At 33.1% G+C, this 72,089-nt stretch overlaps 1 long non-coding RNA gene and 2 pseudogenes across 1 annotated transcript; 1 reads left to right on the top strand and 2 right to left on the bottom strand.

The window, feature by feature from the left end:
* The first annotated feature begins 19,601 nt into the window (after positions 1-19,601).
* On the top strand, positions 19,602-20,139 carry LOC133176251 (uncharacterized; annotated as a pseudogene).
* A 12,639-nt stretch (positions 20,140-32,778) lies between these two features.
* Positions 32,779-35,339, bottom strand: LOC133176252 (uncharacterized; annotated as a pseudogene).
* A 10,661-nt stretch (positions 35,340-46,000) lies between these two features.
* LOC133176282 (uncharacterized) lies at positions 46,001-47,631 on the bottom strand. The gene is made up of 3 exons (XR_009719424.1): positions 47,562-47,631; positions 47,150-47,235; positions 46,001-46,095 (listed from the first exon to the last, which is right to left on the bottom strand). It is a non-coding gene; the product is annotated as an uncharacterized LOC133176282 (long non-coding RNA).
* Between the last annotated feature and the right edge of the window lie 24,458 nt (positions 47,632-72,089).

Consider the following 72,089-nt stretch of genomic DNA (forward strand, 5'->3'; position numbering starts at 1 on the left):
TAAACGTGCAATGGCGTGAAGTCTCCTTGCTAAATATGCATATAAATGTGCAATGGCGTGAAGTCCCCTGCCTAGATATTCATATAAACGTGCAATGGAGTGAAGTCCCCTGCCAAGATATGCATATAAACGTGCAATGGCGTGAAGTCTCCTTGCCTAGATATTCATATAAACGTGCAATGGCGTGAAGTCCCCTGCCTAGATATTCATATAAATGTGCAATGGTGTGAAGTCACCTCGCTAGACATTCATATTTCAATGCAATGGCGTGAAGTCTCCTTGCTAAATATGCATATAAATGTGCAATGGCGTGAAGTTCCCTGCCTAGATATTCATATAAACGTGCAATGGCGTGAAGTCCCCTGCCTAGATAATCATATAAACGTGCAATGGCGTGAAGTCACCTCGCTAGGTATTCATATTTAAATGCAATGGCGTGAAGTCTCCTTGCTAGATATGCATATAAATGTGCAATGGCGTGAAGTCCCCTGCCTAGATAATCATATAAACGTGCAATGGCGTGAAGTCCCCTGCCTAGATATTCATATAAACGTGCAATGGCGTGAAGTCCCCTGCCTAGACATTCATATAAACGTGCAATGGCGTGAAGTCCCTTGCCTAGATAATCATATAAACGTGCAATGGCGTGAAGTCCTCTGCCTAGATATTCATATAAACGTGCAATGGCGTGAAGTCCCCTGCCTAGACAATCATATAAACGTGCAATGGCGTGAAGTCTCCTTGCTAGATATGCATATAAATGTGCAATGGCGTGAAGTCACCTCGCTAGATATTCATATTTCAATGCAATGGTGTGAAGTCTCCTTGCTAAATATGCATATAAATGTGCAATGGCGTGAAGTTCCCTGCCTAGATATTCATATAAACGTGCAATGGCGTGAAGTCCCCTGCCTAGATAATCATATAAACGTGCAATGGCGTGAAGTCCCCTGCCTAGATATTCATGTAAACGTGCAATGGCGTGAAGTCACCTCGCTAGGTATTCATATTTAAATGCAATGGCGTGAAGTCTCCTTGCTAAATATGCATATAAACGTGCAATGGCGTGAAGTCCCTTGCCTAGATAATCATATAAACGTGCAATGGCGTGAAGTCCTCTGCCTAGATATTCATATAAACGTGCAATGGCGTGAAGTCCCCTGCCTAGACAATCATATAAACGTGCAATGGCGTGAAGTCTCCTTGCTAGATATGCATATAAATGTGCAATGGCGTGAAGTCCCCTGCCTAGATATTCATATAAATGTGCAATGGCGTGAAGTCACCTCGTTAGATATACATATTTCAATGCAATGGCGTGAAGTCTCCTTGCTAGATATGCATATAAATGTGCAATGGCGTGAAGTCCCCTTCCTAGATATTCATATAAACGTGCAATGGCGTGAAGTCACCTGCCTAGACAATCATATAAACGTGCAATGGCGTGAAGTCTCCTTGCTAGATATGCATATAAATGTGCAATGGCGTGAAGTCCCCTGCCTAGATATTCATATAAACGTGCAATGGCGTGAAGTCACCTCGCTAGATATACATATTTCAATGCAATGGCGTGAAGTCTCCTTGCTAGATATGCATATAAATGTGCAATGGCGTGAAGTCCCCTGCCTAGATATTCATATAAACGTGCAATGGCGTGAAGTCCCCTGCCAAGATATGCATATAAACGTGCAATGGCGTGAAGTCTCCTTGCCTAGATATTCATATAAACGTGCAATGGCGTGAAGTCCCCTGCCTAGATATTCATATAAATGTGCAATGGCGTGAAGTCACCTTGCTAGATATTCATATTTCAATGCAATGGCGTGAAGTCTCCTTGCTAAATATGCATATAAATGTGCAATGGCGTGAAGTTCCCTGCCTAGATATTCATATAAACGTGCAATGGCGTGAAGTCCCCTGCCTAGATAATCATATAAACGTGCAATGGCGTGAAGTCCCCTGCCTAGATATTCATGTAAACGTGCAATGGCGTGAAGTCACCTCGCTAGGTATTCATATTTAAATGCAATGGCGTGAAGTCTCCTTGCTAGATATGCATATAAATGTGCAATGGCGTGAAGTCCCCTGCCTAGATATTCATATAAACGTGCAATGGCGTGAAGTCACCTCGCTAGATATACATATTTCAATGCATTGGCGTGAAATCTCCTTGCTAGGTATGCATATAAATGTGCAATGGCGTGAAGTCCCCTTCCTAGATATTCATGTAAACGTGCAATGGCGTGAAGTCCCCTGCCTAGATAATCATATAAACGTGCAATGGCGTGAAGTCCCCTGCCTAGATATTCATATAAACGTGCAATGGCGTGAAGTCTCCTGCCTAGATATTCATATAAACGTGCAATGGCGTGAAGTCACCTCGCTAGATATTCATATTTAAATGAAATGGCGTGAAGTCTTCTTGCTAGATATGCATATAAATGTGCAATGGCGTGAAGTCCCCTGCCTAGATATTCATATAAACGTGCAATGGCGTGAGGTCACCTCGATAGATATTTAAATGTCATAAGCGTCGAAACTGGGGGCCGATAGGGGGTTAAGCAACCCCCCCCCCCTCCGACTTTTTTTGCAAAGATATACATAATATAAGCATTGACAATTTGGGCTTACCTTTTATTTACCCCCCTCCCCCTTTTCAATTTGCTTTCGACGCCTGTGAGTGCAATATGTTTATACTCATATAAACGTGCAATGGCGTGAAATCACCTTGCCATACAATGACGTTATGGCGTGAACCAATCTTTTTAATAATTTAGATAAATTGCAACGACGAAAAGTTACTTTTTGTATAGATTCGCATTTAAAAAGTTTTGTCTGTGGTATCCCTCATACATGACTTATTATTTCTTTCTGATTTTCCTTTTTTTTTAAAGTGCATATTTATTAATATAAAAATTGCAGGGGATTATATTCAATTAATTTCTTAATTTTTAAAGGAAATATTATGACTTAGGCTTTTATATGACAACAATTGTCCGAATACTAGTACATATTCCAATTCTATCCTCCTAGAGTGTTCAGGATAAGACGAGTTTTTTTTCAGTTCATTTTTACTTACATCAGTGATGAACAAGATAGTTGGGTTTTGATTTAAGATCATTTATAGGGAAACTAGCAGTTGTTGAACTAAATCATTCTTATGAAAAAAAATACTCGGGTTTGTTCTTCAAAATTAGATATAAGCGATAAATTTATTTTTTGAAAGGTGACTTCACGCCATTGCGAATAGCGAGATCCTTATGTTTACCTCTGTAACATACGCTTTATTGGTTTTCACCTCTTAGAGAATTCTACACGGGAGATCACTCTCAATCACTATTTTATAAGTGAAAAAACCCATGTATTAAACCTTTTTTCTCCGGAAAACCCTGACTTGCCAATGTCCTTATATTTAAATACTCACTTCAAATGGAAGGTTATTTGTCTTTAATTAATAATGTTGATTATCGAAAAAGTTTTACTAGATTTAGAATCTCATGTCATCGACTAATCATTGAAATAGGCAGATATAAGAAAATTCCAACACATCTAAGAATTTGTCAACACTGTAATTCAAATGCTATTGGTGATGAAATGCATTTTTTTATTATTTTGTGAGAAAAACAAGGTAGACAGACAAGAATTATTGAAAGTTGTAAATGAAGAATGCTACAATTTTTCTTACCTACAACCAATTGATAAATTTGTTTGGCTAATGAACAATGAAAGTAAAAAGGTGTTACTGCAATAGGCAAAATTTATTTACCTGAATTGTGATTAATGGAATCTTTCCAAATTATTAAACTGTACTGTATATATTCATAATTATAGATGCAAATTAATTTATATATTGTATACACTTCCTGGGACAACCACATTAGGTACGAGGTGGAACATATTTAAATACAATTTATACTATATAGTATTAAAAGGTAAAATTACTGAAATGTCCCAGCACGAGTCAAACATGTTTCTATGTGTGTGTGTATATTTTATATATATGTATATATATATATATATATAGGTTCACGTATGTTCCGGAAGTATCGTCCCTTGGTACCTTCTGTTGTTGTCTAGGCTGTATTTATACAAATCTGTTTACTACCATGCTTAATTTAACATGTCTCATAGTTTTAGGCCTCTCGGGGCCCCTTGAATGGCAATAAATCATCTGTATCTGTATATATATATATATATATATATATATATATATATATATATATATATATATATATATATATATATATATATATATATATATATATATATATATATATATATATATATATATACATTCTGAAAAGAAATCCTGTTTAAATAAGGTAACTTTGTGATCATACCATACCTCTCAAAGTTACATACCATACCTCTCAACAGAAGGCGAATAAATGTTGTTTACCATCTTTTTAATATCTTCCAATTTATTTGATACTGAAGAGCATGATCTCAGTACAAATAATTTTTAATCAGAAGCAAAATACCGATAGATAAGCTGATGGTACAGGGATTTCGATCAACAATCAAATTTAAAATCAGCATTTCGTAGATTCTATTGTCGGGATAATGGCCTTGTTAACAAATATAACCTAATCATTGTGTCGTATTTTGGCTGAGGTATTTCATACCAATTCTTAAGCCTTTGTTTATAAACTAAATTTGACTACGGAATATTCCTCGGAAGGACCGATCAACAAAGGATGCTTTGTCCTCCTAGGCACCTGATCCAATCCCTGGGGTCCGTGTTTTATGCCCTGTTTTCAGATTTGTATTATTTATATTTTTTATCGATCCTTATTCGTTATATTCATCTTTTTCACTATTGCTATGTACAGCAGCATATGACAGGGTATTTGAATTCAGATATTAATACGACAGTTTTTTGAATACTCAGAATGGTTCTTTTCTGGGAAAATTCCATACCTTAAATTTAGATTATACAATTAATCATAAGAATGTTCCATTTCTATGGTTAGCATTACAGATTAACTTGCTGTCCGGATACTTGACTTCGAAACGATAAATCAATTCTATTTTATTCTTTTATGAATAATAAACGGTTTTTATCATTAAACGCATGCAGGTAAACTGAACTAAATTTTCAAAAGAATATTAAAGCAACTGTGTATATTTAAAATGCAAATATTAGATGGTAGTTACAACAACATTTGCATATATGTTTCTGGGGTACCAAACCGTTCCAACACCTATACAACATGAGTGGCAAAACACAACAACGTCACTGTGAAGAATTGTTTACATTTTCTACACTACGCAGCTATGTTAAGCCTGTCCGAAGGCTTGATATGTATTAAAATATACATTTTATTTTGAGCTAGATTTTAATTTCAATTTGTAATCTATGTATGAATTTGCAGTCAACTTGTGTTGAGAGTGTAATCAGGTATTATAATAATGCATTTTTGTGATGTCACACGACTTTGTTGATAACGTGACTGACACTTATAAATTCCTAAATGTTGCACAAAAAATCGCATAGGCACAAGTGCAAAACAACATTATTGAGAAAAATTTGTCACATAAGTCAATTCATCGTGATCTTTGGTACATATAAAGTGCTGGAGGCAGGTCTTAATTTTACTTCTTGAGAAAATATTCCACGAGAAATTCAACTTACCCACATATAAGGGGGCATTTTCCACACTTTATCGCAATTTATAAAAAAAAAAAAAAAAAAAAAAAAAAAAAAAAAAAAAAAAATTAATTACATACAATCCCCCAGCAAAAATTCAGTTAAAGGACATACTTCTCTAGTAGATTCACACCGAATATCTTCAATTTATTCATATTAATCACTTGTACCAGTCAAATACGGACGTATAAGGGGGAGCGATTCACAGTCATTTTTTTTATTGTTTGAATATATGTATATAGGACAAGTTAAAGGAATAACGATATTGAATTGCAAATGTTCAACATCATAACAGCACACTTAAGCTTAAAGGACAATCCAGACATTTGGATCAAACAATAACGTTAAAAAATTTTTACATGTCATATGAAAGGAATGTAAAAGTTGTGGCACTTTCCCCGTCAGCTCAAGTATGTAGTGGGTTGACGTCATATGCTATTATGACGTCATATCTATAAAGTTCAGAGAAGTTACTACAGTTTGTCCAGTTTGATATTTTACGGACAGCCTTATCCTAGCCGCGTACTTTGTCTACATAACAATTTCCAAATTCTATGAAACATAAATTAATTAACCATAGGCATTGCAACACGAGAAAAATTAGAAACAATTTGGTCACGTTGAAATTTAGTCAAAGCAAAATTAAAATTCTTACCTTTACCATTTCTCTTACTGATAATCAATCTAATCATGAAATGATTACCTTTCGCAACTCAAGCTTTCAGTTGTTATTATATTGAGGTAAACCCCGACTTCCAAAATTAGTATGAGAATATTCATCGTTAAAAGAAAAATTAAATCATGTAAACAATTCCATGTATTGGTAGGTACTTCGAAAATGCTAAAAAAAATCATAACTGAGGAAATAATGGTATAAAATATTATTGGGCATATGATTTTGAAGCCAGATCAATGAACACGGAAATTCTGATTCTAAAAATTTCCTCTATATATGGTATGAAACTGTCTCGTGTTTATTTAAAATGAGTATAAGTATTTTCATTATTATTATTATTTTATAAATGGCAAAATTACATATAGTTTCTATGTACAGTGTACAGCCGTACAATGTTTGTGCTAACAATTAATGACACTATACCAATAAAAGACCTGTTGGAGCTATGATAAAATTATTATGGAAAAAAAATGATCGATGAACAAAGAAAGTCCAATAAAAGACAAATAAAACATGGTAATAAGATGAAAATGTGGTTAACTTACACTGGACAAGATAAAAACTGACACACAGGTAATTGTATTCAAATGCTAACTAGTACTGGATCGAAGTTGAGGTTGCATGAAATTACACATGGGGTCCTTGATGCTCTGCTGGATTTTACATTCACAGGACATATTCACGCTTGAACAAGAGTGTTTTTAGGTTCTTGCGGAATGCTCCATGTGCTTCAAGCTCTCGAAGTTGCAATGGCAGTTCATTCGACAATTGTGCACCTAGTCTTTTATGGCTTTTGCACCGCATTTGTTTGAAGATTTCTTCACTAACACTTTCCATTTGTTAGATGATGATCTCAAGGTCCCATTTGGCTGGTAAACAGGACATTACTCTCTCATATATGCCGGTGCTATGGAGGAATGTAGTGACTCTTGTATGGTTGTCAGGACTTTCAACACAACACGTTGTTTTACAGGCAGCCAGTTTAGTTGTTGAAGTACCGGCGTAATATGGTGCCTGTAGCATGTTCTTTTGAAACAACGTGCAACGTTGTTCTGAGCCACATGTACTTAACCGGTGCATGGGTCGATCGGTTATGCAAAGCAGAAGGGCATTGTTAAAGTCAAGATGTGATATGACTGTTGCATTGATGACCTTTGCAAATGCTTCCTGGGTGAGATGTGTTTCACCTTGGAGATTCTCCTAATGTTGAAGTACATCTTACCATGGAGTTGACTTGTGTTTCCATTGATAGGATGGCGTTAAGGGCAGCATTGAGGTTTTTACAGTAGATTTAAGTGTCACTATTCCCTCACTAATCTTCAGGCGGATATCCTACACACGACACTGGTAATGGGCACTGGGAACCACCATTATCTCAGTTTTTGCATCATTTAGTTTAAGTTCACTCGCTAGGCACTCCTCCATAATTTTGACTTGTGCGGTACGCATGCCGTTGTTTCTTTACACTCAGACAGCTTTACTGTTGAGTGTCATCTGCGAAAGCATGAAGGTTTATGGCATACTTGTCGATGACTCTCCCGAGTAGGAGGAGGTACGCCAGGAAAAGAAGGGTGCGCGAACAGACCCTTAGGGCACTCCGGTGGACAGTGGCACACCTGTAGACACACTGACGATGGTCTTTACGTTTGAGTGCGGCCACTCAGTTAGACTGTACACAACGGAGTGCTGTGTCCGTCAGTCCAGCTTCCTCATGTAGTATCTCCAGCAAGAGGGTATGATCAATGGTGTCAAATGCTGTACTCAGGTCAAGAAGGACTAGGAGCATGGCATCACCTTCATCCAGTACTGCTTCTACGTCTGCTTTTCTTCGCAGGATGGTTGTCTCAGTACTGGTACTGCTCTTGTAAGCTAATTGCAGGTCATTATGCAGACTATTCCTGCTGATATGACTATTAAGCTGCTGTGCATTCGCGTTCGATGACCTTGCTGACGGATGGAATATTTTAGACTGGTTCATTGCCACAGCTATTGATGACCTTGTTTACTTTTTCCTGCGTCTGAACCTTAAAGCAGCTAAGTTGAAGCACTGGTCTGTCCAGGTCTGGAGAAACTATATTGTCATGGGGATCTGTATCACCAAACCCTGTCTGATCTTTTGAACAGTATTGGAGAAGAACTTAACAACATCGTCAGCAACGCAGCTTTGTTAAGACTGCATAAATGGGGCGGTGCCTAAATTATTTGGGAACAGCTTAATGTGACATCACACAAATTAGCAATTCCTCATAATAACAAAAAATGAAATAATTTGCGATTTTAAACTGCATATCTGTAATGAACTACATCAAAACTTACCACTGCATTCATTTTTATCACTAGTTAAATCCCACACAGCAAGATATAAACAAGTCACTGATCGCAATGCACTTGTCGACATGACGTCATCATGGTTAAATTTGACGCATTTTATGTGTAGTGAGAGGCGGATCAAGTAACTTTTTCACAGTGAAAAATGCATTTTATTATTAAAGAGAATATTATTTGCAAATATTATGTAGACTATTAGTACGAATCCGAAACCTTTGTTTAGTGCCATCATTTAAAAGCTATCGAGAGCATGTATTGAATAAATTATACCGTGTTTTTTGTACAGGGTTTGCATGTTTCTCGCCGAAGTGCCTCATTAAATCAAGTTTTCGCAGGGGCATACACTTTATAGATCTTGACCATTTTTTTAATACACATAACGGAAACATTCCTTAACTTGAAAATGCTGCTGCTCTCCTGAAATCGAGAGAATAACTAAATAAATACATGAAATAATTGGTAAAGGTCACACATATATTTCGACTAAAGCTAAATAACTTAAAATTTAAACTTATAAAATGCGAATTCTATTTAAAGCAGCAGCACTTTCCATAAACTACAATATATATAGAAACAATTTATTGCTTAAATTTTTAATTTGAACTAATGTAAGCCCTTGCGATATTGAAATTTGTTCATGACCTACATACAGTATATATTACATACATTTATCACGTGACTGTCAAATGACGTGACCAAACCAAATTAAATACAGTGCAGGGAATACAATGTTATTTCAATTAATATCAAAGTCATGTGATAATATAGTAGCTTTACAAAAATAAATTCAGTTTAAAAAAGTATGTATTTATTCACGTTCATATTCCGTTGATTTCTTCGCAGTACGCCTTAACATTGCTGCGAAAGGTCTGGTCATTGGTACCCGGTGGTAAGGGAGTCCCTGCATTATAATTCCTTAGACATTAGACTGCTTATAACTCTGAAAGTCTCTTTACTGTCCACTGTGGTGAGCTTTTCCTGATAATAGCTGGATTTGGAGGAGTTGATCATATGCACCGCAGCTTGGGTGTGTTCTGCAAACATCTGTCTATCCACCTCTAGGCCTGAGCTCATGGCTTTATGCTCCAACTGTCTTACTTCATGGATTGAGTCATTGTACCAAGGTTTGAGAGAGTCGCCTTTGATGGTGATGGTACAAAGGAGTGCTATGTTGTCCAGAACCTCCTTTACGCTGGAGTCAAGAGCTGACAGCAGATCGTTGACATCCCCCTCCCTCTTTGATGAAAATAAGCGATTCTGCTAACTGTTGTGCCAATTTTTCCACAGGGATGCGCTTCAAAGACCTAGATAGCCGAGTTTAATTAGCCAAGTGTAATGTAGAGTTGGCAAGTAACAGCATAATGATCTGAGATCCCTATATCAATCACAGTGATTGAATTCACTAAACAAAGGTTTCAGGTTTGTATTAATGGTCTACCTCAGATTTGGGAGTACAGTGTGTATCACATGAGATACAAAGTAGGTTATCCATATGAACTCTAAATTGTTGGTGTCCCGTATATCTATACCACCCAGCACACACAGTATAGATATGTCTGATGACCCTGTGTTCGGCTTTCGTTTCTCTTCTGTCTGAGAATGTTTAGTATGACCTGTCGAAGGTAGGTCAGTTAATCTGTCAAAGAATATCATACAAGTATTGTATCTTGACCTGCACGATATTTGATTGAGTGACCTACTAATACAACTAGAGACGAAAGAATGACAAACCATACGGAAACTAAATATATTCATGTATCTTTTTTTATACAATTAATTGACGGATGTACTTGTCAATATAATCTGAGACAGCAGGAAATCAAGTCGTAGGACATCTAAATACATAGCCATGTACGAAGATTCATAGAAAAACTTGATGGTAGCAGAAGAAAGTTAATTGAATTAAAGCTGAACACGACTCGTAAATAGGTATACGCCATTCTCGATATTACTACATGTATCTAAGATATCAGCACTCTTCGCATTCGTTACACCTGACTGCTGTATTGTCAAGGGTATCGGCGTGGAATGGCGACCCGTGTTCGTGCTGGTTATCTTGCATTACTTTTGTTTACATTTTATTGCAGTTACGTATATTTGTGTTTGTTTGTAAACTGCACTGACCTGTGCAACTGTTGTAAATCTCTTTGGTATCTTACTCTTCTGCATTAGAAGAAGCACAGTTATTTTTGTTGCTACCAAGTGCTGTATAGCACACGTCCGTCTACACCCGTGACGATTGATTACACTGAACAGTGACCAAGTGAGCGGCTCTATATATAGGGACTCTCAGATATAGCGAGAGTCCAATCGAATATGGCGGACAGATTCTTTTTACGAAGCGTGTTCAGCTTTAAGAGAATTCGTTGTAAAGTCACGCATCAGTGAGCATAATGCCTAAAATTAGTGTCTAAAAATCTCATTAAAATACATTTTTTTTAAAAATATTACTGTCCTTGTATCTAACATATTGGAATATAAAAGCTTAACAAATCTTAGAATTGGAAATTTTGTTATTTAAGAGAAATCAGGTTAAACAATCAGAGGTGAAGCAGCCATGACATAGCACTAACACTGTAATGTTATGTTGATAAGAAAATTTTTGGTACAAGTTAATCATTACTGGTACCAATTAATTTAGTTCATGCTTTTCCGCCTATATCGCAAGGGCATACCCTAGTTAGAATTTCAGTAATAAATGGTATCTATATAACTTGTAGTTTATGAAAAGTGATGCTGCTCAAAATAGAATTCGCATTTTATTAGTTTAAATGTCAAGTAATTTGGCTCTAGTCGAAATATGTGTGACCTTTTCCATGTATTTTATTTATTTATTTCGTAATGCTCTCGATTTCAGGAAAGCAGAAGCATTTTTCAAGTTAAGGAATGTTTCCGTCATGCATATTCCAAAAATGATCAAGATCTATTAAGTGTATGCCCTTGCGAAAAGGTGATTAAATGAGGCACCTCGGCGTGAAACATGCACACCCTGTACAAAAACACAGAATAAATTCAATACATTCTCTGAATAGTTTTTAAATAACGGCACTAAACAAAGGTTTCAGGTTTGTATTAATGGTCTACCTCAGATTTGCAAATACTATTCTGTTTAATAATGAAATGCGTTTTTTCACTGTGGAAAATTACTTGATCCGCCTCTCACTACACATAAAATGCGTCAAATTTTACAATGATGACGTCATGTCGACAAGTGCCTTGCGATCAGTGACTTGTTTATATCTTGCTGTGTGGGACTTAACTAGCGACAAAAATGAATGCAGTGGTAAGTTTTGATGTAGTTCATAACTCTTATGCAATTTAAAACCGTAAATTATTTCATTTTCTGTTGTTGTGAGGAATTGCTATATTAGTGTGATGTCATAGTAGACATTTCCCGTATAAATTAGGCCCGACCCCCTTTATGCAGCCTTAACAGAGCTGCGTATAGTGTCAAGATATATTGTCCATTAAGTTTAAGACTGTCAGCTTATGATTCGTTTATATTTTTAGACGGTGGCTATTTATATCCACAGGCTATTGCTGCTGGTTTGGCTTAGGGTGAATTCACCAATCATCTAGTTTAAAAAAATAAATTGAGTCCACTTCTAGTCGTCATATATCAATAATTTGTATTTTCACTGAAAATTTAGAGTTTCTATTTTCTATTTCCGTAAAAAACAGCTGTCATTTGGGTTTTACATGAAAATGGAAGTGATTAATCATGCATCGGAACGTGTCCGATGCATGGTTAATTTGTGTCCGATGTACGGTGAAATAAACATACTAGTTAAAAACGACTCTAAAATATATTATACAAACACTGAAGTAAAATTTTTGAAATATTTCTGTAATATTATCAATCATTGGCAAATTTTACCAAGGTCCGACCCGTTCCGTTGACGTCTATTTAAAAGAACGACAACTCTAAAAAGTGCAAAATCGTAAAATTCTGGTTACTCCCCTTTGATGATGCAAAATATGACGTAATTTCAAGGCCATTCTTGTGGTATTTTTATCACAACATGAAAATAAAAATCGACATCATTAAAAAGTTTAATTCTTCATCTTTAAGACAGAAACAAGTAAAATCACGGGGAGAGTAAGGTTCAATGAAAGTTTATTGCTTAAAGTTGTCCGAAGCAAGGTATGTGTCCGATGCATGGTTAACTCACCCTATAAGTAACCAACAGTGTAACGTCACGGGGACCCTAGCGGCGGTTTTTTCAAAGACAATATAAACAATATGTTTTAGTTTCAATATTTCAAAGTGAAATGTACATGTTTTACACGTCTCATTTCGTCATTTAATTGATTAATTTTATTCATGAAACCAGAGATTTACGCTTAGTATTTGTAAATATTATTTCTCGTCTCATGAATATTCATCATGAATACTCATTAATAACATCAAGGATTTTCCCGCGCTTCGGGAACTTCACTGCTGGATCCATACGCTTCCTCAAAGTAGTGCGATATTAAATCATCTTTCAGCGATAAAAACAATTCTTCTTTTTAGCACATTCAAAAATATTATGAAACAACATTAAATAATATAGCTTCTGTATTGATAAATTAACATTAAAAAAATGCCTGAATATGATGGTATGATTGCGCATGAATTCACACCGATCTAGGAAGAAGGCAGAAAGAACACTGAGAGAAGGAAGAAGGCCGAGGTATACCAAAATCGATTGAAAGAAGACTTAGAAAGGTGAATATGAATATATTAGCATGATAAGGCAGTATTTATAAACAGAATTATGTTGCTGACATTCGTATTTAGTGAGGCAGATAAGAAGACGCATCCCCCGCTTGTGGCTATCGCCGGTCGAACATCTTGGAATAAAGAACAAAAACATAAAAAAAAAGTTTACTTATTGTTTTCGATTTAAACACATTTCTTTGTTATTGACGTTAAATTATTTTGCATTTTTATAGCCTTCAATACGAAACGAACTTGGAGTATTTACTTTGGGAAGAGCAATATATGATGAGAATTGGTTAACCTTAGAATAATTGATTATCAGATAATGAAAATCTATTTTTTGCAGTCGAGACTTTCTTGACAGATTGAGAATATAATTGAGCATTTCAGTATATTATGATTGAAAACTTCTGAACAACAGAATACATAAGATCATGCAATAAACCAACTTGACTTGAGATTTTTGAGAACTAGTTATGAAAATATTTTGAACATACAAGACTTAAAACATCTTTGAGGACTTGAACATTTTCATAAAGTGATTGAGAACTAAACATTAGAAAAATATGAGAATCTCTTGAAAGTATACCAAATTGACTTTAAATATTTGAGAACTATTTTTGAGAATATTTTGAACATACAAGAACTTTCTTGAAATATCTTTGAGAACTTGAGCATTTCATTATTTGAAAAAAAATTTGAACATTAATTAGAAAACATTAGAGTCTGAACCTTTTGATCATGAAACATGTTGACTTGAGATTTTCATACAAGACTTGCCTGAAGTATCACTGCAATTGAACAATTCATAATGTGATTGAGAACTTTTAAAACATTGTAATATATGTTTTTAGATTCATTAACTTGTTATACCATATAATCACGATGATGGCATTACATGTACATTCTTGAGCATTGAAACAATCATTTGAGATATATGACACAGGAGAAATATTCGAAGAAAACGGTATATGTGAATTTGTTTAACACACAAAACCTGGCATGTCTCAGAGCTGGAGCATTTAATAGATGTATTATTAGAATTGCTAATCAAAAAATACATGAGAATTTTTTAGCAATCAGGCTCCGGGATCATGAAACTGTCTTAAGTCTTAAGTCAGACTTAACTCCAAAAATTTGCACTTAAAATTTAAGATTGTTCTTAACATCAATTCTCTGTAAGGACCAAAATTTTACTGTAGGGCTGTGGCACACACCATGAGCGATTTGCATGAAACTTTTTCAGGTGATTAATGCCCATACATTATGACATAATCAACATTCAAAATTAAGGTTACTACCTTGGTTGCCATGGTAACGGGCTAATATAGATTTTTGCCCCATTTACTCTCAATTCAAGCATAAAAATGCTATATACTTGATTTCACGTGGTTTAATCATCTTTATTATTTTGAGATAATTCATACATTATATGAATAGAACGAATGAAGCACTTTATAACACAATAAAAAAAAATTCTACAAGTCACTGCAAATTCTTCAATTAATGGCTCAAAGATGACCAAATTCTAACATTTTGAAATGGTGGTTATTACCCTATATTTCAAGAAGTCTTTCAAGAAATGCAGGCAATTCAAGAAAAAATCACCTGAAATTTTAGAAACACCATAATAATATTAGTTAACTTTTATGAAAAGTAGAGTGGGGATTTTTTTTTTGTTTTCGGTATTTTTAACTTCGAAAATTGGCATTTTGCCAAATAATATTTTTTTCAAAATGTTACTAGACACTGGTTGTTTTATAAAATTTCTTTTCCAAACATTTTTCTCACGAATAGATAAGACAAACGGAATGATAAGTAAATATTATTAAAGATAATAAATAAGATAAAACAAAATTAAATGAATTATTATTGTTTCTCTATGATCCTTTACAAAGGGCAGGTAACTCAAAATCTGAAGAAAATTAGCTATTCAACTTTTCACTGGAACTTATTTCAGTAAACAACATTTTCAAATACTAGATAAAAAATGGAAAAAGATAATGGATAAAAACTCTAATGATACTTTTCAACCAAAAAAATAAATAAATAAATAAATAAATAATAAATTCGGGCTTTATGGAATTTGATCTCGTGACCAACCCGTATTTATATCCCGATAGATGTTTAAAAATGATACTTTATTATTTATATTTACATTTTTTACTTATTCATATTATATATTAGCCTGATTATAACTTTAACGCGTGAAATGTTTTATTTTTTCAAACTCAACGGCACGAGTTTGATCTGTTGATTTGCGCATCGACCCTTTATGACGTCACTGAGAAATTACGTCGAACGTTTATGACGCGAGGAACCTGTGTTTATACGGATATAGATACGCGTTGCTTTTAATAGTGTTATATAAAAGAAAACATTTGCAAATGTAAATATTACTTTTTCATGCATAGGTAGGTAGATATTAATTTAGCAAGTTTGAAATTTGATAAGCTATTGTTAATTTCCTCCATTTAAATTTTGCTTCTTCCCAGATGCAAATCTTTAGATATCAATTTGAAATTTAGAGTTATTCAGAATGACCATAAATTAACACCCCATTAAAAATAAAACCATTAATGTATATTCTTACAATCAGAAAACATACACATATTCATGTGTATAATTTTATCGTTACTTTTAAAAACAGTTTTTTTTTTCAAATTATTAATCAAGCAAGAATCTACATCTAAACATTATCCAAAATGTGTATTTAGAGATAAACAAAATGTAGAAAATAACTGCTATATAGCAAATTTGTAGACAATAGAAACAGCTAGGCTTGATGTTTCCATGATTTCTCTTTACATCAGAGGTTGGCCATTATGTGGCGTTGTGTCTGACCAGTCAAGAAGAATTTTAAATGGGTTTGAAAAGTGAAACTTGAAATAATCATCTTCATCTTTTCCCCGGAACAAAAAAACATACATGTACTTTAATTAAAAATCAATTGTTTAATATCTACTACATTTTTCATGTGATAACAAATACAAGTATATAAGCATATCTATTTTATTAAAATGTATATAATACTAAGCTACTAGTTAGTATTTACACCTCCAGATAAATTGCCTCAGAATTCCTGCATGTGTACTTTAAAAAACAGGCTTCCTATCACAGGTGCTTGGGGACGGGACCCCCCCCCCTTCCCCTGCGTTCTTTACCCCAAGGGTTCTCCCGGACTTTTTTTATATAAAATATTTTTCTATGACACATTCACAAAGTTTTTTTTTTTTTAAATTGACTTTAGACACAAACAAACATACATACACATACACAAACACAGACACACCACGGCTGGAAAGCTTACATACAGATTTTTAGGAATAAAAATGAAATAAAAAAAAAATATGAATACAAAAGATATAGTAAAATAATAATGTAGATGACATAGATTTATCTATATGTTTATGTTTTGTTCGCTAGGTGCAAATATCTGGTTTCAGTTAATCCATCTTCTTTTATAGTTTATACACATGAAGTTCATTGTTTTATTTATTTTTTATAAAAATTCATACTCTTGGATACTAAAAGAGAACTTTTAGTATCAGAAAGTATGAATTTTTATAAAAAGTTAGTTTTAAACTATATTTTGGATTTTTCAATTGTAATACTTTGTGAATGTGTCATAGAAATATATTTTATTAAAAAAAAAGTCGGGGAGAACCCTTGGGGTACGGAACGCGGGGGAGGAGGTCCCATCCTCAAGCACCTGTTCTTCATATTTTATCGCCTTGAACGCAGACAACAATTTGCTAATTACTGAATATCGTAAATAAACCATTAATAAATACAATACATGGCGCAGACGTATGTAGCGCTAATTCATGATTACGCCAACCACTCTATACCCAGTGATTGCGCTAAATTTTGAATACGCCAATTTATGTACACATACAGTATTTTCAGTGTAGCCAATTGCAAGGTAAAAGTAACTGAAACAATTTACCATCACCTACTCCAAAAGCTGTCCCCATGCTCTAACAGAATATTCTCCAAAAGAATATTGTTCAGTTAAGATACTGTCCGATGTTCAGTTCTCACGGTCAATTGCAAGGTTTTTTTCTCCATTAGTTAATTTTGTAACTGCCTCCTGCTTCTGGTATTTAGCCTTTGTGTTGAAATAAAGATGATAAAAATACAAGAATAAAGGTTCTCTTTATGTATTGGTATCTTTTCCTCTTCTTTTTTTCAAAGCACCAGTACATCTAAAATATGTTTAAAATATTTTTTTTCAAATTAAAGAAATTCATTCTTATTGTCAATCATGAATACATACATTTACATGGGTATATTATATTTATATCTTATTAGTGTGTATTTATAGCTGCAGTTAAATTATTCTCTATTGAGAAGCTAATGGCTCGTTTTAATACTCCCCATCAGGGGGAGTATTAAAACGAGCCATCAACTTCTCAATAGAGAATACAGTTAAATATGTTTTGTTCTTTTACAGTGAATCTGAATTATATGACTTCTTTTTAGGCTAAAAATTTTTTTATGTGTTCCCGTTAAGTCGACCATCTCTAATTTTTACCCACCACCTACCGGTACTACTTTATTGGCCAAATCAGATTCTAAACTGTACCACTGGCGGATTTAGAGGAGGGCCCAGCCCCCCCCCCCCCCCCGTGTCTAAAATATACATCAGATTTAATAAATCAATGTTTTGGTGTGGCCTTGAGCCCCCACCCCGACACCAAACTGGTCCCTTCCCCTTTTCAAGATTCCTGGATCCGCCACTGTGTACAACATTACCAAAAATATATGTTTTTTTTTTTTTATATTAAATTGCCTTGTGTATATTTTTCATTACATACAAACTTGCATCTTCTATAACATTCTCCTCCTTTTGATAAACTTTGTAGTTATGATTTGCCAAAGTAAGTTGCTTTCTGAAGCAAGCAAAAATTCCTATAATGCAAATATATTACTAAGATGTATATCTGGAATGTCCTGCTAACATGGTGATCTTTGAATATAGACCAATTAAGTCTATTATAGAAAAAAAAATATTTAATTTAAAAATTATGTAAATTTAATTGAAAAAGCTTCTTACATGTAGTTTTTATACAAAATGAATATTTGAAAAAAATCAAATTTATACCTGTGCCTAGGGTTGTTCTAACCATTCCCACTGACTGCCGTATCTTCTGCTTGTTGTATTCCTCCAATTGCATCTTGCATTTTTCTCATGGGTTTTAGAGAGTGCATGGAATCCCACATGATGGGAATACAAGTCAGACTTCATAAAATTTGTTTCAATATTTTGCAAAGAGAATTTGACTTTAAAAATCTATTATTAATAAAGACCTATACATCATTATCAAGTTGAATGCTGAAAAAGCAGTGTCTCCTTCTTTGATGACTTACTTTGTCATTCACACCTGAATTCCATTTTAAAAAGTTGAAAAACACATCATTTTTCTGTTATTGTTTCATGTTTATTTTTCTGGCGTCTGTTTTTTGCCACATGTTTTTATAAACTTCTTTAGACTTCAATACAGGAGAGTCAACAAAGGGAAATAACACCAGTTTAATTTTTTGTCTTCAGTGCAAAAGAGTCAGCAAAGGGAAATAACTCTAGGTTAATTTTTAGGAAAAATTATAATTTGAGGGGATTGGAATATGACTTTTAACTGATTTCCCCACCTCAAATCTTTTTGCATCTTTTAGATCTAAGCTCGATCTTACTAAAAATATCTTTTTTCTAAGTTTCAATTGCCTGCAAAAATTAATATGCATATCAAGAAATAGGCACCTTTGTTTTCATTTTTATGACAAATTCATGTAAATTGATCTGTATCATATTAAAAACCTTGGGTTAAATTGAATAAAATTTAGATGCACAGAAACTTTAATTACTTAGCTATAAAATGAAACCCATGTTATGTTGATAACTTTCCTACATTAAGGAAGCACGGAATTATTTTACATGGTGATGACAATCAGGTCAGTTTTGCCATAACAAAATATTTCAAAGTCGTTGCTATGGAAACCAAGGAGGTACTCTCCAAAATTTACCCACCAATAGTCTTTATATAGGGCACTCTCTAATATTATAGTGATAAAATAAAATTCCATGATAGTGCGTGGCCAAGCATTTTTGGTCCTTACAGAGAACTGATGTTAAAGTGGATCACAAAAAAATGACTTAGAGTTAAGACTGGAATTTTGTCTTAAATTTTAAGACTGCTCATGGACAGTCTTAAGTTTTAAGATTGATCTTAAGTTCTTTCAAAATGGCCGCTGTTGTTGGTTTCTTGAGACGTTTCAAGGGGGAAATGTTGATACTGTCCGGCGAAGACGGCGTCTCCCTCGCCCCAGGCTTTTCAGGGATCGGTTGAATCCACTGGACCTCCGAACAGATGACGAGTTGTTCGAGAGATATCGTTTTCGCCGCCCTACGATAATGTTTATTTACGACACCATTCAGGACAGAATAACCCATCCTACCAAGAGATCGTTGGCCCTTCCAGCAATGATTCAGCTGCTGGTTTTCCTCCGGTTTGTGGCTACGGGGTCTTCCATCAACTTGTGGGGGATCCCATCCACATCTCCAAAGCCACGGCAGGTCGATGCATCCGCAGGGTGGCATCTGCAATAGCGAATGTTGCTGGCCGTTTTATTCGCTTTCCTTCTGGACAGGATGCCACCAACGTAAAGAGAATGTTTCATGCTATCGCAGGTAAGAATCCATGGCTTTTCACTTACACATGTTTTCGAGCGGCCTACCTAATTGAAGACCTACAGGTAATTGAAGACCTACGGAAGACCTAGGGAAGACCTACAAATATATGGGCTATATACAGCAAAACTGATGTGATATTCTGATTTATCATGTCTTAAATATATTAAATACACAAAAAAGTTTTATAAAAAGAAGTTTTAAAGTGTACTTTTCAAGCTCGATATGGGGAACTATTTCTTCACACAGACGACCTATCGCAAGAACGGTAACTCTGGATGACTTGTAAACAACAACACATGTTTATATTATCGGTAAAGGGGAATATACAAATAAAAAAATCCAAATGATATTTGTTGGGTTTTTCAATCGTGCTTATAATAAAGATATAAGCTGGAATATGAATTTTGATGAGATTTATATATAAAAATAATTATTTCACATCAGATGTATACTGTCATATTATATCTATTATAGTCAATATTTAATTAATATTGCAATTCTTCAAACATGTAATATGTTTTATGGGATAAATATTATATAAATATTAAATATTCTAATCTGAAATATTGATATGTATACTGTGGATTTGTCATAAATCATGTAACATGTGTAAAGTAAGATATCACTCGATCTGAACTAAAGGCTTCAACACTAATGTGTTATATACACACCCGGAGGATATATCCGTGTTTTGATTGCAATTATCAACATACCCTACTTGCTCTGATGAAGTTAATTTACAGTCAACATAGCAAAGATATATTTTAAAAAAAGCTTTGAATTATATTCTCTTCTTGCAGAGATACTCATTGTCTCTGCTACATGAAAGAATTAGATTTCTTAATATAAAATAACTTTTTAAAGCTATTACGTGAAGAAATAAAAAATCAATGAGTTTTACATGTGGCTTGATAACATTTTTAAAAAAAAATCCAAAATGGACACTTTTTTCCCTTAATCAAAAGCATATTTAACTTACAGTGGCAAGAACATAATAGATCTTGAACATATTTTTATTTAAAAAATTGAAAGGAAATGGAAACAGAAGTTTTGAAACTTACACTGGTTGACATCTCCTTTAAATAAGAACAATATATGTCATGAAAAATAAATATTAGTTGAAATATGAATATAATAAGACTTTCAAGTGGAATTCTATGAAATATTAATTAACACGACAGTTTAAAATATACAGAATTAATCAATGAATTTATGGATAGCAGCAAGAAATTATTCTGTTTGTTAATTACATACAAAGTATACAAATTCTTTTTATAATTAAACAAGTAACATGCATGTAATCATTTTAATGAAATGTACGCATATTTTGAATAAATTATTATTTTTTGCTGTTCAGGCTCAGTGAAATACAAGAAGATTTTGTAAGTGATTGTGGTTCTGATCTTTAAGAAAAATTACTTAAGATTTTTTTAGTTAACTTATATTTAATAAGTTTTAACACTCTGTCAAAAGCATAAACATATTTATTTCAATTATAATATTTAATTTGTACATTGATATACCAAAATAATTTTGAAAATAAATTTAAAAAAAGAAATAAAGGAATTCAGTAAAAAAAAAAAGTCCACTCATAGGATCTGGAAACTTGTTATAACAATTTAATAATTCATTTAAAAATATACATATAGTTTATGATTGATCAGATTATGGTATTGTATAATATGTATAATTATGTCTCTGCTTTGGTTAAGTTTTTTGTTTTGATTTTATTTTATTTATTTATATTTTTTACAAAATTAAATAATATCTAATTGAATATTCCTTTTCATTATTTCATCTTTGATGTATTTATTTTTAAATATCTTCAATGATTCTATTTTTCTTCATTTAACTATTGATTTATTTACATTTTTCTGATATGCTTTGGTGAACAGCTGATTTGTTATTTACGCGAGTTATCGTTCTTGTGTAGGTCGTCTGAGAGAAGAAATAGTTCCCCATATCGAGCTTGAAAAATACACTTTAAAACTTCTTTTTATAAAACTTTTTTGTGTATTTAATATATTTAAGACATGATAAATCAGAATATCACATCAGTTTTGCTGTATATAGCCCATATATTTGTAGGTCTTCCCTAGGTCTTCCGTAGGTCTTCAATTACCTGTAGGTCTTCAATTGCAGGTGTCGTAACAGTATTTCACTTGAGGTTCACGTCAAATCATGGCTGACGCAAAATAATTCCTGAATCTTCCCTTCCGATTCGGGCATTTTAACACGAGACTGGAGCTGAATTTTTTTATGAGATGAAAAACAATATGTAAACTTCCTATATTGACTAGATTCATTAAAATTTAGGGCGTGCTGAATTTTCTATATACTGTATTTGAGTGGGGAGTGATTAGGTCCTGGACTTGATTTTCAAGCACCTGCTCGACTTCGAGCGAGACAAACCTGCGTGCCTTGCTGGATGGCTATGTATTTTTTGGTACTAAAATCTTTATAAAGAATTGTTTTACAAGATCTGAAAAGGAAACTTCTCAAAAGTTTGTTTTCAATTAATACCATCTACTCAAAGTTGCGCATTTTTGGTAAGAATATATAGCAAAATTTAATACTGTTGTGCAACCTGCAGTAAAAGCAGATTTTATACTTCGAAATATTGTAGTCTATAATTTAAGGTTTAATTTCGTGAGTTTAGACGGAAAATGAGAAATAATGGCATTTTTTGACCGTCATTGCTGTTTGTTCGCGTTTAATGGAGCATAGAAAATTAGTCCAGATTTCCTCTAAAATAATTTATCTTGACCACACAAGGGCCTGATTTCGATGTATCGGGTTGAGAGAAATGCATGAAAATTAGAGGACACTTTAACAAATACCTTGCCATCACACTCGTTAACATTATTTACTCATGAACAATTTCAAAATCTATCAATTTAAAGAATTTAGACTAAACCCGGAGCAAAATAAAAATTCTGAATATGTGTAAATATCCGTTAATTTGGAACACAGTGGTAACAGATAAAGAAATCTAGTCCGTAAAAAGAATTATTTAGGCAAAACAATCGTAATTAAGCAGAAAACGCCATGATATTTCAATATTATGTATTATTTCAATGCTCTTTTTAACCCCACCCCCCTTCCTTATGACAAAGACTACTTCTTTCGCCCTGTTATAAAAAGCAAACATATTTTAAATAATTTTTAATCCTTATGTGAATCAGTATGCATTAATTAAAAATCTGAGACGAAAAAACAACAAAAGTTCAACGCGCAAGATCATTACATACAGTTCAACTTTTGCCATATTTTTAGAAATCCCTGTTCACCGCGAACACCCCTGTCACCGAGTGTCGCCAATATTTTTCCTACCTTGAGACAGATTTTTATGAAACTTGCTTTATTACATTGAATATTCATTACAGATCGGGAAAATAGCATTATACTGGCAAGCAAAATTTTTCACTCTTATTGCAGGTGTCGTAACAGTATTTCACTTGAGGTTCACGTCAAATCATGGCTGACGCAAAATAATTCCTGAATCTTCCCTTCCGATTCGGGCATTTTAACACGAGACTGGAGCTGAATTTTTTTATGAGATGAAAAACAATATGTAAACTTCCTATATTGACTAGATTCATTAAAATTTAGGGCGTGCTGAATTTTCTATATACTGTATTTGAGTGGGGAGTGATTAGGTCCTGGACTTGATTTTCAAGCACCTGCTCGACTTCGAGCGAGACAAACTTGCGTGCCTTGCTGGATGGCTATGTATTTTTTGGTACTAAAATCTTTATAAAGAATTGTTTTACAAGATCTGAAAAGGAAACTTCTCAAAAGTTTGTTTTCAATTAATACCATCTACTCAAAGTTGCGCATTTTTGGTAAGAATATATAGCAAAATTTAACACTGTTGTGCAACCTTAGGTATTCCCTGTTTCGAGACCTTCGCATTGAAAACAAACAACAGCGCCCCCTTGAATCAGTAAACACGTTTCGTTCTATAAGCATTTCGGTTCTACCTTTTCGACCCATATCTCAAGTCACTGTTTTAAATGCATTTATGTATTTCTTACATCTAAGAAAAAAATAAGGATCCCTCGAACATTATCAATTGTAATCATTATATATATGTGTGTTTTAGTGAGTGTGTAGTGTTACTAAATTACATGTATATATACAATATGTGACAGAAAAGGGGGGTGGGTGGGGGGTAACTCCAAAATCAGTCATATTGTACATTGAAATCTTTACTATTCTACTCTTCATAACTTTATTATCATGTTCAGTAAATAATTAATCCTATTTTGATATGTTCATAACTATAACTTCTGTATGATTTTAAAAATAAAAAGGGTCATCAGATATCATCAAAAGGTATATATATTTACTCACACAAACAAATTGAAAACTTATGATATTTGCTGCTATTGGCCTGATGAAAATATTAATCTATGAAATCTATTTATTGTAGGGTTCCCTGGTGTCTTGGGATGTGTTGATGGTACTTTTATCCGCATCCAAACTCCTACTGAAAATGAGCCTGATTATGTGAATAGAAAAGGATATCATTCTTTAAATGTCATGGTAATTGTTTTTTGATTCAAAATGATTTTAAATTAAAAAAAAAAAAAACATTAAAAGAGCTAAATAAGCTTTCAATGATTTAAATTTAGAAATAAAGTAGGCAATAAATCCGCTTATATGTGAATCCATCACAATCATTGACTTTAAAGATAAATAACATGCATGTATTATGAAAATTAAATTTACAAACAATAAATTAATGTTTAATTTGATCATATTTCAGATGACCTGTGATGCTAATTTTATGGTGACCAACTGTGTTAATTGCCAAGTGGCCAGGATCTTGTCATGATTCAAGGGTTTTCCGAGAATGGTAAATAATATCACATGCAGTTAATTTTAACTGAATTTTGATGGAATATTATTACTTAACTGTGATATTCCTATACCTCCCTGAAGATATATATGTAATAAGTATAAGAAAAATATGGTAAATGAAACAAAACTAAATAAGGAACAGGAAAAAAACTGTAATGTTTATCAGTAATTATATGTACTAACATAAAGTAGATTTAAGGTATTTTTTTTTCAAATGATAAAGTCATATGGCCCATAAAGGCCAGACAATAAACGCAATTTGAGTTTTAGTATATGCACATGTAGTTAAAATATTTTCAACATCTGCTGAATCATACTGAAATCTTTGTCATTTTGCTTTCCAGACCTTTTAGTAATTCTGAATTTATTTTTTTTTAATATATTAATTTCATGATTTTTCAGGTCAGCATAATGGTATACTTTTGGGGGACTCTGGGTACCCTTGTCGGACATATCTAATGACGCCTTACAACAATACCAATGATATCAGGTACAGAGAGCGATACAACAGTGCACTGTGTAGAACACGAGTCCTTATCGAGCAGACATACGGCATACTAAAGAGAAGATTCCCTTGCCTTTCCATTGGCCTTAGAACAAGCCCAGAAAGAGCCTGTCAGTATGTGATAACCTGTGTTGTCCTGCATAACATAGGGATCCTGAGGCAAGATATTGTGTCCCTTGACCCACGTGACCTAATCATAGCCGGCCCAGATGTGGATGAGATCAATCACGGTAACAACAATGGTTTTGGATACAGAGAACTCATTGCCAGACAATGTTTTGATTACTAATTAATATCTCAGGCCATTCTCTTCTTAATTCATGAGAAACTAGGAAAGAATAATAATTTATAACTTGTTCAGTTCTTACATAATATACAGTCATAATCACAAAGCAGAAGTCATTTATAAATTTATACTGCTTGCAGTTTATTTAATGTTTTCTCCCATATCAGTTAAATCACACAGTGCACTGTTGTATCACTCTCTGTACCTAGTACATCATTGGTATTGTTGTAAGGTTACAAACATACCATTACATTTCAGTATGTATCTGTCAGTGTGATAAATCATTATTATTAATAGTAATATTCTGTGTTCGTTTTAGCAATTATTACAACTACCAGTATATGAAATATATTTACCTTAATAGTTCTACCAGTATATTATATTCCGTTATTTACATGTAGTTATAATAAGGAAATTTCCCTTTATTTGTGGTTCCTATTATATAAGATTTATGAAGACTGGAGCCCCCTTTAAGCAGCTTAAGGCTGAGGTTAAAGTAAGTCAAACTCAAAGGTCAAGGTCATGAATTCAAAAGTGCTGATACCCAAAGAAAGGTCTTGTAAAAAAAATTCATGTGTGAATCATGAAAGCCCTAGCTAGCTATCACCAGCCTTCAGAAGTTATTTTTATTAAAGATAGGTCACACTTAAAGGTCAAGGTCATGAGGTCATACATGAAAGAAAGGTCTTGTTATAATGAATATTCATCTTAAATATGAAAACCATACCACCTCCATTCATAAGTTATGAAGTTAAAATTTTTGGCGACACAGCCAGTCAGACATATTCTATATACTCCTAAATATTTTATTATAGGGCATAAAAATTATTCCCTCTCTATATCTCATCTCATATTTCTTGAAAGCAGCAAGTGTCAATATGGATTGTCTTGCAGTGTAGTATTTTTCTTTTTCTTTTTTTTTTTGTTACACTCTGTGAGTCATTCTATGAGACACAAGATACTTATAATGAAAATAAAACAAATTTATTGCAATGAAAGCAATGATAATAATATGATTGCTTAACTTTCCTTCAACATTAACAATGCAGTAAAATATCAACTACCAACAAATGACACATGAGGGAAAAATGTGTAACTTAATAATGTAAAAAAATTTGATTTTCATGAAGTTAATTAATAATCTTGCATTTTGAACTGAATTATGAAAAAAAAAAAAAAATTGGCCCAAATCAATTTGATTATTCGTGTATATGCAGCATATTAGTTTGTAAAGTTTATCCTTCATCGTTGTGTCTATTTTATAACAATTTAGTTAAACAGTTTCTAAATGGATGCATGATGAAGTTCAATTTACAATTAACATGCACCAATGCATTGTACTTTATTTTATATTTCAAATGCATTAAATGTACTTTAATTATTTTATATTTCAATAAGAGAAATATTCTAATTAAATTCAGTGCAATTTTTTTTTTTAGCACATGCATGCTTATGCATGACTGCGTAAAGGAAAACAACTCTTGACTTTAAAATGGGATATTTTGCAATGTATTAATAAGCACCTTATGTTTTTTACATAACCTAAAGCATCACCATTGTCATATTGTTTTGACTATCAATGTGTATGGGCATTTTTTAAAGTTAAATTGTCATCCAAACAAAGCAATAATAATTATATGAAAGATGTTCAAATAAAAAAATTACAAGATAAATGATGACAATTAATAGCAAATTAAAGCTTATTCAATATCCCCATTTGTTTCTGACATATGTACAGTATATGGAATTGTACTCAGTGATAATAACTTGTATATTTTTTCTTAAAATAACAACTTTTAGAAAATATACCACTAAAGATTTAACAATTTCAAAGAACAGAAAATGATGGGAATTAATTATACTGTATTTATAAACATGTACAACATCTGTTAAATTAAAAAAAAAAATTGGAAAATTATGAATTTTATTATACATATATCATGTTAGTTGATTGTCAGTGATATCAATGCTCAATGAAGGATTTTAGAAAACACTGAATATGTCTTATTGCTTTTTTTAAACTTTGATACTTGAATCAAAAGCTGAATTGATATAACATATGGCTTATTGTATAAGACTCAGTTTTTCTTTCCATTTGATAGAAGCAAAGAACTCGACCCACAATATGCCTTATTTGGCCTAGTAAATATGAACAAATTAAAAAGGACTTTAGAATATATGTTTTTGATAATTCTCACTCTAGAACATTAACACATTTCACATGTACAACATTTCCGTCAAAACCGGATATTTGTTATGTCAAACTAAATTCTAAACCACACCATGGTTCGGGGTTTTCCGGGAAAATGCCAAATTTTACACAATTAATCGTGATTTACATATACAGCACACTCGTTACCGCAAAATATTAAAACAGAAAAAGAATAATAACTATTCGAGAAACATTTTCCAATGAAAATATTTTGCGGTAATGAGTGTGCTCATGTTGAAAAAAAAATAAAATAAAATTTCAGGGCGTGTGAAAATTGCTATGGCCACGATCCATCATTTATGTCTTCGTGTTTTACACAAACTTACAGGATCGATTCATGAGGTGTAAATATATTGATAATGTAAGTGGAAACGCACTCATATCCCACATGTAAAAAAAAAAGTTAAATGAGGCGTCATTAGGCATATCAGACGATATTGGAATGTATGCTGGTTTTAAAAAGCGTTAAAAATGCCGATTATCAACAGGTTTTTTCCCCAAAGTTAGATAGGGTCAGGGGTAAGAACAACTTTCATACTTACTATATGTATAAATACCAAATCAAATACGAAATTTGACACTACTTTTTAATTTTGATGCTTTCAAAAATCCGGTAATTTCAATAACCAATGACTATTGCTCAGTAATGGGTGGCTCATATTACACTAAAGATCCATAGATAAGACAAGGCGATAGAAAAGCAGTCGATTGTTCGTTTTTAAGACACTAAATGTGGTAAAGAATCTAAAAATTACATTTTCTGAAATCATATTTGAAAAAAAAAATGGGTGTATATTATGGTCATATATGTTGTACATGACGTTACTCGTTATACGTCATATTTGAAGTCATAGAAGATACATGCAATCAATATTGCGGTTAAAATGCTTATCATAAAAAATCGAAGGCTTTTTATGGACCTAATTTTCTGTCGTTTTGTTAAATGCATTTAATTAGAAACGGGAAAATTATCTAAAAAAGATATCATTAGAAATTCAACATTGAGATAATTAAGAAATATCTCTGTAAACTGGATCCAAAATAGAACTCATGTGCTGATCCGTCAAATGCACATGTCCGGCCTTAATGAATCCCCATGTCGGTACATACATTATTTATAACTACATGTAGCAGCAATCAATCTTTATTTTTGTAACTTCACGTCGATCATTTCATTAAAAAGGCCCGCGTGAATTCTTATGCACCTGCATAAAAACGTGAAAAGTAACATTTTTTAAGAAAGGATGCTGTCTGGTTTCAACACATTTCAAATATGTTTCCAGAAACAAGATGAATATTTTACATATATGACCCTTGACATTGTTTATTATAAGGAGTGAGATGAAGTGCAAGTGGGATGTCAAGTTTAAAAATAAATGACAAGCAAAAAAAAAAAAAAAAAAAAAAAATGGATTTGAGAGAAGGAAGAAAAAAAGGGAACTGAAATATGTTTCAAAAAATTCAGAATTATTTAATCGTTACTACACTAATGTAAATAACGAGTAAAATGTGTAAATGTAAACTACTTGTTTAATTGTTTGTCAAGTTTTCTTGACCAGCACCTCCCTTGTACAAATAATTGTACATGATAAAAAATTAACCACAATATACATGTATATGTGCATTGGCGGATCTAGAGGGGGATCCGGGGGTTGGAACCAGTCCCCTTTATCTTTCCAGAGAGAAGGGGGGGGGGGTATTCTGTAATATAGATATTTTACGGCTAACATTTTTGGATAAAATAAGTAGTTCAATATCTGCTTTCTGCACTCTATATAGAATTTTTCTATTTGTTTTCTTCTGTGTACCTTCACAATCCCGGGCACCGACCACCCACAAGTAACATGCAAGGTTTCACTTTGATGATCATCAGTAAGATTCCGGCGAACGTCTAGCTATGCAATTTTTGTACTATCTTCTGAAGTATCTAACTTTAAGAAGTACATGTATACATAAAACGTTATGAAAGGGGGTGTGCGTAAGAGAATATATCTCTCTCCTTTTATTATGGAGATATTTAAATCAATGAAGAGAAAGATTTTAAAATGTTCCCGTATAATGCGGGGTGAGGGGGCTCACTTTTACGGAGAATAATCTTGCTGTAGTTTTAATATGTCGTAAGGCCTTACATGTATTAGTATTAGCAAGTCCTTGTTCGTGTAAAATCAATCTTACGCTGAATATTTGCAAAATATTATTGCCTTATATAATTATGTATCTCACTTCCTATCTTGACGTATAAGAGCATTACATATGCAATACTGCTCTATTTATTCACATGAAAATCATAATGTGAAAATGAAATTGAAAGTAGTGAATGTTAGGCAATACATCAATAAAACTTACTAAATTTATTACATTTATAGGTAAATAGATACTGATAAGTTTCGAGAAGAAAAACAGAAACATCATTTATCTATCCCCACTTTACAACATGCCATGAATCACTGTCCTGCATACACTTATTATTTTACAGAAATAAAATATGGCCTAGCGATTGGCTGGTTCGTGAATATAAATATCCGCGAGCTTGCGGTACGTACGAATCTCGGGGATATATCTCGCATGCGTATTCGTCAAAGTTGTTTAACAGTATACACATGTAGATGTAAGAATTTATCTTAATGTTACATGATTGTATTCTCTTTGTTTATATACATTCAAAATTATAATCAAGTATAACACAAATTTATACCTTTATTTATTTCTTGCAGTAAATATATACATGTACATGTATTTCGAACAATAAATCGGGTAATACCAGTTGGTAAATACATGTACTTTGTTTATTCTTTGATGTAATGTTGGGAAATCTCGTGAATTCATCTAAGTCAATAGCATAGATCTTCAATTTTTTAGCAGATTTAACAGTTTTGTTTTTAGGTAATTTTCTAGATCTTTTAAATATAATTCAATTATTTCCACAAAATTTTGTATTTAGGAATAACAAGTTTTGAATGAGTTCCGTATTTTACGAAACTCCTTTCAGTTTCTCTTTTACATGAACGAAAACGAAGAGATGTTCAATTTATTGTCACAAATGTTAAGGAAATATATCCTTTTAACTTCGGAGTTCCGTTGACTATTTTTTCTATGATAATTTATTTAGATATAGATTTTTAAAAGCTCAAATATTTACTATTTTATTGATCAAAAAATACTTTAGTTGAATACATTTTCCATTGAAAAGATTTTTTCAATTCTATCCAGTCAGAATTGACTGGTATATCAAATGAACACTTTTATCTGCATTTTAAATTATGGTTCTAAATTAAATGATGTCGATTAAATAAATATTTATCTTGAATAATTCAATTTCAAGTCTAAAATCGTATATTGCTACATTGTAATTGCAAACTTTAAGTCATTTCTATCGCTCTTTGACGTGACGTTACATTACAAAAAATGACGTTCCTATCGCATTTTTCTATCAAAACACTGCCATATTGCAATTTCTATTTTTCAAAAGGTATAATAGATATTGAAAAAAGGAAAACGGTTATGAAAAGCGAACATTCTACATTATCTATAATAAACATAACATTAATTTTTGAGAAGAGGCCGTTTTTGATGCTTCGTGGACTTAGCTCTTTTAAAGAAAATTGTCAATAAAAACAAAAACATATATATCATAGATACTAATATGTAATTTGAACAAAAAGAGTGGACTGAATCAACAACAAGAATTACCAATATTTCAAAGCAGTAAATGATGGATTTAGTATGTATACAATTTGTCTGTAAATCCAAAAAAGTACAAATATAGTATTTATAGTATTGCAACATCAGAGAGAGAAGAAATGCATATAATAAAGATGAATGGTAAAGAACTAAAGATACATGCAGTTCTCTACTTTTAACTTTTTAGAAATTTTTACTGCAGGTGGTAAGGCATAAATATTTGAAAAATGCCATGAAAAGTTTAAATGTATGCAAGTATACAGCCACTATCATTCATAAATTAGGAACCTCTATAAACTGCATACTAATGAGGTCTGATTCTATGGTATACTTTTATTCTTACAATCACACTGAATTATGAAATTGATACAGTGTGCAAGCAGTGTAGAGTTAAAATACATGAGGTATTGATAAATTTTGTAACAAAAACTACAACTAGAATAATGACATGATCATTATTGATGCAGAAAATACTCTTTTATACATATCCACAAGAAAACCCTTTTTTACCAGTACTAGTGATTATACTGCAGTTGTTATAACAGTAGTACAGTAATACAATGCCACTTGTCAAAAATTTTATCAATATATTGATTGCTATTAATGTGTTAAACAAATTTAATAATGCAAAGTCATAGATCCTAAATTCTACAAAGAAGAATAAAACATTCAGTGAATTATTATAGCAAATGCACATACTTATGAGAAACCAATTATAGCATGTACGTAGATACAAAATATCATAATGATGTCATAATGTTTGGAAATACACATACAGTATGAGAATAATTGGATGGATGTTATCAATGTGTAAAGAATACATTTTACATACTTAATAAATTTAATTTGACCACAGAGACACTTAATTATCAGCCAGAGGACAGGAAAGAAGAAGGCAAAATAAAAGTTAAAAGTTTACAAACAGATATAGACAGACTGACGCCAGACAAATTGTGATCAGAAAAGCTCATAAGAATTAACTATGATGTTATACGTCACAACAAATGTATCAACACCCAAGCATTACTGCTCCCATTACAGTAATACAAATAGCTAAAGGCATGCATTGCAGCTTTGTAATACATGGATGTTGATACATCTGTTGTGATGTCAGGCACATCGCACATGCAAAAACCAGAGTATTTGTTAGTACGTATTCAAAAAAATTTACATTTCATTCATAAGGTGTTCAAATTGAAAAAGGGATCTTTCTGTTTAATTTTTAACATTACATGCTGTTTCTGAAGATGGACAAGCTGTTGTTGTTCTTTTATAAGCTTTCTTCTTTCTTTGATGTTGATTAGTTCTTCTTGAAGAAGCATTTCTGGTGTAACTTTCAAATGAAGCTCTGTTGATGAAGTGGTAGATGTGGAGGGCAGAGGCTGTGTTTGTGGTAACAAATGCTCAAGCTGAGTGGTCTCACTAGTCAAATCAAATTCATGCAAGGCATGGTTGTCATCCAAGAAATCCACAACTGATTCTGCCAGAATGATTTTTTTTTTTAATTTAACTTGTTGTGTCATAATGCCCCTGCAGTGGGGCATAAAAATTTACATAATTTTTTGAATATACATGTACATTCAAATTCATATTTTTAATAGATTGTTGATAATTATTTGATCTGATTTTTTTTATTCATAATTTTTCTTTATTGATGACTCTATCAACAAAAATTATCCATGTAAAATTCATAAGAGATAAGATAATATTTATTTAAAGTTGGGTAAATCAAACAGAAAACATTAGCTCTGAAGAGCTATTTTCTGACTATATAAAAATATTACATATAATACAACAATACAGAATAAACAAGAATCAGTACTTAAAAATCAAACTACTAAAATATCAATATACCCCTTGATGCATTACAATGACATAGTATTCATCACAATAAGACCAACAAACTGAAATAAACCCCATTTACTATTATCTAAAAATTCATCTTTTTTTAATATACTTTAATAGTTCACCATACACTAAATAAAATTAATCATTAATGTTATTGTGCATTAAAAACTTATTCATTTATTATTATTATTCATTACCAGTTGCAGTGTCTATTCCACTAGGAAGGCCACATAGACTTGGTCTGCCTTCCAAGTTGTCCAACTAACATTCGGGGATGATGGTTTTTCCCTCCCCCAGTCTTAGGGTTTAAAATAGCACTTCTCTTTTCTTTTGCTACAATAAAGATATAGACAATCCATACATGCCAACTTTTGAAAATTCCCATGGGGGATTTTGCATGTGACAACAATTTTCAAAGTTTTTAATTCACGGTATTTTGTAGTGAAAATAAATGTTGATCCCATTTATAAAATTTATAGTATTGACATCATTTATTTATACAGCTTTGAGGATAAATAACACAAACAAAATTCTTCCTTCCAAAATTCAAATACATGTATCTTAATTTGCTTAAATAGGTGCCTCTATCACTAAAGAATTGATATCTATTTAGATAAACAACATTATGTTTGACCAAGACACATAATTTGGTGAAAAATGGGAAAATGTTTAACTTTCAGTTCAATAAAAATTTTTTGTAATGTTTTAGAAATATACAAATAAATACAAATATTTATTGGCACAAACACAATTACAATAATTGGCAAAGGCACAACACATTATAAAAAGTTTATATATGAAGTTTTGTTAATTTAAAGTTTCTGGGAAACATTTTTCAGATTCTATATTAACATTTTACACAATAAGAATTTCCTAATCAGACATTAAATTGAAAGAAATATTGAAAAATTCCCATGCTTTTATTTTCTTTATTCATTTATTTTTTATTTTTTATTTTTTATTATTCTTTTTTTTTTTTGGAGGGGGGGGGGGGAGAGAAAATTTGTTTAATCTTAAAATCTCTTGGGCATGCACAGTTATATAATCAATATTATTTTAATTATTACTTATAAACTTAAATATCTTAACACAGTACATCTAATATTTTTATGTACTTATAAATTCTCAGAAGAGCATCATACCTTTCTGTTTGATGTTCTGGTATTTCTTCTTTATTTCATTCACATCTCTGGAGGAACTAAATGTACTTCCACTACGGAAAAAAAAAACATGAATCTATTTAACAAACTATAAGAATTTAATATTTCTGTTAACCAGTTGTGGTTAATTTTTAATATTTTATTTTCCATAATAAAGAATACATACATGTAATCATGTAGATACTTTGGAATATCTATTTATAGCTTTCGGGTTTCCCCTTCTGTGTATTTTGCTTTTCTACTAAATTGCATACAATATTTTAAAATCTTGAGACTACTGTACCTTGTATATGCATGAGTTATTTGCTTAAAATCAGCTATTATAATGCACAGTCCGAGTTTTTAAGTTCGTTAGTGGTTGTGCTTTCGTATAATCACAACTAGACCTATATATAGCTGCATTACTGATAGTATGAACACCTTTGAAACTGCCACAGTCAAGTAGATTTTTAAGACATCATTGGTTTTCTTTTCAATTAGTTTTCATCAAAGTTTTATTTTGTGGCAATGCATAATGATTTGGGGAAAGTGTGGTATGTCAACACTTACGCATTGATTAGGTCAGTGACCTCTTTCCAGGCCTTTGTCTTATCAACAGAAGTCCTCCCTGACCCGTCTAATTTTCCGAAGAGTACCTTCTCCCTCTTCTGTACCTCCTCCACTAATGAAATCTCGTCCCTGGGGTCCCAGTTACTTTTTCTTGATCGTTTTTTGGGAGTTTCTGCATCCATTGCGTAACTAATGTAAGCAGACGAAAATTGTATCTCCAAAACATTGGAGAGTTCCACATTTACCGTATACGCTCTAAACACCGCGTGAGTTACTATGACAATAAAGGGTTTTTTAACTAAGACAAATCTTAACTGACTGCCGTCATGAGAAAAAGGCCCTTAAGGTCAAAATTTCACAAATTGACTTTTTGTTATATTTTGATAGCCTGACTCTTTCTGAATGCAAATATATATCAATTTTTAAAATATCTCACTTTATAAGTATTTCATGAGCATTTTAGTAAAGGCCGCTTCAAAACAACGTTGACGTTACTTACTGAAAACGTAATGACGTCGCGTGCGTCAAATTCAGTTTCCAAACATTCTTTTAAAAACTACACTTTTTAAATAACCTTAATCGTTTTGACTCATATAAACTTGAGAATTTTTTTTCTTCCAAGCAACAAGTATGTAATTATTCATGAGGGAAGTCGCATACTATTTTCATACTATATTAGAGCAAGTCTAGTAATTTCGTCAAGGGTGGGGTGGGGGTCTAGACAGGATATAGGAACGGTTTTTGTTCAGTCGAAAAATTAATACTTTTAAATTGTTGAATTCCACATCATAAGGTATTCTTTTTAAAATTCCTACTCTAGCTCAATTTATAAAAGCTATAAAGCACTTGTAATATTAAGATATGAAAAAATCTATATAGATGTCCCAGAATGGCACCTCGTGCAATTAAAGCGGGGCATCCCCTACTTTATTCAGTAAATCACACTTAATCAAAAGTGGTTAAAAATGTTTCTGTCCTTTTTTTTTTATTTTGAGGCACCTGTGCCCTCGACGCTACTGCTGTATCACTTGAACACAACAAGTATCGTTCATCATTTCTTAAAAGGGTCGCTAATCTATAAAAAAAAAAAAAAAAAAAAAAAAAAAAAAACCTGATATACACACAAACTAAACGGACTTTTCTGAGCGAAATGAAATACAGTTGCATTACAATTTTTATGAAATCTATTTTAAATTGAAACCGAATATCATGAGAGAATTAACAGGCCCGTAGAACGCGGGGGGGGGGGGGGGATTTTTCCTCTTATACGTGCTGGTCCCCCTTTTTGTTGTTGTAAGGTGGAGCAATGATAAATTCCAGGATTTGTACAGGTAAGTTTTTCCATTTTTTCAGCTTGTCAGATTATTTTGGGAAGTCCCCCCCCCCTCAACTCTTTAGTCAGTGTAGGTTTGTTTGTTTGTTTGTTTGTTTCTTTTCAGATCTTTGGAGGAAGTTGCCCTCCTCCGACCCCCCCCCCCCGAACTTTTAAAACTATCTACGGACCTGCTTGAATATATGTATTTGAACATAATTAAGATCATCTATTCATCTTCCTCTGTGGCATCAGCTAACCTGACACCTAATCTTTTCATTTATCGCAATGTACATAAAATTATATTCTTAAACAATAATTAAATTTGAAATATCAAAATCCAACACACATGTTTATACTTTTTTTGTATATGAGGTGATTGGGTTAAGCAATATCCCATTGAATATTTGTAACTCTACCACTCTAACTTGAACTTCATGGGCGATCGACTTAGTATCTACTTTTGTCTTGAAAGCTAAAGATAAAATAGACAAACCATTTTTTCCAAGTTATTGTTTCAAAAAATAACAATTTGTCAGAATCTCGAAATTAATGAGCATGTCTTTTATTTTTGCCCGTTACCACTGAAATGGAAACATTTTTTTCTTTAAAATCAGAAAGATGTGTTTAATATTTTTCCTTCAGTATCCCTACATCAACGGAGCTTTCAAAAAAATATCGAGAAATCTGGGGTATCGAGATATCAGAGCTGAGACTCGACGTTCAAGATTTCAACACGAAACGCGACTAATTTATTGCATACAGATGTACATAAATACAACAGTCCACAGACACTTGACGTTTTTAACCTTTCTTTTCATAAATAAAAAAATCTCCATACTATTATATGGTATGGAGAATTTTTTTAATTATGAAAAGAAAGGTTAAAAACGTCAAGTGCCTGTGCAACAGTCAGCCAAAAAAAAAAATGCCTTTTTAAACATATTTTATGGTTATCAGAGTTTTGCCTGAACCTCCGTTTTTCCGCTCGAAACATCAGCAGTGTTAATTTTTTTTCATCTTTATCAAAATATATATAGATTTCTTCAAAGTCTTTGTTGTCTTACGACTGTAGTGGTTGATGTTTTTGAAAGTTTTCTTAACATTTAAATTTGACACCCATAAACACTTGTTGCTAGTTCTTATTCCCATATCAGTGATTTATTCTCAAAAGATGTCGCCATATCAAAATTTATCAGAAGTTTGTAATTTCTTAACAACCTAATCTATTGTTTAATCTGTTGTTTCTTCTTTTTCATAAATATTTTTAACCCTAATATCATCGTCGATGTAATTGTTATTTTCTTCAACATTGATCATAATGCCACATTAGCTGTATCTATATCCTAAATGTATTGCAATTCAATTTCAAGTCAGCTTTTATCGGAACAATCTAAGAAAATTGATACAATAGTCATTTTTATCAGAAACTACTTTTTTTATGTATTTATTTGATCATTTCAAAATGTTTTCTTAATCATAATTTAATTATTTTTTTATTGCAAAATTTCCCTGGCATCCCCTCTTCCGTTTTTCCCCTTAGCATATTCTCTTGCTGTTAACTTAGCAAAGAAATATCTAAATCGGGGCCGTTTGCCCCCTCCCCCCCCCTCTCTCTCTCATTCGTTGCTGTAGTAGGAGGTTCGAATCTCCCATGATACCAGATACCAGTACTATATCCCCCCTCCCCCCCAAAAAGATAGGTTCTCTTTTTTTATATTGAACTTTTACCGATTGCTGTTTTATTAGGAGATATTTTTTTTTGCTTTTCAATGATCTGCGCCCCCACCCCCTCCCCTCCCCCTCAAACACATTTGGATATCGACACTTCACCCTGAGCTGGTGAGCTGGTCTAACTGCCCATATTGATATTATTAACTATGGATCAATTAAAATGGCTAAATACATTTTACATTAGGTGTTTTTTTTTTAGAATTAAGAAGTGTATACATGTACGTGCATTGCTCTCTCTCTCTCTCTGAAAAAAAAAATATACGTGTATACATGCCATTTAATATTAAGACTTAGTCTACTTAATATGAGTCAAATTTAAACATTTGCAAATTGCTCAGAAAACTTAAGCCATGCACCATATATACACATCGCTATAAATCGTCGTAATTAACAATGAGTTCAATGTCGCACTTAGCGTAATTAAATGTGATATCAATTAAATACCTAAACAGAATAATTAATAAATGCATGTACTAGTGTGTAATTATATTATTTATTAAAAATGTCCGCATCAAATTTCATATGATTTAATGTTTTTCTTGTAACACCTGGAAATCCAATTTTATTTTTTGTTCACAAAACGCAGTTGACAAAAATTACTTTCGTGTTTACAATACCGCGACTTTGACGTCGTTTTCTGCGCATTGTGACGTCAAAAGATAAGGGCCCTTTTCTCATGACGGCAGTCAACTAAGTTTTTGCTAAGATCGTTTTGTGATCCATGCACTTAAGTAAGCGATCTTAGCTAAGTCTAAATCTTAAATTTAAGTCAAAAGTCTGACTTAAATTTAAGACAGTTTCATGATCCCGGAGCCAGGACTAACTAAAAAGTAAAATTGTGGGGTGAAGAGAAATCCACTAATTAATAAATGGTAAGAATAGTTTAAACTTGATGAATCTAAATATACAATTTTGATGTAAGATCAATTTCTGAACAGCTGTACCCCAATTTACAAGGTATACCATTGTAAATATATGATGTCCTCCATTTTTGAGCATTAGAAGTTTCTGACTTATAAAAAGGTAGGACTTAATAAGAATTTTGAGTGTTTCCCTAGGACTTAAGTGATAAGGTGCCTTCAAGTTGACAGGTTTACTAGATATTGCTGCCTCGTAGCCTTGGAAATGTTTTTGCTTGGATTGTGAGTAATCTAAAGAAACACGTCCCAATAAAAATCAAAATGGATGGATTCATAATTTAATACCCTCGTCAGTTATACAAGGTGGTCACTCTCAAGGTTCTAACATTTTCCCTTCAAGCTCAAGAGGAAAACTGTGTATGAGTATGAGTTTAACTTTCCTTGTATTTTGTCATGCACAGACAAATTGTACATTTACAAAACATGATCTTAATTCAGTTTTGGAAGCTTTTTTTTTTTTTTTTTTTTGCTGTAATAATCCTAGGTTAGGTCAATGCCCGTCTTTGAATCTTTTCTATTTTACCAGTTTCTAGATGATTAAGAAGAAATTAAATAACTTAGAGCGTTTCCCCCCCCCCCCAAAAAAAAAAAAAAAAACAAAAACAAAAAAACAAAACAAAAAAAAAAAAAAAACGTATGACCAACGTCATAAACACATAAACACAATAAACACTAAAATCTATTCATTTTACTTTCATTTAAAGTTTACGGGAACGCTTGTTGAGTTCGTAAATAAAAAGGATTGTTTATATGTTATGAGCGCAGTTATATTAATCTTTTTCAATAAAGAAGACAATGTAATAATATACCTCCCCCTTTCCTGTCTCTCTCTCATGTTAGGAAAGCAAGTTTTGTTATGTCAGAATAATTTAATTTTGTTTGTATTCTAACCTCTGATTGGTTAATATCCAAAAAGGAACACAAATTATTTCTGTATAACCTGGTTTGGTATGGGGACTCACCCCCCTGACAACCAGCTGAATCATCTGTATGCATACAATCCTCTCATTTCCAGTCCTCGGGATTCATGGAAAATTCCAGATTTAATAAATATACCTTTAACTTCAAACAATACTTCGATCTTACCACATGTAAACAAGCTGCTAGGCCTATGTATCAGTTTTTACCTCCCCTCGCTTCCCATCACTTCCGTTACTTCCGTTACTACGGTTGTATTATTGAGCGGCAAATTTGAACTATTAAAAACCAACGAAATTTTACACCCATAGTTATTAATGATTTTAAAATTAAATTATAAGGAATGACTCTAATTCTTGGCCAAATTCTTCGAGTATAACCTGGTTTGGGTCAGTTTACGCTGTTTTATAATCCGCTTCGCGGATTATAAAGCGTAAACTGACCCAAACCAGGTTATACTCGAAGAATTTGGCCAAGAATTAGAGTCATTCCTAAATTATGAATAAAATGACCTGGACCTTCATATCACAAAAACTCTTCACCATAAAGTTTTCAAAATGCTATGTCTTCATACATGGTCAATGAACAAATCTCTTCTCAAGATCACCCCCTCCCTCGAAACAGCAAGGTAGATACACACGATAAAAAAACTACAAATTATAGGGAGTACTTATGAGTTTTATTAATAAAATTCAGTTTCGCTGACGTGATATGATATTTTGCTAGCATTCATTCTTCATCTGTTTTATCTATAGAATTTATAATTTATCTATAAAAAGTAGCGATTGTCAGGTGTATTTAATAGCGTTTTTCGCGTTTTTTGTCGAATGCATTACTTGCATATAAGTAATTTTGTTCAATGATATTGAGAATAATTTAAAAGTTAATGTCCATCTTTCTTATTCATTGAAAATCCTGGGATCCGCTCCCGCTTTTCCGTGAAAACCTCATCACTACTGTACCTAAAAGATATAGCAGGCCAGAGTTGTTCATGATTCTTCTAAATTATGAAAGTTTACACATACTTTATAATCTCATAAAAAATATCAGCCTTCGTCCAATGCAGAAATGCCCAATCTGAAGAGGAAAATTCAGGAACTATTTTGCTTCAGCCATGTTTTGATTTGAACCTTACTCTACTTTCGCTTCCCGTAATTTTGGATCGACCAACGCTAGCAAGCATAAAGGAAGGAGGGGGAAGGGTGGTTTACGAATACTTTCTTCTTTAAGATTTGAAGAATCTTACAGCTTATGGCTCAGTTCGGGGCTAATACGCTAATGCTTGCAATAGCAGATTTTTAAATTATGTTTGCTCAGATGATGAAGGGTTCTTTCTGTTACTGATGTAGTCCAACAAATAATCATGCTTAAGTTGGTAAACAAAAAGACTGTTCAAAAAGCATGAGATTTTCTAGTGATCTCTAAAAATAGCATTATGCAGATAAGTTACAATAAAATATATCGATATTTAAAAGCATTACTTCTATTCAATAAATAAGATAGAGACTTAAACAGTATTGATTTACTGTCTTTAGCTGCATTAAAAGGTAATTGATTTCAGACTTGAAAAGTTAAGCTCATGTACCTTATGAATCAACGAGAAGAAGGGTGAAGATAACGAACAGTGGTTGATCTCACAAGAACTTCAAACATATACAAATCTGTGACCAGGTCATAAACACGGATCCCTTGAAATATCAGAGAGGTGGAATAAGGTGCCTAGGAGGACCAAGCATTCTCTGTTGACCGGTCACATCTGCCTTTAGCCCTATGTTTTGATCAAGTAGACGGAACGTTCTATGAAAACAATAGTCAATTTAGTATAAAAACAAAGGTCTAACGATTGGTAGGAAACAAGTCAGCCAAAATACGTCACAGTGATTGGTTACTAGTATATTTGCTTATGATATCATTATGACGACCTTGGAGTTTACGGAATTCTGATTTTAAACGAGGTTGTTAAAATCCCTGTACAATGAAGGTATGTGTGAGTAGCCGCCCTCGGTTAAAAACTGGTCGTTCTCAGAGCATGCTCTTTAGTAGCGAATATGCTGGGAGACAAACATGTAAACACCATATGCAGATGATAGCAGAATATTACAGCATAAATAAGGGAAGTTGTTGGTGGAAAAGCTGAAGTGATCTCGTTTGTCATACAATTTAGTTGTTATTTGCCCTTTTGTCGTTTATAGTCAATAAAACATCCAAATATGAAGCAGATGTGGCAGACTCCTTGGTTTCTATTTCAAGTTCACTGCGATACATCGAGTCGACAAATTGAAATAACTTTTGTTAATTGATAAAACGTCGTTGACATATCTGAATGTCGAGTTGAATGTCACGGCAAGTGCTTTCTTCTCATGTAGAAGCTCTTTTTAAATAAATTCTGCTTCATTCAAGCATAAAAACAGGTCGGCTAATAAAGGAGCACAGTTAGTGCCCATTGGAATTCCAACAATTTGTCGGAAGACTAGAATAGGTCTCCGAGAGTATATAATTGTTGTCAGTGAGGAACTCCAGCATCTTTTTCATATCAACTTCAGAGTACTTACGTGTAGAATCAGAGTGGTTTTTAACAAAGTAATTTCGTTGATGGCCAATAGGGCCTGTAAGTCTCATTTACTTTCACTTTCGTTTTTAAACTTCCGGGTACCTGAGCGTTCTTGGAGACAATGGATTACTGTTTCGCTTTAAGTTGTAAGCATCGCAGTGGAATTATAAAACTTGTAGTTTGTTTTGATTCCCAATTGTTGCAAAGAAGAGGAGAAAATGGATTGATAGATGCAGGTAAATAGCGTTTAATTGCTTTATTTTTTCATTACATGACGTAAACACAAGCCATTCTGAGCGGACCAAAATTAGCCAAAATACTTAAGCATAAAGGGAAAATTAAATCGTTTTAATGCTAAAATAGTCTGTATTCAAAAGGTGAGCTTATCTACAGATTGGTTTCAGAAATTTATTGCATTGATTTAGCTTACAAGGGTCTATTTTGGAGTATTGGACAGGTGTGCATGAGATCCGGAATGCATCGACCATGAGAATACAAAGTTGATTACCACGTCGATAACACATGATCCTTGTAGAGAACACATTCTATTTTTTTTAATTTGATTACTACAATGAATAAAAATGGACAGCTCGTTCTGTAGTCTACCCTGTCTACATGGTCTATCCAGAAATAAAAATAGTCACACACACTAAAAAAAAATCATTTTTTATTCTACAAAAAAGAAGGTATTTTTTTCATGTACACATATTAACTACCAGGCTTCATGACACCCTTCCCCCCTTTCCAATACTCCTACAATTATGACAGATATTTTTCTTGAAATAGAATTTTTCTCCATATGTCATTATATATTACAGGGCTGCACAAGGTACTGAAAAAGGGACAGTGCTTTGAGTGAATGTGTTATCCATGTATCTGCAAATGAAGCAGATCCCAGTTATTACACTCGTAAACAGTGTGACAACTTCCAAGAAGGCTCCATCAAAATCAGGTACAGGTCAAAGTTTTGGCTGCACATTTCTTTTACAATATTCAAAACATAATAATTCAGGATCAAGTTCACACAAGCTCACATACCATGGTTACTCTCAGCACCATAATGCTAGTTAAATTTTTCATATACTTTCCTGTTAAATAGTCAAATTTGGATTAAAAACATTTGTTAACAAGTACTATTACCCTACTGCATGCCAAACATTACATCCCAATGGTTGAAAATGCATGACTAAGGGTAACAGTATATTTAAGGAATAACTGTCTAATTTTTTGGTTTCATGATGTGATCAATCGAGTGGCTTGCGTGATAATTTGCATAAACGCCGAAGGCGTTTATGCATAAAATTATCACGCAAGCCAATCGATTGATCATCGTCATGAAACCAAAAAATCTGACAGTTATTCCTTATATATACATGCCAGGCCCGTAGGAAGCAATTTCACTTTGAGGGGGCACAATCATACATTTTCAGTTGAGGGGGCACTATCAACTCCAAAATTCCTTGACAAGCAAAAAAAAAAAGAAAAAAAAAGGTCATCAGACGTTATTAGTGAGAGGGCACAAGCATGTAGTAGCTATGTTTTCTATAGTATTCTGTATATCGGCAAAATTATTGGGGGGGCACGGCCCCCCCGGTTCCTACGGCCATGCATGCTCTTGATCCTGCAAATTCACGTGCTTCAAGCCCCGCTTCTGTCTCTATTTGTCCTGCTCCACACGTGATATTTTTTTTCACCACGCCTATGGATGAACCAGTACATCGATGTAGAAATAAAGTATTTTTACTATTTGAAATTTTATCTCGGACAAAGACATTGGAAATGTAAATATATAGTAATAAAGATTGTTGGCTGTGCAGAATGTTTGCACGTTCGTTTCACCTTGATGTTTTCTTTCAAATGCATTCTAAAACAAGAAAAATATTATTTGTTTATTTTGGGTAATGTGAAATTGTTACCCCTTGAAAACCATTGTTCGCCTCGGTCAGCGATGGTTTTTGAGGAATTACAATTTCATGTTATCCTAATAAACATGTAATATTTTTATGTTATATGTACTTATATTTGTAAATATTTATGACTGCGAAAAACATAAATATTTATAAATTAGTAAAATCAATTTATTACACTATAAATACACAAAAGGACAAATTTGTATATAATTCTCTATGATTTGGTTAATTAGTTTATATAAAGGATGTAAATGGGGCATGACATATCATTGTTAATATTCAAGAAAGTGTTCACTGTTTTTCTTGTAGATGCTCCTTTCCATCTGATGTTTTCCAGGTTTTTGTGAAAAGTTTTCTTAAAAATGGCACCATTCAACTACAAATACTATGCCGTGGAACTGTGACATCAATCAACTGCTCAGGACACTGCTACATGTAACTGCCAGAGAATTTATTTTTTTTTTTGTTTCATTTGGGACAAACATTTTACACCTGCAAATTGGTACTTCATGAAATGCTTGAAGGATGTTACATGTAAAGGCTACTGAAATTCCAAGTCAGATGAAGTGCAAAAGGATTGATACAAAAGTTTTAAAATTATGAAGTTTTCTATTCTAAGTGACGAGTGCGACTGAAGTTTTTAAGGATGCCCCGTCTGCAGACAACTCGTTAAGGCAGTGATATAAGTAGCTCCAAATGATGCTTTATTGTTTTCCTCAGATTTATAACCTGGATAGATCTCTGATGCAGTAATTTAGAGCCATGTCTTTTCACTGTCTCAAAGTACTGAAATAAAAATAATTTTGATTAAAATATTTTTTTTAATTCATATCATTAAATTTTTAAGCTACAGAAATTCAAATTAATTAGCTATTGATAAATAGAAATCTTTAATTGATGAGCAAGCCTTTGCATTGTCAGATCCTTTTCTGAAAGGGTCACTTACCTTTAACAATGTCAAGACAGGTGAGGCAACTAGCTGGTCTTCATGCTGGAAGTACCATCCAGTGATGTCCAAAGATTGCCAGATGAGCAGACATATACCTGTATTTAAGAAAAGATTCTGTAATATGACATAGAATTTTTGCACAGCTTGACACACAACTGATGGTAATTTAGGTGCCTGCAAAATATGTTATAAATCTGGCATTTATTTTTTTATTAAATACAAATCAGAACAAAATTTGTCCTTTTACAGAACAAATTATTTTCATTATAAAGAATATACTGTGTTAATACATAAATACATATAACCTGTATTATTAGGTATTTTCACCCCATTTTAATTCTTAATATATTCACTCTTTCACTCTTGAAAACAATTTTGCCCTTTTAAAATTTGACGAAGCACATTTGTGTTTAAAAGATATATGCTGCCTTCTTTGAATTTGCCCCGCTTTAAATTCACCTACTTGTAATGAGGGCCGAATGAGAAAAATAAAACTTAACTGGGGCGAAGAATTCCAAGAACAAAGTACTTGCCTACCTGTTTCACCAGAACTCGTCCAGCTTTACAATATTCTGTAATATCATTGCTTTCATGCGATACCCCCCAGTGGATTGGTGGTCTCTTTTCCAAATTATATGCATTTTCTAAAAAGAAGAATTTGTCAAGTTATAAAATTTAGTATTACAAGTTATTAAAGACAGTAAAACAATGTAAACAACATTTATATGCAAATGAACCTCATTTAATACAATAGAGTGAATAGACGAATGAATGCAAAATTGTACTTATGTGTTAAAGACTATATTGTTCTTTGACATTATTGTTAGCCGAATTTTTAAATACAATTTTAGTGTTATAAATGATTCAAATGCATAGAAAAAAAGTTGGGTTTTTTTTTTTACACTTTGATGTTTCTTGAGAGATATATCATATACATCGCTGACATGTTGGTTATATGCATATGTGACATTTGTGAATATTGATTAGACCTATCATTGATCAACTCCTTCGATGCACAAGTACCCTTTTGCCCGAGCCAAATGCATCAGGTTATAACATATTCAGGTGTAACAACATTACACCAATACTGTGTAATGAACCTTGGTTTCTCAGTAGAAAACCACTATGCTACTGTGCTTTTTTATTTAAAAAAATACAAGTTATTAAAAAAAACAAGTACAAACAAGTACACAAAACTGCTTGGTTTCATAGATTTCTTTCTTCTCAGCATAGATCTATACTAATTACAACTACATCACCCTCACAAGAAATGACAATTCATTCAAGTTATGGGGGTCCAATATTTGTCAGTGTCATGTTAATTAAGAAAAAAAAGCATCTACTGGATCAAGAAAAAGTGTCCAAATCATAAAGGACTTCAAAAATCTTACATCTCCCAACAAAAAAAAGTCCAGAAATGCTTGAATACAGTATAGATAAATGATGGGTGAATGTGTAAAAAACCTGTGGGAGAAAAGTTAAGCACCACCGGACAAATCACTTATAAATGATTGACAACTTGTATTGAATATACTGAATACCCTTTTTACAATTGGAAACTCAGGGTTAATAATACTCCATACTTGATTGAGTTGTCACCTGATGTACCTATAATTCTTTACTACTTTTGATATGCTTTATGCGTATTATCAGAGTAAATGTAAGTCCAAGAACTTATTTTGTGACATTATTTCATACCTGTATTTGATTTGCCTTTTGAGGATACAGATTATTTAAATCGATGTACATGTAGTCTTCGGTGCTGCAGTTCTCTTGTACTTTAGCTATAAAATGAATCTTAATGTATACAATTGTGTAAGATGAAAGAATATTTCAAACACTGAAACAGACTGAAACCTTAACAGACTGAAACTTTAACCAAAATCTCCTCTATAACATGCTCTCTAAACTGAAGAATATGGTCATATTGTTGCAGTCATGTGAATTTTGTTCAATGATAAATACAGAGAGAATTGGCAGAATATATAAAGAAAATCTATCCTTGGGAAATATGTTCTTTCAAACATTGAATGCTTAAGACTAGACTCACTGGCACGCAACAGCTAAAATTCTGTTGATAAATGAAGCGTATTCTGAACAAATTATTTACCCAAACAAAGGTGATGCAGTCACAAGATGACGTTCGTACCCATCGGGCACTTACGCTATTCATCTTTTATCAGTTGGTATTAACATCATTGTTCTCGAATTCAAGAAAAATCTGTTAATAAATTAATTGGAATGATGATTACAAAACTATTCCATCCAGGTATGATACAAGACACTTCGATTTCCCCCAAGAATTCACAAGAAACAGGTGACATTCTCCGACTTGTTTACCTGTACTTCGATCGAAATTCTCCTCCTGGATGCTCGCATCCAAGCTTTTATGACACTCAATTCATCCATCGTACGTCGGAGAACCCTTCGGCTTTGTACAACTGCTTAATCTTTCCTTGTACGCTTTGTGTAAACCATAAACATGTGTAACCCAATACACATCTCCATGTGTGAGGTACCCGGAAGTTAATATTATCGAAAAATCTCGCGAGTCACGTGACGAGACTTACAGACCCTATCACAAGATGTGAAATTTTCTGACTTCCGTTTTTATTGAAGAACCAGCTGTCTATGATATTAAAAGCCTAGTTCTTAACCTATCATAAGGAATTGTTGTATAAAGGTAGAAAACGCAGCACAGTTAAGGCTGCAGTAAGGAGACGGGGCCTAATTTATACGGGAAATGCTTACTATGACATCACACAAAAATCTTAAGTTCTTCAAATTACCACAAAATGAAATGATTTGCTATTTTAAACTTATGAATAGCTTTAAACTACATCAATACTAACTAGTGCAAGCATTATTGTCGTTGGTTAAATCCCACACAGCAATTTATAGACAATTCACTGATCGTAATGCACTTGTCAATGTGACGTCATATCGGAAAATTTGACGCAGCTTCTATGCAGTGAGAGGCGGATCAAGTTATATTCATACAATGAAAAATGTATTTTGTAATTAAATAAAATATAGATTGTAGATATATAAGAGGCCATTAACTTGGATGCGATGTCTGTTTTATGATTTTATTCATATACTTACCGTACATTCCCTAGACAAGCGATACTGTCGTATATTTGTTTGCTGATTCATTGAAGGGTAATAAAAGGGTCGTAAGAAATCGATATATTGCAAGGGCATACCCTCAACGAATTATGACAAGCTTTTACACATAAACTCAAGAAGTATGAAGATATTTGAAAAGTGCTGCGAACCTGTTGAAATCTTACAAATGAATTAATTATATCTATATTTAATGTACTTGACCAGCAAAATATTCAACATACGGTATAACAAATGTAATTTTAGCAATTTGATAGTAGAATCTATATAGGTTCGCAGCACTTTTTACAAACTACAAAGAGTGTTGAAAATAATTATATGTTAAACTTAGATTTTTAACTTTGTTATGCCCTTGCAATATTAGAATTTATAGATGACCTCAATACTTCAGGTATATTTGCTAGAATCACGTGACTGCCACATCACGTGACAAGTCTTAATAAGAAATCTAATCGTCCTCAACATCTAGTTTTCAACCACATTGCATTTGTCCGATAATAGTAAAGTCCTAAAAGAAATGCCCATCCTTGTAAAAAATGTATTTTCTATCTAAAAAATTCGCCGATATTTCCATTTGGCATCTTAACTGTGCTGCGAAGTCGTACATTTTAATGTTGTAGATCTTTGAAAAATTTTGTGATTTCAAATTTTTAAAAGTTTTTTAGAGTTTATGAGGATCCACAGCTGATTAACACCAATTCTAGAGTATGCTGTAGCACAATGTCTGAAGTTACTCCTTAACAGCAGTTAATTTTTTGGTAAGGAGTAAAGATATTAGCTTGGCAGAGCATTGCTGGACCCGGCAGTATATCTTCCTTTGTAAGGATTTTTATGAAGTTTGGGAATTCGGTATAGGTATGGTAGATCAAATTTACCTTGGTTGATCATGACTGGAATGTTAAAAGTATGAAACATTGAAATGTGATTTTGAAGAATTTCTTCATTGCAAAGAAATCTGCGAGCATATGTAGGATTTTCAGACGTAGAATTAAAAGCTCTTCCAAAATACATTTAATAATAATGAGCCTTACAAAGACGATATTGTCACCAGCCTTGTCTGCTAGACCATGACATATTTTTCATGTAGTCTCTCTAATTCTTTTATCACTTCAGATTTAGTGAAAACGGAAGGATAGATGGTTCGCACTTGCCTTTTAATTTTCGTATACGATTCTTTAATATGTTTCTAAAACATTTTATCCATTCTGACAGAGTGCTAATTAACTTTGCGGACATGATATCCGCATCACCAGTGACGACGTGGAAGCGTGTAAACAATAATTTTCCTTTGCAAATACAACCTATGGTTAGATCGAATAAAGACTGTTTTTTTTTTTTTCAGTTCAAATTTTTAGGCCCCCAGCAGGCACACGAAAGTTGTTTAAACATATCTAGAAGACGCAGTACATTTATATGAATTACGCTGAATTACTGTAATCCAAAGTTGCTTTTTTAAACGACAAAGTTCCAATATACTTTCAACTTTGATTGATTGATTGTATATTTTTATGTTCCAATAGAGAATTTTTCACTCATATAGAGACGTCACCATTTACCGTTGAAGAGCTTCCAATTTAGAGGTATACTCGGCACTCAATGCCTTTGAGCAGTAAGGGTTCTTTATCGTGTCAACACCTACCGTGACACGGGGCCTCAGTTTTTAAGGTCTCATCCAAAAGACCCGTAGCTTTCACTTATGCCGGATGCTTAACGAAGGAACATACATTACCTATTAGTGATGGGACATCGGTTAATTTTCATAATCGATCATCGGTTGGAATCGGTTACTGTTTCCGATGCGATTTTACCGATTATAATCGGATTTCATAGTTTTGTATACAAAAAGCAGACTATTACAATTACTTCATATTATTTCTTTAACATGAATATATAAAATATATAATATATTATTTTCTTTGTTGTTTTGCTTCTTTTACACTTTCTAGGCCTAAAAAAAATATGCTTGTTTCCTGTAACATTCCCAAAAAATCAAGTTTGGGTAGGGTCAGGAATTTTTTTTTTTTTTGCTTATGAATAATGGGGTCAAAGATCCCTGGACTGAATTATCCAGGTGTTACATGTATATGTACAGTGGACACCCAACATGGCTGACTAGCGGCAGAAATCGAACTTCAAAAAGTTGTGGGGGAATTGATTACTCTTTATATTTAAGGTAAATGTTGACTAAGTGGCGTATTTTATATCTCAAATAAAAGATACAATTAATATTTTTTTAATAAAAAGAATCAGCTGATTAATCAAAGATGACTAAAGAGCAAACACAGATTTGGCAGAAAAAAATCCACCCGGGGGTAAATTAAATGGGTCGATCGGGTTACAGGAAGCAAGCAAATTTTTTTAGGCCCTATATATACACCTTTCGGTTCTTAATCACCTCTGCTTCGTGCTAGTTGGCTAGTATCAGATGCAGATGCCATTTTCTTTCATTAAGAAGAAATAAATTTTCAACCAGAAATGGATAATTCTGGAATGTATTGTATTAGTATGTTTCCGATGATCGATTATGAAAAATTATAATCGATCATCGGAATCGGTAGCATTTTTTCGTCGACAATCGATGTTTTCTGATTATCGGTACAAAACTACTACCTATGTTTACATTTTAGGTTTTACGCGGCGCAGCAAACGAGAATCGAACCAAGGCCTCCTGATCACGAAGCGAGCGCACTACCACTAGGCTTCCGCGACCGGTCTTTCAACCTTGAATGTTTGTCGATTTTTTAACGTTGAAACAGAGTTCAGTATGCAACATTTTATTAAAGTTGAAAAACCGATGAATATTCAAGGAAGAAACGACTTTTATTATTCCTCGTATTTTTAGAATTATTCTGTGGGATTTATATTCACTCGTAGTAAATGAGCTTACTTGCATTTAGAAATATGTTGTGAATAAATTAAGTGTCGTAGATTCCTAAAAATTTATTGCTGGATAATTTCGAGAAAGCAACAATCGTTAAATAAGATTACTCGCTTTTATTTTTTATTGCTGAAAAGCATTTAACAATTCTAGATCAAGCTTCAAATCAGGGCTTCATGTTCCCATGATTTGACGTCGACGATTTATTTCGCTTAATTAAAGGCTCGCGTAAAATGAGGAATAAACAGTATATTTGATAAAAATGTGCTCAATATTATGCTCAATATAAACTCTACACATGTAAAAAGTATGACATCAACATCTAATTCTTCAAACCGGTCAAGATAGCCTTGATAGCTATCGCTTCGTGATCGGGAGGCCCAGGTTAGATTATCGTTCGCCGCGCCACCTCAAACCTAAAAGATAAACATAGGTAGTGACTGTTCCTTTACAAAGCAGACGGCACTAGGAATAAAAGTCACGGGTCATTTTCTCTTTTAAAAGGCTTTGATTTAGAGAAAAGATGTTCCTTTTTGCTTCCTCTCTTGACGGTCACTTTGTGAGACTTAATAATGTGCATGATATTTAAAACAAAACGGCATCCGCTACTCTGCTTTACTTAGATATGTCAAAAGATGCATGCTTTATGGAACCTAGATATATGTATGAATAATGTGACGTTTTTATCGATAGAAAGAATTTTATTTTCTGATACATTTTGAAATTGGGACAATGTTTGTTTGTTTGTTGTTTAACGTCACTCTTGAGAATGTTTCACTCATATGGAGACGCCACGACTGGCCGTTGGAAGGCTGCAAATTTATGCCTATACTCGGCACTCAGGGCCATTGAGCAGTGAGGGATCTTTTTTTGTGCCAACACCTTCTGCGACACGGGGCCTCGGTTTATAATGTCTCATCCGAAGGACCGGTCTCCACGTACTGCAGTGGATTCGAACCCGCGACGTAAGGATCAACTCCTTACTCCGCGACTCTAGAGCAGACGCTCTAACCACTGTGCCACGCGGGCGACTGGATCAATGTTATCCAATTCAAAAATACTGAATGTGGTTTAAAACAAATAAATTCGAAGTTTAAAACAACTTACAATTATTTTGCATATTGAGTAAATTTTGCGTTACTAAAACTTAAAAATTAATTCAATTGTGCAGGCACTTTAGGTTATGTTATATTGGCCTTCAACTCAAGAAGTATGAAGAGAGTTTCAAGTGATTATGAAGAGATGTTTTAAGTACGTTTTCAAACCATTAACAAATGAAAAGTGAAGATAATAATCACTAACCATGTATCATTAAAAGTTAAATAAAACAATAACAAATTGCGAGTACAGCAAACATGAACCTCTGAAAACATAGCTGGGATTAGGTGCCATGGAGCATTGAGCATCCCCTGTCGAGAGGTCACAGGCGCCGGGTTCTCCTTGTCATGATCGGTTACACGGGACCGGTCACGGTAGTCTGGTGGTACATGTAGGGGATTCGCTTCGTGAACGGAAGACCCGGGCTCGATTATCGTTCGCCGCGCCTCGTCCATTGCACTCGATCCCACCTCTGATGTTTCGAAGAATCTGTATTTACTGCGCTCTCAATTCGTATTTGTTATTTGGACTTTTGAAAAGGGTTTCTTTTAGTTAGCTTTAATTTTAATTCTTCTCTGATAAAGATAAATTTATTCAGTTAATAATGGTACAAATGTTGTAAAACACAAAATACAACATGATTATTTCTGTGTTGATTGTCCACACTGGATTGAATTTCAAGAAAAACTTTTAAAAATTAACACTTTTAAAATATTCTATTATAAATTCATGATAGATATGATCATCTTACCGATAATTGCTGCTCCTGTATTTTTTTCTGAATGTTTGTATTTTGCATATCTTTTTTCTGAAATATCATTAACTGACGGAAATGAAACTGGTTTACGTAAATCCGTAGCCATCTGTGATGTGATTTTTCAGTTGTTACTATTCAGTATAGTAATCAAGCATAAGAGTAAAAAAAGACCAAAAAGGATACATTAAGTAATATTTCTTTTTTATGAATATAGCAATTTTAAAAATACTGAAGCAATTTTTTTCTTTTAAAATATAAATCTATTTTAAATCGAAATATTGTACCTTTAACTGTTTTAACTTTTGGACAACCAATCTGAAAATGACAGTCAGGTAGTGAACACAGACACCTATTCTGAGAATCTTTTCCATACAAAGGAAAGGGGCAAGATATATTGCATTGCAACCCAGTGAATCCATCATCACATGCTAAAACAATAAATACATGCAAGTATTAATATGATTTTACTTACTATTCACTAGGCTTAATACATTTATTTATGCATTAAAACTATTGTTTGACCTTTTTAATAAATAACCTATTATATTCGTACCATGATTTAATTATTGACGCCCGCTAGGTTTTACCAATTATTAGACACGGAAATAATGCTCAAATCTCTGTTTTGATGACTGTTTTAAACTTCCTTTTCAGAATTGAAATAAATATTTAATCTTTTTCAATGTTTTGAAGTATGTATAAACAAATATTCTCAAATACGCATGTTGATTAAAACTTTAACTATTGGAAAATGAAGATGAGATTTCAACAGATTAAACACACACACACACACCCTCACACACCCTCTCTCACACACACACACACACCCTCACACACACACACACACACACACACACACACACACACACACACACACACACACACACTTCTTTATACTGATTTTAATCTAAAGACAAAGTATGCCCAGTTAAAATTTTGTTAAAATCTGCGCGTGTACCTTGAGTGTTGTGTATTTTCAAATATATCGAAGTTGGGTAGTAGATTGATGAAATATTTGGCATACAAGTTTTAATAACATTATTTTTTTTTGTCCAACGCATTTGTCACGTATGCATGTAAATATATACATTGAGTTTAATTAGGTAACAAAACATTTTCATGATAAACACTCACATCGAACAGTACTTTAAAAAAATACATTTACATGTGCACTTTATGAAGAAAAAAAAACTTTTTTAAATATTACTTTGATAAATCCATTTAATGTAATGCCAATGTCCATTTTTCACAGTGCATTTTTCTTTAATTTCAGTTGTTCTTTGTACTTTATTCTTTCACAGACCTATTTTAGAAACAAATGTTGATTGAAAGAAATGATGTCGTTTTTTTGACTGTGCTGATCCATTTCAGATATCTTTCTTCCATTGTTACTCATGAAACCTGGCAAGAAAAAGGGAAATTGAATTTTAAAGATATATTAAGTAATGATACGATTCAATGAATGAAGCATTTTCAAAATCAAAGTTCTGTTAAATCACATATTTTCATGGGGTAATTTTTTCGTGGTTTGAGGAAAAATTGGGGGTTTCATTTCGTGCATGAAGAATTGTTTAATATTATTATACGTCAAAAAAAAACATTCCCCGGTGGATATGAATTCATGGGGTTCTTCATACTTCAAAATCAACGGAAAATAAACCTCCAAGAAAATTTATGATTTCAAACTTTATTATACTTTGTTCTTTTTATAACAAAGATTCAATTTCTCACTTGGCTCAATATTTCAAATCGACATATTGTACCTCGAGAAGTCGTCACATTGGAGCAACCATTCCTAAAATGACAGTCATGCTATGAACATAAATATCTGTACAGACAATCTTTTCCATACAAAGGAAAGGGACAAGGAATATTGCTTTGTAACCCCATAAATCCATCATCACAATCTAAAATTATGCAACTGTTTTGAATTTTTATAATTGTAAAAACATGTAAACAGATTCTTAGTTCTGATTAGTAACAAAGATTATATTATACCTGTGCACAAGTGGATTTTTGGGTCCCGTTTATATCAAAAACAGCATTCATTATTTTCACTGCAAGCAAAAAATATATCAAGTTCTGATATTTTTTAATATAATACTCCTAGCCAAATTAAGTCCTATGAGAAAAAAGGTATTAATTTGGTGCAATATTAAGATTTTTTAAAAAAAATTCTCAAGCTATCTATTTATCTACGCTTTTCTGAGCTACGATAACTCATGAAATTTGGGTGATATGTAATAGAAATAACTTGTCACTATTGTCTGCCAAGTTTAATTATCAGCACATCTAGTTCATTTATTTCAGAGCACATGAAACCTGAAATAAAGTAAGATGGGGATGTGCTTGTGCCTGATTATGTATAATAAGCCATTTCTCACCAACCTCAAAATGACCATATAAGCTCTTTTGGTTTAAGCAATTACACGTGCACTCATCTTTTAGTATGGTTAAATAATGTCTTAATTACTTTTCTTAACTGGAAAACTTAAATGTCGAATGCACTACACTAATAGGTACTGCACATTATTCATTGTAGAATGGTATGAAATATATGGAGATAACAAACAGTATTTAAGCTTAAAAGTCCATTAAACGATACAAAATAGGAGCAGAGCAAACACGGACCTCCAAACATCAGAGGTGGGATCAGGTACCATGGAGGAGTGAGCATCCACTGCCGACCAGTCACACAAGCCGTGTGCTCCTTGTCATGATCCGGAAATAACGGAAAAATCCGTAGACAATTCAGTGTGTAAATAATGGCCTAACAATTAGTATGAAAAACGTCAGTCAGCATTTGACCCAATGATAAATTGTATTTGCTGACAAGGTCATTGTATCAACCATATTACTTACAAAATGATGACTTTAAACGAGGCAGCTGATAATCTTGTTTCATCAACTTGTTTTTCAATAATTTACCTTGTTTTAGAAATTGTACATACGTACAGCATGCTCTTGCGTATCGAATCAACACCGTATGCAGGTGATGAAGGTATATTGCTGCATAAGTAAGGGAAGCTGACAATTGTAAAGTTAAAGTCATCACGTTTATCATAAAGCTTGGTTGGATAACCATTAACGTCTTTTTCAAGTATAATATCCAAACATGAAACAGATTTGTCAGATTCTGTGGTATCTTTTATATCAAGCTCACCGGGATATATCGTATCGACCTAAGAATGGAAATAGCTATTGTTAATTGACAATACGTCGTCGATATATCTAAATGTCGAGTTGAAGGCCACAGCAAGTGTTTTCTTTTCACGTACAAGATTTTGGATAAATTCTGCTTCATATAAATACAAAAAAAGGTCTGCTAATAACGGGGCACAATTGGTATCCATGGGAATTCCAATAGATTGTTGGAAGACCTCGTCTCCAAAAACCACATAATTAGATATTGTCAATCAGAAACTCAAGCATCTTTTTTAATGTCAACTTCAGAGTACTTGTGTGTACAATCAGAATGTTTTTTTTAACAAAATAATTTTGCAAATGACCAATGACAAGGTAAGTAAATTTACGAACTCCATTTTTATTGAAAAAGCAGCTGTCAATGATATCAAAAAGCCTGGACTTTAATTTATCGTGGGGAATGGTTGTGTTCAAAGTTGAAAAGTCGTAATTTTTTAAGCTGTTGATTTTCGGAAAACCTTGTGATTTCAAATTTCCAAAAGTTCCTTGGAATTTTTAAGTATCCACATCTGATTTACACCACTTCTCAAATATATTGTTGCACAGAACTCTTGAAGTTTCTCCTTCACTACTGTTAATATCTTAGTGAGGAGTAAAGAAAGAGGCTTTGTTGAACATTTACTGGAACCCGCTATGTATTTTTGTTTGTAAGGATTTCCATGAAGTTTCGGAATCCAATATAAAAATGGTAATTCAAATTCATTTTGGTTGTTTGGAATATTAAAAAAATATTCAAAACTGACATATGATTTCGAAGAATGTCTTCCTTAGAAAGGGAACTATGAGTATAAGTTGGATTACCACTTGTAGAATTAAATCCAAGTTCCTCTAAAATACATTTATTATAATGAGCCTTACATACAAAGACAATGTTGTTACTTGCTTTGTCAGAAGGGACCTGTACGTACTGATCATATAATTTATCTAATTCTTTTTCACTTCTGAATTATTGAATACATAAGGATAGATGGTTCTCATATTGCCCCTCAATCTCTTAATGCGCAATTTTAACATACATCTGATACATTTAATCCATTCTGACAAAGTGTCAATGTCTTCTTTTTCATGTCTGGCCCATCGCCTGGCGTAATCCCCTACAGAATCCATAATATTTATGAAATTCCAACGCCAGTTGAAGGATTGGGGTTCCCTATATTTAGGACCTTTTAAAATTAGTGATCTGAGGTCCTCATTATTAACTATATTTACGTCACCAGTAATTACGTGTCCAGCAGGACTATAGTTATAGGGTGAAGAAGAACATGAACACGATTGAGAATTATGTTTCAGATATTTGATATCCAGGCCCTGTAAAGTTTTCTTATAATTAAAAAGTTTGGAAGCAATAGTCGATGTATATTTGTAGGAAATACATGGTGTAGTCTTTAACTAGAAATATGGCGGAATACAAGACTGGACCCTTTTGTGATTAAGAATATTACTTATATTTACTGCGTCAATTCCTTTGTTGGCATATTGAAGTTAAAGAAAAAACGGATTGTTTTAGCTGCATTTTCTTCAGTAAAACGTGGGGGGTTAAATGGCCTATGATTTGCAATATCAATAATCACAGATCCAAGCCTATATTCTGGTGTCGAAGAATCAAAAAATGGACTTTCCTTGACCTTTTCAAGAAGACTACATAAGAAGATTTGCAGTTCAGATTTTCCCAAGTTTTGGTACAGAAGCTCTGTCCAGTAAGATTACTGGTGAAAGAAGTGTTAGTTATCAAAATGTCACAGGTTTTACAGTTTTTCGCAGAACATTTTGAAATAGAATACATGGGATTGGGAAAAGGAATCTTCAAATATATCTTTAATAGAAGCCTTACATTCTTCCAATTTTTTGTGTGAGCTTGCATAAGGCTTCCGTTGTACAACTTAAGCTGCTAGATTTGAGCTTTATCAGGGTTCCATTAAAAAAAAAATCAATATTTACCTTTTACAGTCCCGTCTATATGTAAAAACTCCCACCAAAATATATTCTACTATTAATACTCGTTTGATATTGAACAGGAATATCTGATTAACGAAGCACAACATTTTAGTATTATTCTACAGTATTTCGGATTAGAAGCTTTATTATATTCAATTCTTCCCGGAAATTATAAATATAATTCAGGATATATCTAATATGCCAAATATGAAATGAAACTGGGCAAGGCTATTTTTCGAAATAAATTTTACCGTAGAACATCAGCCATTTTGAGGAAACAATTCTCTTAATTTTTGAAGACGTAGAGCATATCACTTCTAACTGGTGTTCTGTTTCATATAGATTCAAATCAAGGGATTCAAAGTTAACTGTCATACATTACTTGTAAAATGATTAAGAGTTTATCCAGATCTTTCTTTTGTATTCTAGTGAAGCAGAATTCTTTAAAAAAAAAACTTCTGCATGAAAAAAAGAATTTTCTTTCTGTTGCCTCAAATTCGACATCAAGATATATCAAGACAATTTATTAAAGAACAATGTTTATTTTCAGTCATACAGTACTATATCCCACTGGGCTTGAAATGAAAGACAAAGCAGAGTCTGCAAATCTGTTAAAAGAAAACGTTATAAATGAACATTTTTAGCTCACCTGAGCCGAAGGCTCAAGTGAGCTTTTCTGATCACATTTTGTCTGTAGTCCGTCTGTCCGTCTGTCTGTCTGTCCGTCTGTCTGTCCGTCTGTCCGTCTGTAAACTTTTCACATTTTCGACTTCTTCTCAAGAACCATTGGGCCAATTTCAACCAAACTTGCCACAAAGTATCCTTGGGTAAAGAGGATTCAAGTTTGTACAAATGAAGGGCCACGCCCTCTTCCAAGGGGAGATAATTAAGAATTCGTGAAAAATTAATGGCATCATTAAAAAATCTTCTTCTCAAGAACCACTGTGCTTGAAATCATGAAACTTATGTGGAAGCATCCTCAGGTAGTGTAGATTCAAGTTTGTTCAAATCATGACCCCCGGGGGTAGGGTGGGGCCGCAATGGGCGATTTAAGTTTTACATAGGAAATATACAGGAAAAATCTTTAAAAATCTTCTTCTCAATAACAGCAAAGCCATAATTGGTCATATTTATATGGTAGCATCCTCAGATAGTGTACATTCAAGTTTGTTCAAATCATGACCCCCGGGGGTCGGGTGGGGCCACAATGGGCGGTCAAAGTTTTACATAGGAATATATAGGAAAAATCTTCAAAAATCTTCTTCTCAAGAACAGCAAAGCCATGATTGGTCATATTTACTTGGAAGCATCCTCAGGTAGTGTAGATTCAAGTTTGTTCAAATCATGACCCCCGGGGGTAGGGTGGGGCCACAATAGGCGATCAAAGTTTTACATAGGAATATAAAGGAAAAATCTTTAAAAATCTTCTTCTCAAGAACAGCAAAGCCATAATTGGTCATATTTACATGGAAGTATCCTCAGGTAGTGTAGATTCAAATTTGTTCAAATCATGACCCCCGGGGGTCGGGTGGGGCCACAATGGGCGATCAAAGTTTTGCATAGGAATATATAGGAAAAATCTTTAAAAATCTTCTCAAGAACAACAAAGCCATCATTGGTCATATCTATATGGTAGCATCCTTAGGTAGTGTAGATTCAAGTTTGTTCAAATCATGACCCCCGGGGGTCGGGTGGGACCACAATGGGCGATCAAAGTTTTACATAGGAATATATAGGAAAAATCTTTAAAAATCTTCTTCTCAAGAACAGCAAAGCCATGATTGGTCATATTTACATGGAAGCATCCTCAGATAGTGTACATTCAAATTTATTCAACTCATGACCCCTGGGGGTCGGGTGGCGCCACAATGGGCGATCAAAGATTTACATAGGAACACATAGTAAAAATCTTCTTCTCAAGAACAGCAAAGCCATGATTGGTCATATTTATATGGTAGCATCCTCAGATAGTGTACATTCAAATTTATTCAAATCATGACCCCCGGGGGTCGGGTGGGGCCACAATGGGCGATCAAAGTTTTACATAGGAACACATAGTAAAAATTCTTTTAAAAAAAAAACAATTTGTTAAGAATAGCAAAGCCATGATTGGTCATATTTATATGGTAGCATCCTCAGGAAGTGTACATACACATTTGTTCGAATCATGACCCCTGGGGGTCGGGTGGGGCCACAATGGGCGATCAAAGTTTTACATTGGAACACATAGTAAAAATCTTTAAAAAAAACTATTTGTTAAGAATAGCAAAGCCATGATTGGTCATATTTATATGGAAGCATTCTTAGATAGTGTACATTCAAGTCTGTTCAAACATGACCCCTGGGGGTCGGGTGGGGCCACAATGGGCGATCAAAGTTTTACATAGGAATACATAGGTTAAATCTTTTAAATCTTCTACTCAAGAACAGCAAAGCCATGATTGGTCATATTTAAATGGAAGCATCCTCAGATAATGTAGATTCAAATTTGTTCAATTCCTGACCCCCCCCCCTCCCCCCCAACCACTTTTATATTTAAACTTTTCAACCTTTCAAGATTGAAGTGATTTCTGCTTTTTCCTAGCCATAGTGCTCAGGTGAGCGATGTGGCCCCTGGGCCTCTTGTTATAAACGTGATGACCTCAACTTTTCTATCGTCAACCTCCTTTATTTATTTAGCACTAATATATTATAACATTATCAACTACATATATAAATAAGTTTTAGAAGTCAACATTTTGCAAATTTTATGGTCGATATCATGACCTTGTTTCGCATACATCTTCATATTTCATACAATCTACCTTTAATTCGAATGTTGACTGATCTTTCATACCAATAATCACACAGATTTGACTCCGGAATGTTCCGTTTACCTTAACATGACAAAGAGTACACGCGTACGGCGGTTGTGAATGGTCGACAGGGGTCATGCTCACTCCTCCATGTTATCCGATCTCACATCTGATATTTTATAGGTCCGTGTCTGCTTTGCTCACATTTTGAATCGTTTATTTGACTCTGAACATAATTACTGTTCGATATTTTCATAGTTCATTCCTAAGTTCATATACTTTAATATTTTTTTTACTCGTAAATGCAATTTGTTCACCTTGACAAGCAGTGCTATTGATGATTACCAACATATTTTCTCTTTCGTGATATAACAGTAACAATGGAGTATTCTGTACATCTGCATAAAGTTTGAAAGTTTCAAGGTATACTGTATATAGAGCCACTATCACAAAGGATTCCAAACATCCATCATGATCATACGTATTACGTTTACGTAAATGAAAGCATCACATTTTTAATCGCATAATAGATCTTCTGAACAATGTTTACTTCCAGAGCGTCATCTTCAAGACTTTTTATGCATGTAGTTTGTTACTGCACAAAATAATGTAATTTTAGATACCTCTTCATTTTAAAGAAAAATTACATCATTAGAATCCGTCTAGATACCTTGAACTACAGGAACATAAAAAAATGATAATTTGTGCTGTCTACTGCCTGTAAGAAAGTGCTCAAGGTGTGTTTTTATTTATGGTTATTTCCTCATTCCCACCTTCCTCAAGAATAAAACCTTCACATACGAGAAATAAGATAATTTGTTTTTGAGCAAAATCTTTTATTTTTATCATTCCTTATTGAAATAAAAAGTTCTGGAGCACATTTATTTGTTCAATGCAGGCATTTGATTCTATTTGTTTGTTTGTTGTTTTGAGGGGAGGGGGGGGGGGAGGTTGAAAATTAGCTCTAAACAAAGGAATCGGAAAAAAACATTTTGGCGTGATTCTCTCTTAGAAACAAACAAACAACAAGGAATGGTCGCTTGAGTTACAAAAGATCTGCATAAAACTTTAATACCTAACCCATCACATGAACATCTGTAATTTAAACCTTTAAAAAAATTACTCGACATGATTGATCATGTACAAGTTATTGAATGAGATTTAATTTGGATTGATAAACATAAAGATGTTTTCAATATACCTGCCCTTTGTTATTAAAATGACTGTGAGCATTAGAATAAAACTGTCTTTAAAACATGACTATCTATACTTATAAATTAATAAATTTTGCAAATAAACTACGAAACGGGTGCACCAGAGTTCTTACTTACTTCTCTAACAATACACTATATATACAAGATGATGTCCGTAAACTATATTTAGATTTCACTCGCATGGTAAGTATTTCACATTAAAAGTCTACTTTCATTTTCTATAAACAGCCATGAAATAGCAAAAAACGTGAGTAGGGTGGCGGTTCCGGTTGGCGGATCTAAGTTACTGGCAGTTTTTAATGAAACTTACAACAAGCAATCATTAATTTATTTCATAAAACGTCAACAATGAACTACTCAATCAAAACTTGATTTAAATGGAAAAAAAGAACTAAGTTTTTATAACCGATTAAAAGGGGAAATGTGCAAATTATCTTCGTCATTCTCCGATCTTAATATTGACGGAAGCTTCTAGAACATCATATAGCACCAAACCCGATGTTAAAAAGAAAAGAAAAAAGAAAAAAAAAAGCTGCATGAACATAAAAAAAGCTTTTGTGCGAATGGTCATTGAAATAATGGTAAATCATTGATAACACTATAAGCTGTGAACATATTTATGTATCGAAATATATTTACATATATGTAATAGGTTTTCCTAAAAAATTACTCGGTAAAATTTGTATAGATTCTGTACTGAGAGCATCGTGGAAACGAACCCGAAGTTCATTTTTAATTCGTAATAACCTTGCTAACACGAAAAGAAAAAAAAAAATAATGAATAAGGTATTCATTAATTAACATTTAAAGCTGTAAAATTTAGTGCTTAATCAATAAATTTCATTTTTTTTTTGTCTGAATACGGTCTTTTGTATTAAATACTCGGCTTATTCATAGGGTGTTTAAAGCTAATTTTTACACAGACCCTGTACTTGAGTCTTGGTTTATAAATATGTATGTACCTTATTGATATGTTAACAAAAAAATAAAGTACATTTTTTATATATCAATAAGGTACATACATATTTATAAAACAAGTGCCTGTAAATCCCCCCCCCCCAAAAAAAAAAAGGAAAATCAATTTATCAGTAAAATGTGCATATTCTCTGCTTTTATCCTTGACGGAAATGAAATAAGAGCATCTGAAGAACAATATCCATAACATAGTTAAACAGGTTTTACAATAAACGTCAGTTAATGAAATGGGGGTTGGGGTGGAGACGTGCAAATACTTTATGCGTGATTTTGAACAAAGTATTTCTTCCTGCTATAAGCCTGTAGGCTGTCAGTAGAAACTACCATTTATTTTCTGTCGGTAGTGGTATAAATTCAATATTCCCCGCGCTTGCGCGGGATTTCATCTAGTATCTTTTAAAAAAATGTTCTCATTGTACCGAAAGTAGTAAATGATTAATCATCATACATTTGGCATTACAAGTATGAACACGCGTTTAATGCAATTTGTAACAAAGAAAAGTATCGCTGTATTCTAGCTGAAAATATTTCTTCTTTTTTTTTGATTTTGTGTTAATAATTTGCGATTAAATTAGTGCGAGTTACATTCGACTTGTCACTCCATTACTCTATCAATCTAATTGCATTTCAATACGTAAATTATTTGTTATGATGACTTAATCATTTACGATTTTTTTGTTGTTGAATTATATGCATATGGTTTTACAATTACCAAGGGTGCTTAATTGTACATAATGCCGTTTTAACCTTTTAACTTAGAATAATAATGTGAAACGCCAAAGAGGTCAAAATCCAATACTGTTGGTTATCTTCACCCTGTACACATTTTCCTTCAAAAAATACATTTTAACGGGGTGGGAGTTAAATTCCAAAACACCCTGATTTTTCGGACGAAACTCGAAAATGTCAATTCGGAGGGGAAACATCATTTTCAACACTTTAAATTAATCTCAATGTTCTTTATCGTATTGAAACAAACTTAAGAATTCACCGAAGAATATACTGTACCCTCACCCACCCCTATATATACACGCACTCGCCCATCCATCCACTCACCATTTTAACCCAATTATAAGTCCTCAGTCTATTGTTATTTAGGAACACAGATATGAATAAATATTTGACTCGACACAATCTAGTAATGCTTGGATATCTATGAGATTTAAAATTCTCCTACCTTTTAAAAAAGATTTTTCAAACTTGTATTTAAATTTAAATAATATTTCTTTAATTAAGTCTACCCCAGCGGTCCAGGTCATAATAAAAAAAATATCCTTAAAAATGCTGAATATAAACATATCAATATGGTTGATTAGGATGTCTCTCCTAAGAAAGCCCATGTCACGTTCCTGTGGAAAGACGAATAATGATACTCGTCGAAAAATGACCCACGAGCCGTAGAAAAATGTAATCTTAAGTAGAAAAAAGAACCCTAGGGGTCAATTATGTGCAACCTATAAGAAACTGACCCCCGTTGAAAAATGCCCCCCCCCCTTCATTCTAACGAAGTGATACAGAGGTTTAATAAGATGAAAAGGTTTAGGTATCAATGTTTAATTTTCTTGCATTTTTCTGAAAAGGAGAAAAAGGGACAAAAATCTAAACCTGGGAAAATTGTATTTAATACGTCGGCGTATTGTATAGGGACCCCGTAATGGAGTTAGGGGGAATGATTTGAACAAACTTCAATCTACACTGAAGTTACTTCCATATTCTTTCACTAATCATGGCTTTAAAAGATTTTTCAAGATTATTTTTCTAAAGGTTTGATCAGTTATTCGGGCCTTTCCTTACCCACCAGTTGGGGTGGGGGGATGATTTGAACAAACTTGAATCGACACTTCCTGAGGATGCAACTGAATAAATATGATTGATCATGGGTTTGCTTTGACAAGATTTTAATTTTTTTTCCTATCCATTCTTATGTATAAATCTGATCGCCCATTGTGGCCCCACCCTACCCCCGGGGCTTATGATTGAAAAAACTGTAATCTAAACTACCTAAGGATGTTTCTGTATTAATAAAACTAATCATGGATTTGCTGTTCTTGAGAAGAAGATCTTTAAAGTTATTTTTTACACTCCAATGTAAAACTTTGATCATCTATTTTGGTCCCACCTTACATGTACCTCAGGGGTCATGATTTGAACAAACTGAATCCACACTACCTGAGATGATTTCAAATAAATAAAACTAATCACGGCTTTACTGTTCTTAATTAGTTTTTTTTTTTTTTTTTTTTTTTTTTTTTTTTTTTACATCGTTTGCATTCTCAATATATGTGACTCTGTGTGATGTCATATTTTCGTCACTTGAACGGCTCACCTATTTCCGATTCTGTCGGGAAAATTCGGGAAGTTAGGAATCTAAAACTCAATGCAAACGGGAAGTTTGCAAAGTTGGAGAAGGTATATATTAAATTAAAACTTTAGATTTTACAGTTATTTGCTTAAAAATTGAGCGAGTGGGCGGATTTTATTTATCAATTTATTTTTTAATATTATTGAATTGATTGACATAACTTTTTCTTTTATCGTCAAACCCCCTAACTCCTTTACGTTCGGGAAACTCCGTGCTGTTTGTAAACGAATGCGATTATGGCGACATTTCTGCATACTCGAAATCTGCAATGAAATGTCGATATATTATTATATAAATTATAATAGTCAAGTTCAAGAGTGCATCACAAACAAATATCAATTACATTTTATATATTGAATCGATCATATTTTGTTGAAATCATTAAGAACCTTTTCCTCCATGCGCTATTCCATTGATATCTCCGACATGTGCGTCAACATGCTCATTTTCACATGTCCGTCATTTTTATGTGTTTAATATGACATACCATGTTGAATACGGCTAGATATATTTTATTTCTTGTCTTCATTTGGCTTAATGCACTACACGTTGGCATCTTGTAGAGGGTTATTGATGTAATGTACACAGATGTGATGAACGTTGTATTTAGTCGTGTTATATATGTCTAGTAACTGCTTTTTTGTTCATATTAATAAAACAACGTTTAAGTGTATTACTATATGCAGAAAACAAGAAACAAATCAAAATAAAAAAAAATCCTAGATTAACTCGGGGCGTTTTCTGCTTATGGTGACGGAGTTTTGGTACTCGAGAATATATAAAAAGATAAAATTGAATTATTTGCTCAGTTAAAAAAGTAGTTAATTGATCTCTATAATGAAAATAAAGATTTAATTGTATACTATAGTACAAAAAAAAAAGCGCTAATTAACAAATTTTAAATTTCATATACCGATGAGTGACAAAGAAGGATGACGCAATAGCGACCTATATATAGCATACAGTTTACAAAATATATTCTATTAATAGAGATCGCATCTATCAAAATCGTGATTAAATGCATGTTTCTAGTGTAATTTTGAAAAAAAGAATAGAAAATAATGAAAACATTAGATCAAATAATTCATATTATATATAGGACCGCAGTAAATCATGTCACCTTTTGAAAAGCATAACATATAATCGCCCCCCTCCTTGCATCCGATAAAAACTCTCTCTCGATCGATCGATCGAATATACGTAAGAGGAATTTAAGAAATCTTCTTAAAACAATTATACATTTGTCAAATAAAAAAAGGATGCAATTCCACATAGTGTAGATTGAAGTTGATTAATGTTATCATCTATAATAAAATGACAGAGCAATTTCTTGGAAAAAATGAATCAGTGCCATTAAGCAGTGATTGATCTTTCTCGCACCAACGCCTACCGTGACACGGGGCCTCAGTTTTTAAGGCCTCATCCGCAGGACCCGCAAATTTCACTTCGAGGTGCCGATCGCTTTGCGAAGGAACACTTGCTACCTTTTTTTTTTTTTTTGTCGACTAAAGTCAGTCGAGGCTGTGATTCGAACACACCATCTTCCGATCACGGAGCGATCGCTTTACCAACTGAGCTGCGGTGACGACTGGTGGGAACAAACCAAATAAGTAATGAAATCTTATGGAATGCTCTTCTATATTTCTAGATATTTAGCAAGATTAATATTTGCAACATTAATAGGTTGCATTTAGAATTTCAAAATTCGCATCCCAGGTTCATAAGTCAGACCATGTTTCAGGGATTGAGGAGGCAGACTGTTTGCATGTACTGAATAAGTACATACCTATTTACAAATAATATATAAGTATGCTCGCTGATCAAGGGATTAGGGGTTCAACTAGTTTGGCCATATATTGAAATACACTACATTTCTGACATCTTTTCCCCATAGAAATCTGGTAAGAAAAACTCTTTACATTATTATACAAATCACTAAGCCCTTAATAACTAATACATTTTAGGTTCTTGGTCCATGGACCACACACAAGTTTGGGAAATAAAAAATGCATGACTCCTTCTTTTACAAAGAATATCTTGCTATTAAACTATTTGCTTGCTTACAAAAAATGGTGGCAGACAAATTGTGTATTCATGAACGATATCTTTAATTTGCAATAATTATTTATATCAGTTGTCTTCTTATATCAATATACAATGATATCCAGTGGAATTCAAGTTTCAAGTAGATACATATTGTCGCCGATAACATTATGTACAGAACGACGATATGTACCTTCACAAGGTACTGTGCAGAAATTTGCAACAATTCTGGACAAAACTTCGTTAAAAATTGAAGAAACCTTTAAATATTTCAGCATCTTTATATTAATTCATAGATAACTGGAAACAGTTTTACATTTCTCTGAACTTTTACTCTATAGTATTTATATAAATACATGTACAAATAAAATGTTGTTTTTTTTATGTTTGGTTTGTATACCTCAACTGTATAATTTACATTAATCGTTAAGTAATAGTGTTGTCTTCCAAAAACACTTGAAAACAATTTAATGCATACAATATACCAAGGACTCGCTTACATAAAAGAACAAAAGCAAGGATTATAGAGAAAAGTATTGCTAAAAAGATTTTAATATTCGCCGATCTTTCTCAGAAACACGAAGAAAGGCAACTCTGTGCACCTTACCAACCTTGAATGAAGAAAACAGTTATCCCCCAAACTCTGGCACAGGGAAAAATGTCAAAATCAATAGCCACATGTCCCTCAATGTGAATAATGTACGTTTTTTTTTCTCTGTCCCCATGAATAAGTAATGGTTTTGAAGAAAGCAACAAAACGGACACTTTTGAATTATATTTTGAAGACTCTCTCATATCCAAGAAGAAAATGAAATTTAGATATTAATACAAGTAAACTTTTAAATATTTCAGTATCTTAATATTAATTCATAGATAACTGGGAACATAACATTTAACTTTTTTTTTTCAGTTAATCAGAAAATGTACCCCTTCTAATTTTAGAATGCGTTTTGTGGAAATCACGTTCAAATATTAACAACGAGGTTAATATAAAGCTTTAATACGTTTGTTATATTAGATCAACAAGATTCTTTGTCTTTTTTTTTTTAATTTCCCCTGCACTTGTTAGCGTTTTAAGACTCGATATCCGATGCGTACGGTATCTAATTGTTTTAATGACCTATTTATTTTTAAACACCGCTTATATCCCAAGTGTTGTCGAGATAACCTACTCTCCCATGGAAAACACAACATACCACCCCCATTTAAAGGGCAAAAATGTTTTAAAAGTGCTCAATAAATCATGCACTCTGATGTTTTCTTTCAGTAACAAAGTGCAGTTGAGATGCGTCGACTTGACCTCATTTTTTTTTTTAATATTGCAGTTTGTTTCATAAATACTAAGAGTTTCTTTTTTCTCTAGTTAAATCTTTAACCTTAAATGTTGGTAGTTTGAATTATTGCAAGTGTCTTTCATTTTAGTGTTGCAAGTTCTCTAAACGCTTTCTAACTTTGTTTCGTAAATACAATGTAAGGCATTTTTGTTTTTTGTTTTTTTAATATCAAAATACTACAGGTAGTTATTCATATTGATGAGCACATGCAATTTAAATCATATTTAAAACAACAACATCAGAACATTTATATTACATTTATTACATATTTGCAAAGCTTTAGTTACGCACGTATTTTTTTTTCTTGTGGGGCTTCGACAAGTTTTCGGGATTTTGTTTTCTTTTCTCTCTTATATTCCTTGAAAATGTCTTATCTATTCGTACCATCTTTGAGATTTTATAAGACGTCGACTAATAATGTCTTCTTAATTCCCATTATTAAGAGTGGTCATGTGAGTATAATCCCAAACAATAATCCCAAAACATCTGTACATTCTATGATTCGAACCTGGTAAAACTATCAGATAAAGAAACACACAGTGTCAAGTATCTCTCCCTTGATATGTCAATCTTTTGCCTTTGTTAAAGGGAAAGTCATGATGAGGATCTAGCAGGCACTTTGATCCAACGTGGAAAGATTAGCTCTTGTCCTTTTCATTTTTTCCGCCATTAGAATTCTTCACGTGACGATAACTTGGACATGGTAAATCCTTAATGCAACAGTCAATAACAATATTGTTCTCATACAGAGAGGTTCTAAGCTATCTCCAGATGAACAACAGCTGTAAAAAAGACATTATAATTGAATTTTATGGTAATTATAATTTTTGACACGTTTGGCATATAAATGTTGGAACAACTATGATATCTATCTATCTATCTACATACATATATATCTATTTATCTTGTATGGAAAGCCATAGGGGACCCCCATGTCATGTTCTATATATTTCATTGAAAATCAATCCTGGCCGGTCAGGATGGTAATCATGACCATGTCAAGATTTCAAACATGACCAAGCCATGATTTTTATCATCTTGACCAAGTCAGGATTGATAACATGACCAACCTATCTTGGCCAAGTCAAGATTTATAAAATGGCCATGCTATCTTGGCCAAGTCAGGATTGATAACATGGCCATCCTATCTTGGCCGCAGTCATCATATAACATGGCCATGCTATCTTGGCCAAGTCAAGATTTATAACATGGCCATGCTATCTTGGCCAAGTCAGGATTGATAACATGGCCATCCTATCTTGGCCGGTCATCATATAACATGGCCATCCTATCTTGGCCAAGTCAAGATTTAAAACATGGCCATGCTATCTTGACCAAGTCAGGATTGATAACATGACCATCCTATCCTGGCCAAGTCAAGATAACATGACCAACCTATCTTGGCCGGGTCATGATTTAATCTTGACCAAGTCAGGATTGATAACATGGTCATCCTATCTTGGCCAGGTCATGATTCAATGTTGACCAAGTCAGGATTGACAACATATGACCATCCTATCTTGGTCAGCCAGGATTGCATTGCGCCAGGATATATTACTTCCAAACGCAGCCAAGATTTCTTCAAGCGTCAATCCTGGCCAAGTCAGGATGTATTTCTTCAAACGCAGGCAAGATTTCTTCAAGCGTCAATCCTGGCCTAGTCAGGATAACATTGCGCCAGGATGTATGACTTCCAAACGCAGTCATGATTTATTCAAGCGTCAATCCTGGCCAAGTCAGGATGTATTTCTTCAAACGCAGTCAAGATTGCATTGCGCCAGGATATGTGACTTCCAAACGCAGTCAAGATCGCTTTTAAGCGCTTCCCTAACAGCGAGAAACCGGTCGCGAGAAACCGCTAGACGTTCGCCTCAGCTGAGAATTATTAATGTAAATACAGGTAATTTTCTCCTGAATTTTAGTTTGCTGTTCTAAAAATGTATTTTACGTAGTGTTTCTTTTCAATAATTTGTATGAACAGCAACAATGAAACGCATTTTGTAGTTTTTATCGAGGAAATTCGAATTTGTCTCTTCATTTTAAACGTTTGTATACCAAATTTTAAAAGAAGGCTATTTAAGAACAGGAAGGAATATGGTATTTTATAGGTCATTAAGAATCAATATGTTACACAATACATTCATAAAAATCGATTACTCCCTAATCAAGACCTACTGCATTATATTTTGCATTGAAATGCATCTGACACATATATTATATAAATGTTACTTTTAGTATCAAGGATTTGAATCACGTCAATAATCTGACAGGAGTTTTTGTTTTACGTGTTTGAGAAAGATACTACCTGACTACAACTGACACAAGCTTAGAAACCATGCAGTTACAGAATAGAATAAAATTTATTTCCAAATTAAGGCCTCATGGGGCATATCATATAACAACTAAGGAATTAATTTCATAGCTACCCAAGTTATACTGTATAACCTGGGTTGGGGCAGTTTATGCATTATAAACGGCAAAGCTGTTCATAAAAAAAGAGTAAACTGCTCCAACTCAGATTATACCAGTATAACTTGGGTAGCTATTAAATTCATCCCTTATGATTTCATTGTCCATTATGAAGTATCGAAACTAAGTTAGATATAATACATGAAGTGAGCAACCCAGAATGGTCACTGTAAATCAAACGTTTAGAACTTTTGGATGTTTAATTCAGGGTTTGTCCAAATTTCTCAGCCACAGAGCTACTGCATTTTTGCAGCTACAGTACACCAAACATTTAATGTAATATGTAAGAATATGCAATAGTAAATCATATATATACATACATACATAATTATTTTTTTTAGGTATAGGCCATTAGATAGGCCCTGGATAGATAAATTTGGGTAAGTAAAGTTCAATTTCTGTTACTTCATTTGATCTGAGACAAACATTAAGGCCATCCTTAAAAAAA

Source organism: Saccostrea echinata, unplaced genomic scaffold (genome assembly GCF_033153115.1).
Source record: "Saccostrea echinata isolate AGI-Se365-2 ecotype Australia unplaced genomic scaffold, CSIRO_AGI_Sech_v1 ptg000072l, whole genome shotgun sequence".
NCBI classification, from domain to species: domain Eukaryota; kingdom Metazoa; phylum Mollusca; class Bivalvia; order Ostreida; family Ostreidae; genus Saccostrea; species Saccostrea echinata.